The sequence below is a fragment of the Plectropomus leopardus genome, chromosome 22, assembly GCF_026936395.1.
Source record: "Plectropomus leopardus strain MGB_pleo_1.0 chromosome 22, ASM2693639v1, whole genome shotgun sequence".
NCBI lineage: Eukaryota > Metazoa > Chordata > Actinopteri > Perciformes > Serranidae > Plectropomus > Plectropomus leopardus.
The window spans coordinates 13504628-13555122 of record NC_142197.1 but is presented as its reverse complement, the minus strand read 5'-3'; the positions used below and the strand labels follow the sequence as shown (position 1 = coordinate 13555122).

The 50495-nt window shown below is 39.8% G+C and overlaps 1 protein-coding gene across 1 annotated transcript; it reads left to right on the top strand.

Moving 5' to 3' along the window:
- The first annotated feature begins 20956 nt into the window (after positions 1 to 20956).
- Positions 20957 to 49915, top strand: lrig3 (leucine-rich repeats and immunoglobulin-like domains 3). Its single transcript, XM_042511542.2, has 19 exons — positions 20957 to 21427; positions 27625 to 27696; positions 27787 to 27861; positions 37171 to 37305; positions 37435 to 37578; positions 38784 to 38927; positions 39041 to 39184; positions 40012 to 40155; positions 43270 to 43350; positions 43465 to 43536; positions 44046 to 44117; positions 45653 to 45816; positions 46134 to 46469; positions 46982 to 47263; positions 47359 to 47835; positions 47934 to 48092; positions 48179 to 48319; positions 48930 to 49184; positions 49264 to 49915. Exons 1-19 carry the CDS (start codon positions 21231 to 21233, stop codon positions 49506 to 49508), a joined length of 3339 nt encoding a protein of 1112 aa, XP_042367476.2. The 5' UTR covers positions 20957 to 21230; the 3' UTR covers positions 49509 to 49915.
- Positions 49916 to 50495: the final 580 nt, after the last annotated feature.

Genomic DNA, 50495 nt, shown 5'->3' with positions numbered 1-50495 from the left:
TACAAAATAAAGTGTTTGACGCTCAAACATTTTTTGGTGAAGGCTCCCTAACTTGTGCTGCGAGTGCATGAATAAGATGCAAAGATGGTTTTGAATCTCAGTTAATGCTTTTTATGTAAGACAAAATAAATTTGCAAATCCTTACAGTTGAGAATCCAGAGCAACAAGATGTTTGACATTTTGCTTTAAAAATAATCTCTTATCAATGTAATTGTTTTATTTTTGTTTGTTTTTCCCCCCTAAATTCTGCAAGTAATAATTTCATTCAGTTGAACTTTTAACACTAAAAGGAGATGAAATGTCACTTGACATGTAATTTCTGAGAGTGGTTAGAATTGTCACTTTAAAAAATTAAAGAGCATGATTATATGAAATAGCGGTCAAAACCCCTCAGATTAATTTTTAATTTAATTACTGTTAATTGACTTTGATTTTCAGCTTTGAAACGCAAAGTGTGATTCTTAGAAGCAGAAATAAAAAGTATCAATGGTCTTAAATATGATCTTTTTCTGTAATTGTATTTTTTGAATACTATTGCTGCTGCTATAATAATAAAAAAATACATAATAATAACTACAATAATGACAAAGTTGAAGCGGCAGTTGCAATACAATAACTGAAAAAAACCCTTAAATAGCAGTTAAAGTTTTCAGTTAATTGTTAGCATCAAATGAGGTTTAAGTGTCAACGTGTCAAAGCGTGAGCACTGCGTTTAGCATCTGTTGACACTGAGCATGCTGACACAAGTCAAATAGTCAGTTGATCTCAGAGCACTGAGAGCAGTTAAAATGTCGGTCAGAACGGCTGCAGATTGATTTTCTGTACATTGACTTTTACTCTTCCAACATCAAATGAAGTCTTCCCCCTAAATGTTCTTTGCGTGCATAAAGCTGCTGGCATCACCGTCGGAAAACTCAATCTGGGTCATTTGAGCTCAATCCGTTGGATTAATGTGAAGGGGTCACAGTGAAGCCTGTGCATATGGTGAGAGTGACTTGCCAAATGTGAAGAAGACACTAAAGAACAACTGACTCGAACAAAAGTACAACAAACAGGAGTTAAATGAAATAACATCTAATGCACTGCAATGAATTAAAATGTAATGTATTCCAACATTGATTGGAAGAGACTGACTCATGTCACTGATAATTGTTTATTCATTTTCTGGATTTGCAAGATAGTCAACCTAACAGTCGCTTAGTCGTTCTTTTATTTCCCTGTGTGTCATTTCAAATCTCATGCATTAGTCTGCTATACGTTTGAGTCTGGATGGAGAACAAAAACTCGCAAGATAAAGTCGACATAAGCTGTCGCGTCTTCTGTTGTTAAAAGTTTCAAGTTGGTTTGTTTAGATTCAGTTTACAATTCTTGTGATTCTCCTTTCTGTATCTGGCTTGGACTTGTCTGAACTCTTCTGCGGTTTTTCTTGCCATTTCAAAATTGTTGAATTCAAGCATCTGTGTAAACACCTTTTCATTCTTGTATCACCCTTTCATAATACCTTGTGTCTGGGATCATTTCCAGGCATCTCTCTGCTGCTCTTTTGTGAATTATATCATTATTTTTCTGCGGACGAATGAATCAAACTAAAGGAGGAAAGTACAGATACCTGAGCTCAGAAGATGCTTGCTGTTACTTTGCCCTAGAAGTTGATCATTAAATTTTCCTCCCCAAAATGCGTTGCTGTATATAACTTTGAGATGATACACTCTCGTCATTCTTGCTGCCAGAGTATGTTGCTTTACATTCTGATGGAGCCGACCTGATTTATGTATACACAGGGAGTCATGGCATGAGGCCAAATGACACAGTAGATAACCTGTTCTAGGAAATATATCCTGCAGTCAAACGCTGATAAAGAGATTTTATTAGATATCACATTAACAAGAGTCCATGTTTTTACCTGGAGGTTCAAAACAGACTGGAAAACCTGCAGTGAAATGTTTCATTTCTTTGTATATTTTCTAAACTCAGTGAATGGCTTAGTGTTATTTTTGGGATTTTTTTTCCCATGTAAATGTCCCACATGGTGCACCACTCTGCCCGAAAACAGCTCTTTACACAATGATCCCTTTGTAAGGCCGATCTCTTTAAATATCAATGAAACACACATTTCATTCAAACATAAAAGACTGAGCCACAGTGTTTTGGCCTGACAATAACACAGCAACAAAAGTACTTATTTCCAGATTTTTTAAATATCTGAATAAAGCTGCACTCATTGTCAAACACATAACTGAATTTATCAAAAAGAAAAAATGGTTAAAATTAAAAATGGAAAGTAAAGTGTAATATAAAATGTTTCCTTTAACTTCCTACTTGATCATTTGATTTAGAAAAAGAGAAACTTTACTTCTAACTTTGACATTATGAGAAAAGATACATAGGCTAAATATACAAACTGTCCAGAATAAGTAGATAAAGCCAAGGTGGAAGCCTAGTGTCTGTTAACTTTCAAGTAGCTATAATTAGTTAGCAAACTTTTTTTTAGCATTATGCCATTTTCATACTGGACATGAAAGCACCCCAATATGTCAGTTGTAGAAGCAGTCGACTGGCCGATGCACAGCATCAGTCAGCAAACGACGTCAAGTTCTCTCTCTGTTTGCTTGTGTGCATGTGTCCACTCATCTCTCACTCTCTGTTTAGATAATTGACAAATATTTGGAACCATGAAATGAATATTTTATTATTTATCAAAATCAGATAGCTTATATCATCATTTATATCCTGTTTTATTATTTATAATAGATTTTTAATGTGCCAGATTTGGTTGTAAAGAAAAAAGAACAGTTGCCAAAACTGCTGCTAGAGATTGTTCGCTCAGGAGCTCCAGTGCCACAGTGCATCCAGTGTGAACAGCCGAATTGTTTTACGTGTTTATCTAACTAACCATGTTGGAGGAGGGGATGGAGGATGGCGTGCTACCAAGGCGAGACCCCAGCCAAGCTGTGGGCAAACTGTTCGATACCAACGGAGAACAAAAAAATGTTGGGTTTTAGTAAGTCAATACTTTGTCTTTTAGCGGCTTTTTAGCCACCAAACATTGGCGTTTTTTAGCCGCCACGCTGTCAAAACAAAAAAAAGTTTAAACAAATCCGCTAGACAATAACGTACAAATGTAGTGCATTCATGGTTTGCAGAAACATACAAGAAAATTTTGGTATTTGGACTGCCCACTTTTATAGTAACACTCACATATCCTGGGGAAGACAGCCTGGGTTAGTGAGAACCATCGTGGTACCAATTATCTCGGATTAGGGTTTTAGGGGTTGTTGAGCCAGCTACTGCAAAGAAAGACGCTCAGACCTCTGTCAAATGACTGTCAATACATACGAGATCTTCGGTACCAAATAAAGCCACAAGGGCTACATATCACTTCACTTGGTACTTCCATCTAAACAAAACTATGCACGCAGTCTGTGAGAATTCACACGATCCTCAATGTTTGAAACTATAAACAATAAGCTTTCAGGTCACAGATAAAAACACAAACATGAGAGCTCAGATTATAGAAGCATGGCGCTCCCAAAATCTAAACAGAAACTTCAGACAAGCTCACACTGTTGAGGTAGAGGTGCGGCACACAGGGGAAGCCAAGAGAAATATGTTTTTTGTCTCACAACTGAGTATAGTTGAGACCGATGGGATTTAGGGTGAACGTGATCCATGAGATTAAATAGATTATAATCTAAACATTGCCATTGTTTTATGAACATTTGTGTAAATAATAGAACTGCTAAACAATTTGACAATGTCTCTTTTGATGTAGCATTTAGATGAAACGATTGTGTTTCTACTTAAAGCTCTTAAAGCATTTCTCTAGCTTTGAATTCAAACAATACAGCTGCAGCTTGTTGGCTGCGCTTCGACACAGCTCCACAATCCAGTTTACAACAATGTTTGATTCCCCCTTGACTGTAGTGTTTCTATTCCTGTGTGATCACACTACACTGTAGTGTGTGAAATGAAGAAGAAGAGGCCTTTCTCCTCTCTGCGTCAAGTGTCGAGATGCACTTTATGGAGCGAGGCGTTACCCAGCCAGTCGCTGCAGTGGATCAGACAGAGGCAGACTGGTTTCACTGGTCAGGAGTGAAATTGAAGCAGGGCAAATTGGACAAAAAGAGTGATTAATTTCAGTATCTCATAGGGGAATTTAAGTACACCTGGGCTGAGAAACAAAGCCAATGTGGAAGTGCCAAAAATGTAGTTCCTGTACTCCACTGATTGGCTCCAAAACAGAGACAGTCCCCAATGACCATGTTAAAATGCTCTACACTCTACAGCGGAAATTAGCATGTTTACAGCCTGGTGCAAAAAATAACATAAAATATCAATTATAAAAAAATATTATTCATGCTTTGACATTGTATAAAGGCTTACATTTGCACAAAATAAAGGGCGTGGCCACTTTAAGTGGAAAATGGGTGCTTTATGTTGGCGAGTTGCTACCACAGCCTCAGTGATGATTAATGTAACCATGGCCTAACTCCAGATTCACAGTGTACAGGTGTAGCTATGGATGTTGTTATTTCATTGTGTTTTCAGTTCATGAAACTTAATGGTAACGTTTTGGTCGCCTAAAAACGTCTTGTTCAGCATTTGGTTGTATTAAAAGACCCTCTAAGGCAGGCATGTCAAACCGGTCCACAGGGGGGCCGGTGTGGCTGCAGGTTTTGTTTCCAACCAAGTAGCAGCACACCAGACTTGACTCATTTAATCAACTGATCTCCGTCTTCAGACAGTTGATTGGTCAAACTGTGTGCTCTTGGTTGGTTGGCACAAAAACCTGCAGCCACACTGGCCCCCCTGTGGACCAGTTTGACATGCCTGCTCTAAGGAGTCAGACATTTCAATTTTTAAGCAGCTTTCTGCAAGAAAAAACTATCATAAGCCAAATATGTCCAAGTATGGTTGCTTAATTTCTGGCTCCAAAAATCCAAGATGTCAACAGCTAAATTCATGGATGTATGAAAAGAACTGGATACAACCATGGAAGTGTGTCCCTGATAATTCCTATGAAGGTTGCTCAGTGGCCTGTGAAGCAAAAAAAGCTTGATTTCCGCAGTGTGAGTTATCGTACTGTGCGGGCCCATAGAGCAGGTGCACAAGAGACTAAAGCCGCTTTAGTCCTCTGCAGACTTGAATGAGGATGAAATGATTTAATTATGCACCTCCTCTAGACTTTTAAAATATTATCTGACAGGGTTCCCACGGATTCTTCAGAAGTCTTAAAAGGCATTACATTTTTTAAATCTAAAAGTAAGGCCTTAATTGGTATTAAAATTTCTTGCATTTCATGCATGCCATGTCTTAAAAATGTTTGCACATGACAAGTAGGATTTAATTAAGTGTTTTTTCTGACTTTGCACTTTAAAATCTCAAAATAATTGCTAAATTTAAGAAATATCTCAATGAGTCAGCTGTAGGAACCCTGCTGGATCAAATGGGTCAAGTTCTGAATTTTTCGGGGGTTGTTATGCTCAAAAAAATGTATTGGATTTACAGACATCTCTTTCAAAATGCAAGTCTATGGGGGAAAAAAGTCTCTTTGGGACTAATTGCATCACATGAAGGACATGGACAGTGTAATTCCATGTTTAGTCACTTTTTAAATTGGCTCCAAAACCCAATGCTGTTCCTGGAGACTTGGCCAAAAAACTCAGGCTTCAAAAACAGTCCACAAACCAAAAAGTGACATCACAGTGGCTGCGTCCATTATTTTTATACAGTCTATGACACACAGGCAAAAGGCAGAACAGATTTCCAGTTCACCAGCTGTCCATACGAAGCTTTCTTTTTTAACTGAATGATAACCCCCTTCGTTCAGGCCGGGAACTGACGTCACACTTGTTTTGACTGCTTGGCATGAGCTGTTTGCAGTGTGCTTCTTGATGACTGGCTCATTCAAAGCTGTGTGGATAGTAACCTATTCATGCAGGTGACATTATAAGCCGACACCATCACTGTTTACTCTGCTGAACTCTGCCCAACCTCCTCCTTATATTGTTTATATAACCAATGTTCATGTTTGTTAAGGGAGGATTAGCCCTCAGAAGGATCCTTGTTGCTGCTCTGATTCTTTAAGAGCTCCCCTAAAGAGCAGATCCACTAAATCTAACTTTGTCTTGACTGAATTAGTAGCATAAGGTCATCTCTAGAAGACAAGGTTAAATTAAGGCAATTATTATGTACTCATCAAGCTTTCTGGCTCATTAGCGCAAACTGTTTGACCCAGTAAACTTCTCACTTTACAATACTGATTTTAGTTTTCATTACTGCTGTGGGGCACTAAGGATTTTTGCAAACTGTAAGGCTAAAAGAAAGTATATTTTATTCTCTATTTTTCTTTTTTAAGGCAGTATTTCAGTCTGCACAATCTTTCTCAGACTACTGTGAAAGATAAAACAGGCAATTCTCTCAGAGGTAGTAATCAACTCTGATAACTGTCACCTGCTGGTGAGCAAACAGCAGCAGAGAAACAACTCAAGCTGGAGATCACAATACTCCAGAATATACAAGGAAAATATATAAAGTACAATATTTTATATATGTGTGTGTGTGTGTGTGTGTGTGTGTGTGTGTGTGTGTGTGTGTGTGTGTGTGTGTGTGTGTTTGTGTGCATATATATATTAAGTGAAATATTATAATAATATGTCAGAACCTCAAAACACTTGGTAGTCTATTTAGTTAAACAAAAGTTTCTAGCTATAAATAAATTACAGACAGATGCCACAGAGGCTTACTTGACTGAGGAGATTCTTGCAGAAGGAAATGTTTAAAAAAAAGAAAGAAAAATGCCTTAAACCATTCATAACCAATAACACAAAAAAATATTGTAATGCTGGAATTCTACTCAAAACACACTCATAAATCATGAGCAAAACCAAAACCAAAAATTTTATTTAAAAAAAACAAACAAAAAAACTTGAATCCATTAGAGCTTAAACCACACAGCATTTAAAAACAGTGTGTTTAAATGTGTTAAATTCAACATGGGACTCTTAAAGTGAAGAATGAGCTCATTAAGCATCAGTGAATGATGACTTGCATGTTCAGTGAAACTGAAAAGATACTTTCTACTAAAGGGAAGAGACAGAGTAACAAGAGTGTGTGATAAATGAGAACACCTGTTGTGATTGTGTCCTTAAGAGGAAAGCCTCAGCACATCCAAATTTACTGTTGAAATAGCTCTCAGATATGTTGTTCATACATGTAAAGTTGTCCCTTGGTTGACAGATTGTCCACCACCGAATATCAAGTTTGAGAGTCAGGCTTTGGATTTTGCACTGCAAAAATATGCTGACATTACAAGTACATTAGATAAGGCAGCACATGGATGAGGAACCACTAGTTGACAATAACTATCCCACCAGTAGGGGGCGGTGTGGTAAATGAATCCAAAAGGAAACAAATTAAACTGAGGCTGTTCCTTGAATCCAACCGCAGTGGAAAATATGCTCAGGTTGATTTCTTTATGAGTGCAGAGGGGCTTTTTACCGAGCCTCATGAAGCTGCACCTTGACCGTCCTGGTTAAACATAAATATTATGTTTAAAAGTAATGTTGAGACATTAGTTTGAGCTGTGTTGTTTCTGTAGAGCTGTAACACCGCTGTACATTTTAAGTTCACACAATGTTTGTTTTTTTGTTTGTTTTTAAGGGATTAACTCAGCCAAACAGCATATAATCCTGTCCCTGAAGACAAAAAATGAATATCTGTTCCACAGTTGTTCAGTAATGTAAAATCTCTGCTGGTTTTCAGTTATCAGGGACCAGAGTGCAGCAAACACAATAAGCAATGTCACATGCAGTAACATGTCAAATATCAGCTGAAAGTATGAAATATCAACTCTTTGAAATGATCAATAAAATCACAAGAAATTAGTAAAAGTACAAGAAAATTACATGAAAATTAAATAAAAAGAAAAATTTAAAAAAGGAAACGACCTGTAAAAAGTGCTTAAAAATGATAATAATTCTGCAGCATAATTTTAAATGTGACATGATAATTCACTGTAAAGTTTCCCCTAGCTTTTTTCTTTCCCCCCTGAGACCCAAAGCTTTTTTTTTTAAAGCAGTTCTCTAAATCTACTAATTTCTTACCATTTTGGAACATTATGGAACAATTGTTACCAAGTTACTTTTTTCCCATGTTTTTAAAAGAAATCGCAGCAATTTGCTCAGGGTTCAAAGGTTTAAATACATGTAAAAGGCATCTGAAAGTTGCATAAGAAAGCTTGTAAGGGTTAAGATGCTCTGTTGAGCATTGACAGAGTTAATCAAATAATAGATGCACAAATAAAAACTATTTTTTTTTTTGTTATTTTTGATATAGACTGTATGAATAACCTTTGAATCATCAGAACATGCTTCAGTGTGAAGCATTCAACAGAGAATGTACAACAGCAGCCAGCACTTTTTTTAGTCAGTCAAAGAAAAGGAAAAAAAAGTTTATTAATAATAATAATAATAATAATAATAATTTTGAAAAGAACTGTAAGTTTATTTTTTCCTATTGTACATGAAGACTATAAAAATCTAAATCAGAATAACATTTATTACAAAGTATGGTTTCACTTACACAGAACATGCTTGGGTATGTGGTGCTTAATTAAAATACAACATACATATTAGGAGGAAATAAAATAAAGGCGAAGTATTGCAACCGCCAAGAGCATAAATATAGAATAGAAAAATTACAATTAAAATATAGGGGGAAAAAATCTATATTTTTTAAAATAAAAATTATATTTTTTAAATAATATAACAAATATAGCTGCTTCAGGAAAAAAGAGCAGTGCAGTTGTGCAGGATGTGCAGAAGTAAGAGACGGTGTCATTGGAGATTCTGGGTCTTAATGAAAATTTAGGGCACATATATGATATCAGAATCATTTACAGACTCATCTCAGACTTTTCACAAAGACCTGCAGTGAATGTGCTACTTTTAATGCAGGAGTCAATACAGACAGGGACTGACATGCACACGTGAAGCTCAGTGTGAGCAAACTAACTCCTCTCTATTGTCTACCTCTAGAGGTCACTATGCACCAGAAATCATCTTCACACACTTTGAGAGGAGCAACGCTGTGCTCTGACATCATCTCATCACCTCTCACATCATAATTTCTACTCTCCGCTGGCTGGTGTTTAACTTTACAGCCCGCGTTCTTGATTTAAAGCTGCATTTAAACCATGCAGGGTTGTGTGACTGATGAGACCACCGAAGGAAGAGCCTCTTTCCACACCTTGATGTTTACCTTTCCTGTCAGCTTGTTTCCACAAAGCCAGCATAGACTGACCCCGACTGTTTGGGTCAGGGGGGCTGCAGCTGGGGAGGGTTGCGTTTTCACCTCGACACCTTCCTCTGGTGTGGGGGTGAAGGAGTAAGGAGACGTCCAACAGCTGTATTCATAGACACTCTCCACCTGTCTCATACTGCTCTTTACATCCACATACTGCCACAAACCTCTGTTATAACAGTCTATCATTCAGCGGTGGGATGTACCTAAGTATATTTACTCAAGAACTGTACTTATCCACTTTATCCTTCTACTTCACTACGTCCGAGAGGAAAAATATTGTATTTTTTACTTAGCTACATTATTGCAAAATATAAATCAAAAAATGTATGTTTTTCATAAAGTAAATTACCCAACAGTTATCATTTAAAATTTTGGGAGGGTGGGATACTTCTTTATGTATTTTTTATAATTTTGAGGGGATTTGGGGTGTTTTTCCCCCTATTTCTTCAAATGTTGAAGCGTTGTTTTTTTTTTATGTTAAGGTTTTAGGTGTTTCTTTTTTTTTTCTTTTTTTATAATTTTGTGTTTTGTTTTTTTTTGTTGTTTTCTAATAATTTTGAGTATTGGCATGTTTTGTTTGTTGTTTTTTTTGAAGATTTTTCTACATGTGGTAATTTACTTTTAACACTATAAGTATATTTTCCTGATTATACTTACTTTTACTTAAGTAACATTTTCAATGCAGGACTCTTACCTGTAATACAGTATTTTCACCGTGTGGCATTAGTACTTTTGCTAAAGTAAAGTATCTGAATACTTTGTCCACCACTTCTATTATTTAATCCACTTTACATAAAAATGTCAGTAACTCCAAACAAGACAGAAGAGTTGAGACTCAAAGTTTATTCTCTACACTGGAAATAGAAGTCGACAAAGCAGTTTCACTTCAGTCAGACAAAGCCAAGCTAGATATTTCTTCCAGCTGCTCGCTGTAGCTTCGTGAACATACCTTGTTGGAGTAAATAAAGGGTTACTTGAATTCATCTGTTGGAGAGGTTTGGCAGACAAAAAGGTAGACATCCATTAGCTGTAATATAAAGCTGACATAACAAGCGATAGTGAACTGGGAGGAGGTTAATAAGACTTTATAAAAACAGCAATATGTTTCGTGAGTAACCTCGCACAAATTGTAAAGGGGTCTATTACGCTAATTCTAGGTTCATATTTGGGATTTTGGGTTTCTGCTAGAACATGCATGCATACATAAATGCCATGGACTGTGTATATAATATACATAGCTGCCATGACATCACGATGACAGTTTAATGAATCCATCACTCCACTCATACATTTGTGTACCTTAATTTCTGAAACTTTTGCCACTTTTTAATATGAGCATCCAACACGGTAATATTATGTGTTGTACAGAAAATAAGTAAAAGCAAAATTGGCCCATTTTAAATGTCAAAGGGAGATGCAGTGTTTCATTTTGGTAGCATTCTTGCTACTTTGCCTCAGTAAACATGAAAAAAATTGATTTTGTTAGGTATATTCTGCCAGGTTTAAAGTGTTCATACTAATGCTTCAGAAATAGAGTTTGACAGATTCTTTAGAAAAAAATCATGCAGTAGTTCAAATAGCTTTATAGGCTAATTGCAGCAATACACAAAGACTGTATGAAGGTCAGTGATCTGTGTAAAACATCATGTGACTGCTCTAGTTTACTGCCTTCAAACTGCTTCTAGATTATTTTGCTCTAGTAAGACCAAAACAAAATATCAAAGAAAGGCATCACCTCCCCCTCCAAACATAACAGGTTTTTTGGGGGTTGGTTGACCAGGTATCTACTGCTGCTACGCAAACAAAAAGCTCAAGCCGGGCCTGAGTGCCGTGCATCATCAATCGCCAAACAATGGTTCAGCACAGACAAACAGAGGAGGTGAGAGGAGGAGGGCAAGCATTCAGGAGACAATCAGCAGGAGGTTTGTGGGGGGTAAAAGTTGGGTGGGGGCTGGGTTGAGTCATCAGAGTCCCTGGGGTACTGTGAAGGTGCTCTATCCCCTTCCTGCTTTACACAATGCTGAGCACACAACACATACAATGAGGCAGATTTGGCCTGTCCTGACACTTAGAGGTGTTATCACAACTTATAATTTCAACCAAACTGAGCTAAAAAGTTATTTTTTATTATTTTTATAGTTTAATTTTAGTGTTCATTGTTCCGCTGACAGTGCACAATTAAAATAACACAAGAGTCAGCTAGCAGCTAATTTGCATCTGTTGACCAGGTCAGTCCATCCATCAGAAGAAAATGTTGGCATTGCATATTTCTACAAACCATCGATACGTTACATTTGTTACATTTGTGCGTTTCATACCTATCATACCAACATTTCTAAAGTGATGTAGTTCTGATTACATGTGAGCTGACATTGTCCTCGGGAGGTGGAGACGGTGATGGAATGATTCCCAGGTGAGCTAAAGAGGAAACCAATGTTAAAAACCAATCAACAATAAAAGCAGCAGCATTTTCAGCCACACTTGCTGCACCAAAAGTATTTTTGTAGCAACACGCAGTGTCATTTCCAGCTGCTATTAGCCGCTTTTACACAGAGATCGCGCTATAGGGTCTTCCTATACGAGTTCTCCCTTTTATACCCCCTCCTCCATTTTTACACAGAACCAATCGACGGTGGCATCATTAAGCTCCAGTGTGTGATTATATATTGCATCCCAGCATCCTGCAATCAAAAGAAGCATGACGGGCGTGAAGTTTAACACAAGAGCATCCCCTTTTAGTGTGACATATGATATGTGTTGGCAGTGCTTTCTAACCAATGACAAAGGCATAACATGTCAATCACAATCATTTACCATTTCTGTTTCAAGGTGGCTGATCTTGTCCTCTGCTTGAAGGGTAAGGAGTTCCTGATTCTTATTGTTTACAGGCAGTTTACACTGCCTGTAAACTGCAGCTGCTGCAGCTACTGTGGCACCAAAAGCTGTTTGTCAGCAACACATAGCTGCATTTGCAGACATAATTGTGACATTAAAAGCAAGTACTTTCATAGCAACATGGTTACCATTTCCAGCCACAATTGTGGTGCCAAAAGCAGATATTTTTTACCAACACATGGCAACATTTCCAGTCATGACTGTGAAACCAATAGCGAGGTTTTTTTTGGCAAACCCTGAAATCCAGGTGTCCATGGATTTAGGAGATTGCACATATGTAGGTGTTACAACAGACTTTTGCAAATATGGAAATGTGAGTAACAGTTACCTCCCTGAATTAAAACAATAAGCAGTCTGGTGACAACGGTTTTCAGTCCAAACTGTCCCTCTCTAACTGAAAACACATTTTCCCTACAGGCTTTCTCCCAGTTATCTCCCATCTGATATGTTCACTTCCTCTTGTCTATTCAAAATGAGTCACCTATTAACAGTACATTGTTTTCAGCAACGACCCCTTAAACCCATCACTGACCTGACAGCTATGTGGTTTAATTTAACAAGTGCTCTTTGAAATGCAAATGTAACGACCCCTCTTACATGCACGAACATCCAAGTCCTGTCAGTGCGATCGTATCAAAAAGTACATCTCTGTTACCTTTTCAACTCAGGCCAGCAGGTGAGGGGGATTTGAAATTTTGGATATTTTTGTATTTTTGGTAACTGTTTTATAACTCTTATTGAATATCAAATATCATAGAGGTTCACAGTCACAGCAACACAACAGACTTCAAAATCTTGCAGCAGCTGTTGTGTAAGGTGAAGAGGAGCAAATATTCAAATACAATGTAAACATAAACTGATGTTGATTTTTTTTTTTAGGTGGCTAAAATATGTTTTGCACACAGCAGTGCATCGCTTAGCTTCCGTGGCAGTGTCGTGGGATTGTACTTTATTTATCAGATGAGGGGGGGTAGCTGGGGTGTGATTTTTTTTATTTAAAGGTTTAAAAGGCATTTCAAGGTGTATGTCCCTCACCTAAGCTTAGATTAAAAAACAAGTCTCTCCTCAGTGCTTACATTTTGTTTTAAACACCTGACCTGTTTTGCAGCATCTCTTCCCCCCTCACAAGTAACAAACAGTCCGTTTCCCTAACCACCAAGGGAGGCCTGCGCAGCGACTAGGAGCACGCACAGAGCGCTCAGTCCAGTTAAAGTCAGACTAAGGCGTATGCATGACGGATTAGCTCGACTTCCAGTCGAATTGTATGTGTTTGTCCGATTTTGAGAATTCCGATTTAGTACAATTGCAGTCTGGCTAAAATGTGTACATGTATTTTAAAAGACAAGTTTTAGTCGGACTTACACAATAATTCATCTTTTTCTAACATCATGTTAACGTGCTGAGTCAAAGTCAGCTCATATACTACATCACTTTAGAAGTGTTATTTATGAAACATACAAATGTAAGGCATCGGTAGTTTGCTGAAACATTCAAACTCAACATTTTATTCTGGCATCTGGGCTGAGAGTTATGGCATCCCAGATCTCATTTTAACAGTCTGACATTTGGTTTTTGCTCTGGTTATTTGGGGGCCCGTTGATGTGCATAAAGTGTGATTTAAATAAACTAAATATGCTGATGCATCCCTCCAACCACCCCCACTGCGTTCCTTCCAACTGTTTGAACAGCTGGGCTTTCTTTATCACTGCTGTGGACCCACCGCTGATTCTTCCTGGTGGGAGGGGTAGGTGAGGTGAGGTGAAGGTGGGGGGTCTGGGGGTTGGAGAGTCTCAGCAGGAAGGAGGTCTGGTTTGACTACTGCCTTGTTTGGAGTGAGGAGAGACACACATCATCACTGCTAGACTTTTAGTAATGCAAGAGTTTGATTAAGCATTATGTATCCGTTTATGGTTTAATAGGCTAACTGAAGCCCGGCTAGTCAATAAAGTAATTTCAAATTGCACATGTTTTCCATTGTCAGCCAATTTACATTTCCAGGGGTGGCGAGTGGCATGCGAGTCGCATGGGTGCTTACATATACAATAAATGGGAAGCGTGGAAATAACATATGCTGTGGACATATACTGTCATACTCACCATTGATCTGGGTTTGCAGCTGCCTATACCGAAGAGCAGTGTGAAAGCGATGAGCACTCACTCTGCAGCTAAATCTGGGTACCAAATATCTGAAAGCGCAAAATGTTGAGTGGGAAGTTAAATTAACTAATGAGTTTTCGCATTTCGGACAGTGTGTCTTCATGCAGAAGAATTGTTATTGGATAGAAAGCACACCCGTCTAACAAATACAAGGAAATTGTGTTTTAAATGACAAACATACAAACGTGGACATGTCCTTTGTGAAACCAAAAGTCAACGTAGTTACGTGACTATTAAAGTAAAAAGGAAAACTATGTACATTTACATCAGTTTTAAATATCGTACATAGTTATTTTAACTGTACCACAATGTTTTTCTTCCACTTAATCACGAGTTTTTCTTTCCCTAAATCTAATCAAACTGCGACTGTTTGTAAAATACTTTGCGTTGGCATTGTTTTTGTGTTGTAAGCATGGAATTGGTAAGAGGTTGTGTCCATTTCATATATTTCTGTAAGATTGTCAACTGCACTGTGTGAAGCCTTTTTAGCACGTCTAAATGTGAAACACGCATACACACTAATTAAGTTGAGCGGCAGTTGTGAAGTAAATGTCAGTGAGAGAAAGTGCAAAAGGTTGATTAGGAAGTTAAATTGGATATTGAACTGACTTGTCTGCATTTCGGGTCAGTGTGTCTTCGTGCAGAAGGGTTATTATTGGATAAAAAGCACACCCGTCTAACAAATACAGGAAAATTGTGTTACAAATTAAGTGCAATTTCGCCTCTGGGTGAAAGATAATTGCAATCAATACTAACCTCAGGCAAAAGTCCTATATAGGCTGACCTTGAACCCAAGGTGAATCTGACTGTGATGTGTTTGTTGGTGTTTTTCTGCATTTAGATAACTGATATTGACGTCAGTAATGATTTCAAAATTAGAAATATAATGTCCCTCGTACGCTGATGTCAAAAGAAAAATAATTTAAAGAAACTTCTCCCAGCTGATGAGAAAAAAAGTGGGTCCCTTCTGCTTGGTTGTCAGGCAATGTGTGTATGTGTGTGTTTTGAGGGGGTAAAATTATGGGGTGAAAGGACGCATGTTGACAAATCATATGGCCATCAGTCTGGGCCACCACACTCCATGCCAAAGTCAGTCGTCCCATTAATTATGAAAGACAGCCATCCTAACCGAGCCCCACACACTGCCTCGTTTATCCCCGCTGACCAGTTCACACAGCAGACATTTTGTTTCAGGCTCTAATTGCCGGCGGCCACACAACGTAGACCTTAACACGGTCCACTTTGGAGCCTCTCAGCCACCCGTCAACATCAACCTCACACAGGCTCAGCCTTGACAACACATACACTGTTCTGACGTTTAAATGCTCCTGTGTTGGGCAGCAAGGACGTGAATATGGCCGGACACCTGGAATGAGCCTTAACGCAGCGCGCCCCAAAGATCCTCTCTTTCTCAGACGTGATGCACGTGCACTTAAAGTAATAACCTGAGCTGTTGTATGTCTGTGGTTTGTTTTGAATTAATATCCAGACCTCCATCCCACATAGAGCTTGGGAGAAATCCAAGTTCAACAGGCACTCAGAAAAAAAGCAGAGACATCAGGTTGGTACAATAATAAAATTATGCAACAGTTGTTTTTTAACCAACTGAAAAAACAACCAGTGGTGCTGTTCTCAAACTTGCTGACAAAATTACGACCACCACAAAAATCCAAAAGCTTTCATTAACTAAATTCCTCAACAATATATTCTCTAGACGTTAGCAAACCAGTCTAGCCAGTCCGTTGGCTAATGCGATTTTTTGCTGATGAAATACAGGCTTGAAACCGTTAAAACCAAAAGTAATTACTGAAAAAAAAAATCTGACTCCTCAGGAGGTCTTTTAGTACAACCAAACACAACAAGACTTTTTAAGGTGTTCGGAATGTTATAATTAATTTTCATGACCTGAAATCTAGGGCTGCCCCCTGAATGTCGAAGATTCAAATCATAAATTGGAGACCCCTCAGTCTTCTGAGATTGCTTCAGGAAATTTCTTTCTTTTTTTTTTTTTTGTTTTTTTTTTTTTGCTGGTCATTGTGCTTTGCAGTGTATTTATGGGGAGGTTTGAGTCCCCAGATTTTGTGGCAGAGTGAGCAATCTTCACTTTAACTCTGCTCTTTTGATCAGGCAGCTGCAGACATGATGCAGCAGAAGGAGGAAATTTGCACAGTAGCTTAGAAAAAACATGATCTTCTGCATAAGAGTGGTGAATTTACAGCTCATCTCAACTTTATATGATAGTCTCTGGCTTTTGTTTGTGCAGTTAGCTCGTTAACTATATAATGTGAATGCCGCTTTCACACTAAATGTCCCTCTAGAATTGACAAATACCTTTATTACCACTTTTTTTCTCTTTTTTTTTTGTAAAGTGACCTTGAGTTCATGAAAGGCACTATATAAATCCAATGTATCATTATTATCATTATTATTATTATTATTATTATTATTATTATTGTTATTATTATTATTATTATTATTATTATTATATTGAACAGCCAAATCTGATTCAACTGGCATATTTTAGCCCTGCTGAGAGCACACTGAAATAGCAACATCCACAGCTATGCATATTCACTGTGAATCTGGGGTTTTGTTGCCTCCATAATGGCTTCATTTTTTAGCCTCAGAGGTTGCAGCTTGTGGAGGTCTTTGTACTGTTGTTGCCAGTGATCCTCGATGTGTCTGCATTCAGCTAAACATGTTGGGAAACTGTATGGAGCGCAGTGTGGCAGAGAGATTAAATTGACAGGTTATACTGGGACAAAAAGATCTAAATACATTTTTACAGAAGTAAATTTTCTTCAAAGTAAGAGTACTTTGACTTCAATACAGTATGTTTGCACTCTTTCCACCTCTGCAGAAAATGTAACAGAGGTCACAACTTCATGCCACATTCAGCAATTACTGTCTCAAAATGGAAAACAATTATAATTTTAATCTGACACATTGAAGTGTCTTATATTCTGCACAATTCTGCCCTTTTATATAACCATTATCCATTGAAAACACATAAGCACTCACAGACATACCTTCCCTGCCACTCTGCCCCTTCACTGTATGTTGTTACTGGCAGAGAGCGATACCTGGAGCTAGGCATGATGGGTAGGCATTTTTTCAGCACCGTTACTATTCTGAGTATAATGTTTGGCCGCCATCCACGGACAGCATTAGCAACTCGGCAAGCTTACTGCCAACATCTGTACGTGCTTCACACAGACTGCAGAGGTTCTGGCACCGATACTTGACTGACGGACTGACTTTCAGCACCGCATACCTCCAAACTATCCTCCAAACTGTCTGAGGGTGGGGGCGGGGGGTGCAGCGAAGGGTACGGGAGGTGTTTCACAGCCAGAAAAACATCTATCATGCAGGCGCCGCTGTGACCAAACAAATCAGCGGCGGCTAGAAAATATGATTTCACCAGCAGAGGAATGTGAGAGCTGAGGCTCGCTGCAAGGCTGCAGTACACTGAAAACGCTGTCCAGAAAGAGGGCATGATGGGATCAGTGCCGTCTGCTGTGGGGATGATTTTAGGGGTCTACAGCTGGTGAGGTCAAAGGCCCTATTGGTGCTCAGGAGGCAGTTCAGGAAGAAAAGTTTATTTACACTAGAAGACAGCAAAATTACCTAAAACTACTGTCAGATTTCTTGCAACTTAGTTTAAAAAGAAGATTTTCTCCTCAAGCAGCTAGTGGGAGGTGTTGTTGCTGTCTGGTGTTGGTTTGCAGCATGAGGCCTCCGCGGAGGAGACCATGAGGAAGCAATCAGCCCATCGATGAGTGGGCCTGTTGGGACAGTGTGATCCCCCCTCTGCTCTCCCAAAATCCTGCAGGAGTCTGCAGAGACCTAATCAATCACTACAAGCCAGCAAAATACTCAGACATTCCATTCCTGCCCCAGATTCCTGCTAAGTTTGTGTTTTTGTTTGTTTTTTCCCCGCTGAGAAGTCAGCGCACTGTGGCGCAGAAAAAACACCAGATTCGTCAAGGAAAAGTAGGTTATTATTATCGGTGGTGGTAATCAGCTGAGTCTAGTGGGACATTTTCTCTATGGTTAGTTATTCAGCTGCAGATGAGAATTTGATATATTGACGAGTGGATTGGAATCACGACACACGACTGTTATGTTAAATTGAATTATTTGCTCAAATTAAATTAAACTGCTCCTCGCAAAAATATGTATATGTCAACCCTTTAAGTTGAGTAAATTGGCTTGATTTTTAAAAAAAAAAAAAACATGGAAAGAAGGCAATAAGAAACTTAAGGAGGAATGACCAAAATATCAACAAGATATTAACGATAACAAAAAACCTGTAGAAATTAGTACAAAAAAAGAAAAGTAACAAAAAATAGGGCATGCCCTGAAAAAAGGTGCTAAAATAAAATAAAAATTATAAATATAAGTATTTATATTAAATATACATATTTATCCTCTAGCCAAATTTTAAATATAGAATTATAATAATTGTAAACATATTTTGGGGGAATTTTTGTCCTTTTTTTGATAATTTTCTAATAATTCCCTCTCTGTGGTTTAATTTAATATTTTTTGCAATTTGCAGGACATGTTATGCCGAGTTGCTGATTTCACTCCTGTTTGAATTATTTAAATGCTTGTCAGTGTCATCTGAGCACAGCACAAGAAAACTGATGTTGATCCAGGTTTCAAAGGGTTAAAGCAGTAAGTTCGACTAAAGTTTTCATTATTTTTAAGGAGAATAACATAACACCTTGATGTACATTCTGTTCAGTCAGTTAAGAATCGATACACTGTTCAATGGCCCAGTTCCTTTATGGCACAATCCAATTTATTGACAACTTTAAATTAAAAATGACTGACGATAGGAGCAAATGGAGCAGCAGAAAAAAATGGTGCATGCTGTGCTCTGCCATTCGCTTAAAGGCTTGCATAAACAATGCTAAAAAAAAACAATAGAGATTAAACAGCAGAGTAAATTATTATGCTAAATCTTAGAACATTTTTTTTTGCCAAGGATAATTTTTGTTTGCATCATCCTGTCTCTGAATGAATGACCCTCATGTTCTGAGCAGTCTGTGGGAGTTTTTTCCTTTTGTCGCTACCCCATTTGCCCTTTCTTTAATATGTGGGGTTGGCCAGCTGACAACTTGTCACACCTTTGAGCAGATGTTACAGAGACAATAAACCATTCACAAGACAATTAAAAAAAACAAACAAAAGGATTACTCAACACCAGTCACCTGCATTGTAAGAGCAAAAAACAGCCTCGTACCAGAAGGTTCGGGGAAGCAAGCACTGTTAAAAGCCCTTCACTTGTACCATTCATTCTACCTCAATTTGAAATATAATTTTTTAAACCAATTTATTTATTTGGTTTTCAATGCAAAGTGTCAGTAATAAAATAATCACTACATGTCTGTTTGCAAAAAGAGAGAAAAGTAGATAAACAGATGAAGAAATAATTAAAAAAAACAAATTATAATAAAAAAAGTTACAAAAGACATAATAGCCAAGAAACAATAAGAAAGTTAACACTAGCATACAGTAAAATGCGTTTACAAAGATACATGTTGCACTGATTTGACAGAAGATAAATACACTTACATCTGGTTAACCAGGCATATGATAAAATGCTGCCATTCTTAAAAGAATCTGAATAGCAGATCTAATTTTCTCCAAGTTTAGGAGCCTCAAAGTGTCCAGGATCCAATTTTTAAATGGTGAAAATATAAAATCAATTATCTATTTAGTTTTCTTTATTCAAGTCACACCTAATTTAAAAGTGCCAAGAGCCTCCCCGAAATTATATCCTACTTACATTATTTCAAAGTTTTCATCAAAGTTTTAGCCCAGTTGTAGAGTTAGTCAGAATCAAAGCCAATCTTTATTTGTTCATTTGTGGCAGAGATATCAGAGAAGGGTGTGATCTAACATATTTTCTTTTAAAGAAATGTAACATAGAACTATAACAAGTTAGTCAAAGTCATTTTCTTTTTTGTCAATTCTGACATGTTTGTTAGACACACAGGAACTGAAATTGTGCCCACGGTGCAAATAGTAAAAGGACAAAAAGAGAATAGAAAAACAAAGAGAAAAAAGCTAACAGTATATATGTACATACATTAAATAACCGGGCAATAGAAAGAAGGAAAATATAGACATGGTGTATATACATACCTACAGACAAGCATATGTTATTTACATATAGACATATTCACATGTGTACAATGTGGTGCACTGTGGTGGGTGCAAAAAGAAAAAGGGCAAGTTTTTCGTATGAGGCAATGTGTTATGAACAATACAGCAGCAGAAACAAAGTTAGAAAGTAACACTGCAGGTAGTCTGCAGAGCTTTTTGATGGGGGGGGGGGGGCTCTCCTGATACTCTACGAAAAAAAGTGTCCCAAATTACCTGACTTCACCCTATTTATGTATGATATTCAGTTTCTCCTAAATCCTACACACTGGACCTTTATTTTTTGACCGAAATTGCTCTGAGGGGTAAAAATCAAATCTGTATGATTCAGAGGGAGCAGTATGAACTACATGTCCCAGGCACCCCTGTGGTCCCTCCCCCCGCATACCTCTGGTGTGTGCTCACGCTGCGCTGTGGGGATCCTGCTCAACACAAGTTGCCCCAACAGCAGCAGCAGCGAGGCGCACGGCACAAAAGTTTCTCCACAGGAATGGGCAAGTTTCAGAAGAGCGCTTTTCTTTTATATTTCACATCTACGATCCTCGGAACAACACGGGATTGGATATAAGGATCGACTGTGCTGATAAACCGAACCAGATTTGGGATTTGTTTTGGTGATTTCTGAATCTTTGGATCGGTTGCGCCTCATCCGAAGATAAAATTAAACAGGGGTGTTCTCTGGTGTGGCCAGTAAAAAAATGTGTTCCCATACGCAGGCTCGCAGTTTTGCGAGGTTGGTCGTGGTTTTTCTACTTTTTGTGGGGTTACAGCGTGGATCTGGTGCTAACACAAGGACGTGTCCCCCTCCCTGCGTGTGTATTGGGGAGCTTTTGGACTGCAGTCGGCTGAAAAGGGGCCAAATTCCAGACACGATCCCGGAGTGGACAGTTCAACTGTGAGTCCAGTTAAAGAGCCTTTGTTATTAATGCCATGCGTAATTGTTTTGTTTGTATTGATGATTGTGTTCACACCTCTGCACTTTTGGGAATAAATAGGTTTGGTTGACTTTTTTTCCCTCAGCACCGACTGGACGATCCACATTCCTGCTGAAGTGAAAACGGAATGGGTTGTAAATCACTTAAATAATCTGGTTTTGCAAAAAAATACTATTTAGATGCTTTGCTTTCCTTTAATTTGAAATAACCTTTATTTATCTGAAGATCTGATTCAGTTTGTAAACTCTATGCAAAGCTTTTCTGCGTCGTCCGAATCCACAGAAAGACAACTATGCCACAGAAAATCTTACCTGTTTTCTGATTTAGCACCGTATCAGATGTCTATGTAACTGTCTAAATAGGTTTTATTTATTTTATTAGTCCTTGCAGCAGCATAGCAGACCTCCTTAAACCAATAGGGAAGCACAAGAAACCCATTAGTGTTTTTACACATCTGTGTGTCATGGTCAGTCCCTCCAAACCTGTTTATTAAAGTGTAAATACCTCTGAATAAATCCTCTATTTATGTCTAAAGAGATTTTATTCGGTTTATTGGTCCTAGCAGCGGCACAGCAGACTTCCTAAGGCCAACAGGGAGGCACAGGCAATCTAGTAGTGTGTTTTTACACTTCAATGCACTATTGTGATTCTCTCCAAAACTTTCTATTAAAGTGTAAATACTTAAGAATAAATCCTCCCAGTGCCTGCAGGTAATGCTTTGAAAATCAGGCTTTCTTGTGTATCATTGGGGGTATGACAAATAGTAGCAGCAGCAGTAGGATTGGTGCTAATACTAGCTGTTTTAATAGTAATAACACCATTAGTATAGGTATCCCATACAACTTAAAGACATTAATAATGTTTATAATGGGTTGACAGAGTGGTTACATCCACATTTTTATTTGCAGTGATTGGAGTCAGTCCTCAGGTTTCAGCTTCACAGACCTCAAGGCCTTCAAAGCCATAAAGACATAAATCAGATGCAGTCTGTGTGTGCAGCCTTGGACTGCTTCCTAAAGTAATATCTCCATTACTCTCCTGTTTGCCTTCTGGCTCCATAAGATGAGACGAGGCTGAGCTCGGCCTGTTGAAGCAGAAACACCAAACACAACTTTAATGGCATGTTCCTCAGTGTCTTCTACTTTACAGATAATTATTCTTACTGGATTTTTTATTGCCCTGTGTTAAGCTGAAGTACTTGATTTTTATTGTACAGTGTAGAGCTTGATTCACTGCCTGGTCGAAGCTGTTGCTCTGCTGTTGAGTTTAGTTTTTCTCTGTCTAAAATGTGCTGCTCTGGAAACCCGACGTTGCCAGAGAAAACAGACCCAGCCTGAGCCTCATAACCAAGGGCCGGCCTTCCAAAGAAAATGAAAAAAGAAAAAAAAAGTTCCACATGGGGGGAAAAATTCTTTTCACTCTGGCATGCTAATTTACGAGTGGCTCTCCAGCACATCTTAAACCCCTTAAACCGCCCGACCCTTTGTTTTCCAGCACCCCATTATTTCTGCTGAATTAGCAACTCCAGAGCCAGCGATGGTACTGATTAAGGAGGAGCGTGTAGGATTAGTTTGAAAGAAACTCGCAGAGAGAAAGGGGGCAAGGAGAAAGTAGGAGGGAGAAGAAGAGAGGAGCATGAAGAAGTGGGATTAAGTTATGAATATCTGGGAGGTTGTAGAGGGAAATAAGATACAGATTTATGCTCAGATTTCATGCCTCCTTACTTTTAAGGTTTGAGACTGGGGCACAACTGTGGCTTTAATTTGGAAACAATTTAACACAGGGAGAACTCTGAGTCACTTAATGCACAAAGCACTCATTTCTAGATGAGTATACAGATTCCTTTGAGACTTTCGCAAACATTTATCAGACAAATCTAACGTTTTTGGTGCTTAAGAGCAACATTTATTTGGCAAAGTACCACTAATGCTTGGTATAATAGACAGGAAGTAAAACAATAATAGGTTGTGTTATAGCTACTGCTAATTTACTGTACAGTATACTACTCACCTGACATTCTCACACTGAAGCTTCCTAACAAACCTCAGTGCTTTGTGTCGTCAAACAAATCAAGGGCAGAATATTACACCATTTTAATATTCAACTCAATTCAGTTTTATTTATAAAGCCCATTATCCATTAACGGGGGAAAAAATGGTAGAAACCTCAGGAGGAGCAACAGAGGAGGGATCCAAAATGGCACATAATGACACAATAAAATTATTTTAGAATAAAAATATACATGTTAAACATTTATTTGAGGAATTTCATGTTTTTTGGAGCTAAAGAACTACATTTACTTGCCCGGGTACCACTAATGCTTATTAAAAAAAGATAAAAAGTAAGTCACTAAGTAGACAATATTAGGGATCTGTGGGTTTGTGTTTTAGTTCATGTTAATTTACCATTACATTGGGTGCGTATGTATTCTCAGGACACCTAACAATTTTAATGATGTGTGCTATTGATCAACATGTGTAGGGGCAAAATACAAAAATAAAAAAATAACATGTTGAGAACTCTGTGAGTCACATAATGACGTAAACAGTACAGGAATTCCTTCAAGAATTTACAAAGTCATCTGAGAAACTTGTAGAAAACTAGTAGATAACATTACAATTCCAATGGTTTGCATTTAAGGTCACGCTAATTTTTGTTAACTACTTACCTGACCATTTTAGCCTGCTGTTCAAGCTAATAGCTGTTAGCCAGCAAGCCGCAGTTTATCATACTGTCCTTCCAAATTCACAGATGTTGATCTGTTGATGATCAGCGATAAAATCTATCGCTTACGTTTATATTTTACCATTTTTTTTCTCTTTAGCATTCACATTTTTGGCTAACCCGTTATGTTTAAAGGCTAATATTTTTGGCCTGATCGACTGAAGCCGTCTTCAGCCCGAGCAGGTTATGGAGACTTCCTGAGAGCTACAGAACTTGGCGGGCGTTTTGTGATTTGCGCTGCCAATGGTAACATAGACGAGACGAAAGCCAGCCAAAGGCCTGACCATTAACAGTTATAGCGACGTCACTTTTGCTTTGACGAGTCAAATTCGTATAATATTTTTACTGTCACATATATGCTCAGTAAAGCTTGGACTTCACCGTTGGTCCATTTGCCCATGTTTTCCTACATTTTTCCATTTTTTCCCATAGCAAGTTGTTGTTTATATTTTGTGCCGTCACAGCGTATGCATTTTTTTTTTAAAAAATGGTAATTGCCGGTGCTGCAGTGGCTGTTTGACCAATGAACGTAAAGTTATGATGTCTGGACCAATGCCTGTACATGCAGTGTTTATTTTATGCTGGGAGAGTACCTGCTGTAATAGAGGAGCTTAACAAAGTTCCTCAAAACTGGGTTCTGAGAACTACAGTTCCTTGTTCTTGCACTGCAGACACAACAAAAAGGGGGCTTTCTCATATCCAAATTTTTGAAACTATGAAAAAGTTCCTCTGGTCTTAAAATGATAGGAAAAAAACATCTATAAAGCTTATGAAATCTGCTTCTGTCTCCCATTATCGTAATCTAAAACCTTACTGACAGCTCTTGTGACCTAAAGAGTGTCTCATTTATTCACTTTTCAGTCTTTGATAAGGAAGTCACACAGTACATTTTCACCAGACCAGCAGATACAGGCTGAAGCCTGTACGCAGCACTGTGTTATCTTGCTCTGCTCACAGCCTGCTTTGTGAGGGAAGTGGTTGTGTCAGAGCTACTTAGGGTTTATCTAGGGAGTGTGATAGGACACCTTTCCTATATGGCCCACAGCGCTGGAACTACAACAGAACAACAACAGACATGCTCTGAAAGAAAAAGAGAAGGACGGTGGGGGTTAGCTTTAGCGAGGCTTAAACTCTGGTTGAGTGGTTCATGAAATTTTCCAAAGAACTAAAACAGACCCTAGAAAATTCGACAGGGGTGTTTCAGATGTATGAAAGGCGTCCCTCTCGCTTTTCCCGGCATTGTGAATACATTGCCAGTTGATAGGTTCTTCCCCTCCTCCCTGAGCTCCTTGATGGATTCCAGATGAGGGAGGTAAGGAGGAGGAGGGGTAGAGGGTGAGGGGGTGTAAAAAAAAAAGTGTCTGGCACCGCAGCGTTGATCGTGCGCAGCAGCGTCAATAACTCCACCACTTTATGGCGCACGAGGCTCCGCTTGCCAGACTCCTTGAGCTGGTTTTTAGGCTTCTTTTCAAAACATGCAGCAAAAACAAGAGTCTCACCCCCAGTGAGCTGCAGCCAAGACTGCTGCAGTCCAAGACCAGGCTCAGTCGAGGTTGAGTCAGGCTCTGTTCCAAAGAGGGTTCAGACAAAATCAAGACGAAGACCAGAGCTACTACTCTAAACTGCAATAGGCAAAAAAAGCAACATTTTACACATTCTTCTGAATGTACAAGTGTTGGTTAAGAAGTCTCCAAAAATGGGCAAAATTGAAGATACAAACCCTGACTAATCATGCTGGAGGTTTGAACTCCATCCTCAGAGATAATATTGTAAAATGTGTGAAATGCTAGACATAAATATCAATGGTAATACATGTTTTAAACCTTTAAGATTTGGTTTGAAAGTTCATAAATGTTAAAGGCAAAACAGGAATGTGGTTAATACAAGTCCAGACACCAGAAAAGCGATCTGGTCCAAGCCTCGGTCAAAGCCGAAACCACGACTCCAGCATTTTATCGACTTCCCTTCGCCAGGTTTCGGCCTCCTTTCAGCACAAAGAGAATCTTGCAATAACTTATCAGCTTGTCTGTTTTGGCCCTGCTCATCAGCAGAGGCCTGGATTTGACTTGAGCTGTTCTGGCATGGACATTTTCTTCTGTGTTATAAGGAAAGGATGAAAAGCCAGTTTAAATTTTCAGCCTTTTTTGGGCTTGAATGGAAAGCAGTTTGTTTTGGAACTTATTTCATTTACAAGAAAAATATTTCAACCAATTTGGTATGATTTTAATAGTTTATCCTGAACTGAACTCTCAGTCTTAGAAACCAAGAAATCAGCTAATTAAACCAGTTGAACAACTTTGTTGGGAAAAATAATGTCATTCGTTGACACTTTCCAAAAGAATACGTCACCTGCAAAATTGCCATTTTTATGTCAATTACTCACTGTGTGTGACCTTGAACTTGTGAAGAAAACTTTCTGTTGTTAAACATGGTCCCCAGTGACCTAAATTAATGAATAAAGTTCACCTGTTTTCACTTTTCCATTGTCACTTTTCCGTGACTCCCCTTTCCCACTGGACAAAAAAAACAACAAAAAAACCCACTCATATCTGTCTGTTGTATTTCATACGAAAGGTTACAATTGGCATTTACTCCCGGGACAAATGATTCTACTTAAGTGACGACTATTTATCAGCTCCAGCTCTGATCGGCACCTAGCAGCAGTAATAGAAATACTGAACCTGAATAAACTCGCTATTTTTATCCCTTTTGCTAGAGCAATGTCAGAATATACCATCTGTCTCCGTCTAAACACTGCTCAAACATTGTTTCAAATTTCTCCTTGAGAGATAAAAATTAAGAAATAACCATCTTAACATTTTCACTGGCCTCCAAGCTGCTTTCTACTGTTTACTACTCTGTTTTACTACCTGTCCAGGACATTAAAAATAATCCACCAGAAAAAGAAGAAAAAAGAAAGGCATACTTATCAGCTGCAGAGCTGTGTACACATCTCAAATCTACTTGCAATGGGCAAGCAGTCTGTTGCCTATTTTTAACAGCTGTTCCTGTGTTTTAAAAACCTGCTTCATGTGCTTATTTTAGTGGGAAAAGGGAAGAACTGATATACAAACGGTCATTTTGCGGGTGAGGCATTCTTTTAGTGACTTCATGGTGTCATTAGGTGATATCTGAAACTGTCTTTTTTCTCCCACATCTGTTTGTGACAGTATGTCGGCAATAAATCTTGCTTACTTTTCTGACCAGTTTGCTTCCTTTCATCAACATCAGGTTTGCACCATCCCACACTTTAATTACAGTGACTTTCCTTTGATGCGTTTCCCCTGTTCACAGTGTCAAGGCACAATAACACAGAGAATTTGTATGTAATTATGTTTGCTCTGTCAACCTAAATGGAAGACTGCAGCAGCTGAGAAATACAGTTCATGGTGTATACTTTCCCTTAATTTTGCCTTTTCTTTTTCCTTCACAGGGACCTGAGCCATAACAAATTGCAGGTGCTTGACAGCACTTTGTTTTCCAAACTACAACATTTAAGAGAAATGTGAGTACGCCTCGTATTCTCTGCGTTTTAGTACAGCCTCCATCTCTGTCCTGCATGAGAAAAACTATTTCTTCTTCTCAATTTTCACAGAAAGCTGAACCACAATGAACTGGAGGCAATACCTGATTTTGGCCCTTATGCTTCGAACATCACAACACTCATTCTGTAAGTAAAGCTTCTCTTAAATTCTGTGAGCACTTCTCTGGACTCTCACTCCAGCCTGGTGTGGAGGATAATCCAGAGTTGTCATTGCTGGTTAAATCAGTGAGCTGGGAAGTGGTTCCTCCCACTTCTTTCCCTCTAGAGAGCAAACCCTTTTGGCTGAGCCCGTTCCCAGACGAGGCAGCAGTCTGAGACATGGCAGCCAGCCCCAGACGGGTCACGTGGTCGAAGACAAATGCCATCAACAGAAATGGAAATGTTTTGTTTGGTGGCTGTTGCTGCTGTTGGTGTATTTTTAACCTGGAGGCAGTGACGTGACGCTGGAAAAAAGGGAAATCTGTCATGTGAAAATCCAAATTTGGTGATTTTTGTGTGGTTGTAACCGTTTATGGGACTCAGGGACTCATCTTGAAACAAGGCCCTGAGTTCCTGAGAGTGTGTACACTGTAAAATCTGACAAATTGACTTTACTCAAAAACAAACAAACAAAAAAAATCTAAACCAATTGCCTTGAAAATGTAAGTAAATATAACTTTTAGTCTTATTTTATGTTTACTTTGTATCTAATTGTGAAGTTTACTGAAAATGTAGTTTCATTTACTTAATTTTGTGAGGTTGTTGCAACTTAAAACTACAAGTTTAATTGAATTAATATTCCTAAGTTTTAGCAACTTAAGTAAACAAAGTTTACTGTGCTATATATCTGTATTCTTTTGGTTGCAAACTAGTCAGTCATGTTTGTATTTTCTTAAACATGTCAAGAAAACAGAACTCACAGATCTCCTAATTTCATCATTGACGAAATCCTCTTTTTCATGATCAAGTCAGACTAACTTGGTTTACTGAAGTTGCTAACGCTTAGAAAGACCAAGTTAATTTCACGCTTTATTTTAAGTTGCACTGACTTGACAAAATCATGTAAATACAGTTACATTTTAAGTGAATTTAACAATTAGGTATAAAGTAAACATAAATTAAGTTTAATAGTTATATTTACTTTTCCTTTAGGAGGAAATCAGTTTTCAAAGTTATTTTAAGTAACATCAACTTTTCAGATTTTACAGTGTATGTGTGTACGTATATACAGTATGTGCAGAAACAAAACCAAGATTGGCCTAAAATGCTTGTCTGATACTGTGAGACTGTTCAGGGAAGAAACGTTTGTCTTGTCATATTTCATCCCCTTCAGACTCTAACCAGAAGATTCTTTGGTATATTGTTGTGCAATACGTGCTCTCAGAGGAGCACCAGATATTAGTGTGTGAAACCTCAACAATTTTATTTGCTTTCTCTGGCACGTCTCTCCAAAAACCGACTGACGTGAAGTTATTGTGGAAGAATGTATGTGTCTCCCGGCTTGATGAGGCATATTCCTCATCAAGCCCCGACATGGCGCGCTGCAGCAGCCACAGGGTGTGTGGCCATCAGACAATTTGTTTGCACATTTAGTGCAGGAGTGTCACCTCCAGCTATAAGTTTTAAGAATATGGGGGGATTGGTTTGTTTAAGGTAGGCTCGTTGCTCCTTACATGTCATATTTTGGGGCATTATTTGAGGGTTACAGTGTGTATATTTTACACAAATTTTCCAACCCGTAACTCAGCCTTGATTTGAATATGAATGGATTTGTTATCCTGACTCAAAGTTTGTTCCACATACAAGTAACACCTGGTGTGAATGGCTGCATTGTTCTCCTAATGGTTAGAAAGAGGTCATAGGTTCTCTGCCAAAACTGTTGTGTGTGCTGTCTTAGTACCCTTGAGCGACTCTGGATTGAAGTGCAGAGTTCCTGCATAGATTCGCTTCAAAATTTCCAGACTTTGTCCAAACCATAATTTCTTTATTTGATTTGTTGTTCAGTGTGGTTTACCCGAAGTCGTGTCATCCGTGAAAACACTGATTTTAAAGGGCCAGTGTGTAGGATTTAGGTGAATCTATTTACAGAAATGGAATTTAATTTTCATAACTATGTTTTCTTTAGTGCATAATTACCTGCAATTATTTTTTCTACAGTAGACCAGAGCAGAACCTAAACACTGGCTCTAGAGAGGGTCTTTCGCATTTTTACGTTACCTGAGGACCACTGTAAGTTTTACTACACACTTGGAAAGCAGTACTGCAATCTGCAACCTCACCTCTAGATGCAACTAAATCCTACATACAGCTCCTTTTACGCACTCTATATGAATACGTCTTTTGAATGTTTTTTTGTAGATACTGAACAATCAGTCACAGAATGAAGTGCTCCAGAGACGATGTTTTTCGTTTTGCCGAAGCCGAAGTAAGCGTTGTTCTGGTTCCCTCGTCAAAAAGCCAATGAGATTTTTCCACCCGATTTTGGATTATCACACAAAACATGATCTGTGGCTCACAAATTTTTATTATAGTTGGATGTTTTGTTCATCAAGATAATCCTCACAAATTAACACCACTTTTGGGAATTCTGAAGCCTGAGTCGTCAAAAGTAAAAAGTTATCATTAAGCTGTAAACAAAAGACACTACGGTCACTTAATTTATTGTCGCTACCACAATGAGGCTGTAAGGCTGGGTTTGGCAAGATGACGCACTGTAGTCTCATTTTGCCACATTTAGCATTCACCTTTTTAAGACACCTACAAGCGTAAAATTTCACAAGTGGGGTATTACTGACACATTTCATGTGGTAGAACAAAACATGAAAATCTCTTAAGCTTGTGTTAACCACATATCTTATTTCAGGTGTCTAACAAAAATCTTATTAAAAAACCCCACTGACTGAGTGCTAAAATGATGAATGAATCATTTCTGAGTTTAAGACTCATTCCTGCAGCACTCTATAACATGCCAACCCCCATAATCATTAATGCAATTGTTATTTAATTAAAACAGCAACAACAACAAAAAAAACTGCTTGACAGACATTCATATTTGTATGGTAAGTTTTGCGTTCAACCGTCAAGTCAGTTGCTAACTTGCTTTTTTTTAAAGTTAGCCCCTTTGCTCTACTCTTTGAGGTCAAAGTGGGTTCACATGTGCTGCCTTAACACACTCCAGATAAAGTTTATTTTCAAAGCAGCAAATGTCACCGCAAATAAAAGCAGTTTTAAATTGAATACAGAAATAAACATTGCACTTTTTCTAAAGCCTTTTGTTAAAGGATGACATTCAAACAGTGGAGTCAGGAACATAATTCAGTTCAAATGTGTCAAAATTTATGTGAAGAAAATAGAAAAAAATAGAAATTGACACTTTCTTTCACACTCATATTGCCTGTGTTGCCCTCTTCTTTCAGATTAGGTGGTGCAGTGTGATTTTTCCAGAATTTCTCTCCCTTCTTCAGTTTCTCTGAGCTGGGAGGGTAGTAAAGAAAAAAAGACCTCGGGGTATCGAATACCACTTATTCAAACAGCCAGTCAGACATAGCGGCAGCTCTCGCCGACTTCTTTGACCTCGCAGCTCCGAGTAAAAACAAACGGCAATAACCCTGCAGCTGGTAGTAATTGAGTCGTGATCATCTTAATTAATTGAACAATTTCCAAGGAATTTATGGAGGGGGTAAACCCCACCGCTGCTAAATCCCTCTGCCTGTGTTCAAGGGGGTTCAACAAATGACCTGGAGATTCCACGTCTGATTAGGTATATTAGGAGGTGAACCTCATGGTATGTCTACGGAAATGGGAACCTTGTTGAAGATGAGATTTACAAAACAAAACAGAAATGATAACAGTAGTAATCTGTAGCATTTTCATAATGAATATACATATGAAAATAGGGATTCAACTAATAAACATTTTAATATTTTGTTGCCTACTTTTGATAAACACATTTACCGTGTAGTCGATTTTAAATACTTTCCACAGTTTGTCAAAATGCCTTAAATTCCATTTTAATAAATATTACACCTAAAACAAGATTTCCATGGTCATGGAAAACCTGGAAAATCATAAAAGGTCTGAAAACTTAAATTTTTTTATGAAATTGTCAGTCTCGTTGACATAGTTTGACTGACAGGTGATCTCCGGGAACTGCAGCGCAGAAACGCCATGGTAAAGTGAACTTTATGAACTTATATAACACCCATAATTTGATTTTTTTCAGTACTGCAGGCACCAAAGAAATACATTGATACTTGAAGAATTTTACTACTCCTCTGTCATTTTATGTGAAGGTCCTTCGGTTCACGTGTTAATACGATCCCTGCTTCTCTACGCTCCGACTGGGAGCCGACGTGTTAAGATGATCAGCCATCTGAGTGAGATATGTGCAGAGTTTAATATGGCGTCTCCACAGCGAACGCAGCCCCTGGTTTTCATTACAGGCGCCACTGCAGAGAGAAGGAGTCATCAGATGGCTTCTCAAAACTCTGTTCTTTTTCCAATAGGAAATACCACACACTCGCACATGAACGCACCACCATACACACACACACACACACACACACACACACACACACACACACAACAGCAAGACGGTTTTAGAAAAAGTGACTTTCCATTTAAAGAGCTTGCCCCATTAAAGGCATTAGTTGTGCTCAGTGGACAAAACTTTGCTGAAAACACAACAAAACAACTTCTTCATGGATCTTGGAGTTTTACACAATAACCTAACTTTTCAGTGTGTAAAAGCAGTAAGTTTTACAGCCAAAAATACTAGTTTCATAAAGAGTGCTGGCAGGTATGTGCTGAATAAAACCCTCATCATGTTGGTGCAATAAACCTGTAATATTTCTTTAAAAAAGAGTGTTCCGGTGACTTTTATGCATCATAACATTTTGTGTGGTTGCAGTCAGAGAAGCATTGATTTCGTGTCTATCTGCTACTTGCCTCAGTTTAATAATGAGTGCATATTCTATCGATACTCAAGATGCCTCAGGCTGTTATTGACACATGGCTGGCCTCCTATTGACTTCCACTAACAGTGGCAAAGCCCCACAACCACAGCTGTAATGGCTCTATAATCACGTTATCTGATAGCAAAGTGGATGAACAAATTTGAAGTGTGTGTAATTGAAGTGTACAATGCTCGGCTTGTTTGTGTGTGGAGGAGACGAAGGAGTGCTCATTGAGTTGTTGTTGAGATGCCGGGGGGGAAAGGAAAACAGTGGGGTTGGCCCCAAATTGTTTGCAATTGTTTGGCCGTGCAGTGACAGAGTTCATGGTTGAGTTGGTGTTTAAAGGTGCACTAAAGAAGAATGCTGCAAATTATCTGAGAGGGCTCAAGGATTCTGTCTCACTGTCCTCAGGTTACATCTACAAAAATATGTTTTTTTTCAAAAGCATGACTTTTGCTGATAGCCAAGCATCCACACTACTTTTTGGAACATCTAAAACACAGACCTCTAGGGTTGCAGTTTTTGTCGGGACAGGTGAAAACAATGATGCAGACTCCCATGTTAACTTCCCTCAACAGTCACAACATTTAAAAGTAATATAGCGAGGCCTGCATACTTTTGTGATTTCATCGTTCGCATCTGGGTAATGTTAACTTCCTTTCCTGTAGTCATGACTTCCTCCTCCAATACTCCCAGTACTTTTCTAATACATCGCTGATTCTAAAAACGGTGGGATGCTGAGTAAAATGGGAATAAAAACAGATGTAATGATTTACAAGTCCTTTTGGACATACAGTCCAGAGAGTAAGGATTCAACATGTCAACATTTTTTCCATTACACGTATTTCCAATGCAGCTGTTCACATGAAATTTAGACCAGACATTGGAATAAATGTCAAAAAACTACACTGAAAAAAGTAATTGTAACATTTCAATCCATCAAAATGATGTGCAATAAAGTATAATGACACAGTAAAAAAGCACCTTTGAAATATATTTAATACAAGGAGACGCATTTGTTTTTAATGCTATCTTTAAGACGTTCTCTGTATGTCAAAACTAATCTCTCACAGTGTTCATTCTTTTGCACAGAAAGTCTTTAAATCTTGAATATTTTGGGGCGGGCTCACTTGAGAAACTTGAGAAAGAATTCAGCGATTAGTGGACTGAGTGTAAAAGAAAAGGCGATATGACACAGTAGTGAATATGCCACTGCCCCAATTTTTCTTTTTTTTTTGCTAGCACCACATTCTAAATAAGTGTATATTTACAAAAAACAATTTATCAGTTTAATTTAAACATTAAATATCATTTTATCATGTTTTTTATTTATAATTTATCACTATATTTGGTCTTCCAGTCTGTTTTCTGCCACCTTGCCCACCTCATGATCATGCAGCTTTCACTAACAGTTCCACCTCTTTGTCAGTCCAAGCAAAGAAATGTGCTTTCTGTTAACATCGGCACGCACAAGCCCAGTGAACAATAATGATCATTTGAGATGTATTTTCAGGACAGAGATTATGTGTGGAACTGTGCTAAAATGCTTGTTTGCATGGAGATGGTTTGGTACGGTATGAAAACGTATTAATGTGGATGAGCCCTCAGACTTTTAGCGTGCACCAGCCCCTCTCTCCACGACTCTACTTTCCCCCCTGAGAGAAACTGGAAAGACTGGTTCTTTCTCACCAGGCGGCCTTCCCTCTCTCAGCGACCAGTCAGGGGAACATGAAAACTGAGATACAGGTGGTGTGCGGCGCTTTTGTTTGGGACCTGGGGGCCGTGGTGCGTGGAAAGCCCTCTGCAAATCTCCAAACAAAAGAGCTGCCTGTGCCGTTTGTGTTGTAGACAATAATCTGTATTTTACTGACGCCTTGCAATCACTGCACACCAAAAACTTTCTTTCGACTTTTGAGCATTTAGTATTGAGTACAGTGGGTTAAAGAGATGATGTCAGGGGAAGAGAGCACGGCAGGAAAAGGCCCTGCAGCCTGTTGACCTCTTTTTAACTGTGGGGACAGACATGAGCCACTGCAGTGAGGTCATGAACAAAACTGAGTGAAACCAAAAGGCCATGGTGTATTTTTACAGTAATATAAAGACTTACACATCGGCTCCAAGCTACCGAACTCAGTGTAACCGTATAAAAATGTAATAAAGACGTGATCTGATTTCATTTAAACATTTTCAGCAGATCATCATAAGATGTTTGTGTAATTTGAAAAGTCTGCCTCACACCCTGCAGCCTCCTCACCTACAGTCTTATCATACCACAGCGCCAAGGTTGACTCAAGCATTAAGCTCAGAAACACTCTGTCGGGTTTTATTCCAGCGTTGCCCCACAGTCCCGCCAAACTCTCCAGGCTGCCATCCATCTTGCATCTTTGTTGACTGGTGAATCTTCCCTGAGATTTTCCAAAAGGTGTTGCACTTTCCAGATGCAGAACCCTGTTTCTATGGAGATGTGTGCTGTGAAAGCAGTCAACACATGTGACGTCTTTCAGCACACAGTGTTTCGAATAGGTGAGACATCTCGGTTTCACCGCAGCACAGTGCCATGCTGTCTCTCTGCCTGAGGTGGACGAATGACCATAAAATGAGACCAAGAATAGACTAGTAGCAGAGTCTAATAGACAGGTCATTATACCTGATTTGCTTATGTGGTGCCAAAAAATTTTATGTTTTTGCTTAAAAAAATGTATGATACAGTTAATCAGTTATCCAAATAGTTGACGATTAGCGAAATGATTAATCATGGATGTTTCAGCTACGGCCGCCATGACCAAAAAATTTCCCCTGCAATAATTAAGGGTGGCTTAACAGTGCGATGTGCATGATTACTGCCACTTTTTGCTGATTTTAGTGCCTTGTGAATAAGATTTTTTTTAGACATATTAAATACGTTTAGAAGTCTCCTTTTTGCAGTTGAGACACTTTGGTTGCGCCTTGTTCCTATCACACAAAATATCCTGTGATTGGATGACTGGTTAAAAAATGACCATGACAAGCAGCTGCAGCGTTTTACCCAAAGCTTAATATTTTTCAACTTCAGGTGACCAGAAAAAAATGGCAGAAGTCCAGCGCTCAGCCAGGACAGACAGCTTGTTCTCACTCCCAAACCATCATATACTATTACTCTGCCAGTGATGTCAGCGTCACAGAGGGACACGCAGGACACGACGCAGAGAGACACCTTTCACAGTGTTATGATATGCTCCAGTAAACTCTAGACTTTCAAAAATGTATCCCTAACCACTTCCTTTGGTGCGTAAACCAAATGAAATGAATGTAAAAACAAAGTGTTTTACCTTAGTTTATTTTGAAAAACAAAAAGGGAAGTGTATTTTTTTAGTGCATCACTGCACCTAAGAAAATGTAAATTAAGTTGTTTCCATCCCAGAATGTCGAGAGGAGCAGCAGGATAATTGCACGTCAAATTTACATGTACGCATCCACTGTCAAAGCTGCGGTATTTGATGAGTTTGGATGAGAACATGCTGGAATAGACGTGCAAAACTTTTTTACACTACTGGCATTTGAAGCATAGTGTAAATATGTATCCCTCTCATGTAAAAAAGTTAAAATACGAACATAACGGTTGTGGCGGTTGATTGTCATACCCTGCAGTTGGCTTGTCAGTAGTGCAGTGTTACAATATTGCATTTATCTAGCTCTAGTTTCAGCTCTATTCATGACAGCTGCCACTCTGGTGAAGCCGCCTGTGCTGTGGGTCAGTTGACTGACAGCTTCCAACAATTAAATATTAACAACACCGCATCCCAAATTAAACCTACATTAGGAAACTATCCTCAGTGCTTTTTCGAAGGTTGCTGGAAAAGTGAATCAGAAAAACTAACAGCTCTCTGGTCAGCAAGGTGTAGCTGGAGGGGGGACTGTAACCATCGCAATGAATGCTGAAAACGAGGTCTGTAGTCTGGTACATTGGAGGGAATTCCTGCCTCCCCCCTTCACTCTCTCTCTACTGCAGAGTCTCATACACAAAGAGGGCACTGTACAGGCTCTGTTTATAACTAAGCAGTCCCTGCACTGCAATTTAGGAGGCGTGCAGCTCAGGAAATTGCTGGCCTCTGCCGAGGCATGCTTTCACTGAGGGAATGGTATTCATCAGCCAAGTAATTGGCAGGTTACTTTTTTAAATACCTTGTTGGTAATTACCTTATAAACAAAATCACACATCACTAAACCGAAAGGTTGTTTGGACTTGGTGTGAAGAGCAGCGACATTGATCATACTGAGCAATTTGTTGGCATCCTTCAAATATGCATGCAGCATCAGCAAAAAAAAAAAAAAAAGACAGTTTTCACGTTGGGTGGTAAGTTATGGCTTTACAAGCACGTGAGAGTTTGTCATTTTTTAATACCGCAGGCTAATTGCGGGATGTGACTGTTTGCATATCTGGAAACATGAAACTGCTGTGCACCACCAGTCAAATACACAGTATTTTTGTCATTTATTGGAGCGATGGTGTCTGTATTTTCAGAGCAAACAACAGGATCACCAGGATCTCTGTGGAGCAGCTCAGGCCCTTCCTCGCTCTGGAAACACTCGACCTCAGCAACAACAACATCGTGGAAATAAAGGCCAGCTCCTTCCCCGCGCTGCCGCTCAAGAACCTGTGAGTGTCACCAGTTCTGTTGGTGTCCAAAGTGATTTATTCCTGAAGAGTACGCAAGGACCAAACCCCATGTTTCTGTTGTAGTAGCTTAGTTTTGATGTCTCATTTCATTTAATATTTCGCTCTCAGGTTCCTCAACAACAACCGAATCTCAACACTTGAGACGGGCTGCTTCACCAACCTGTCCAGCAGTCTGCAGGTTCTTCGGCTCAACCGCAACCGCCTTTCCACCATCCCGGCTAAGATCTTCCAGCTGCCCAACCTCCAGCATCTGTAAGCGTTGTTATTTTTGATTTATTACAGAAATGTCTTTATCATGATGTGTCTCATATAAACATAGCAGACATTCCAGACACAGAATAACTCTTTCTCAAACTGTTTCTGACCTTTGCCCCGACTACACACACTAGCAGGGTGCGTAGACCATGCATCAGGTGCTTTAAGTATGTTAACTTTGGCACTCAGAAATATAAGTACTGGAATACAGAAATCAAACATGTTTAACTTGGTCCTTGAAAAAATATGAAATAAGTTGAGAGGAGAACAAAATTAAATTATTTAATTGTTTTTAAACATTTTAGGGGGAAAAAAAAGCAGGAAGCTCTGAACATCTATGCTTGCAATTATTTTTTTTTATTCCGACTGAGCAGTTTGAGCTAAGTGCACCAACACTTTGGTAAATCCCAGTAAATAATCAGCGCCAGAATGTTTCGCTAGCCTGCAAAACACTCCAGAGCATCAGCCGTCAGTGCGAGTTTTGAGCCGTGATTTGGCAGTAAGTAAGTAATGTATAATAGAGTTTTGGATTTGTGGATTTAGTTGGTCACAACTGTAGATGTTAGCAGCTAGCTCCACTTGTTAGCCGCTAAAACAGCAGAGCAGACAGCTGCCAGACTTCACATCTGTTGATCCCCACAGGACTCCACTCAGATCTGGACTGTTTAGAGAAGGTTTATAGTTTGATTGCTGTTTGACTGGCAGGTAGGAGGCTCGGTTATCTGTGAGTGTATCTTTGCTTTAAGTAAACAGTCTGAAGTCTGCTCACTAACTTATTAACAGTGAGATCGATGGTTGTGGAGAGACGAGTTTCATTCTTCAAAATAAAACAGAATTTGCTTCTCTGTACAAATCTTGCACTAGGTTTGAGGCCTTTCTCTTGCAAAGTTGAGGACATACTTTTAATTTGTTTGTCTTGTGCAGAGTAAACAAAAAATTAAAGGGCATTTGTTTATACTGAACAATTTACAAACTGTGCAGGATGTCTCTCTCTTCCATGGCACTGCTGTTTCTGATTGGCTGACAGTTAAACTCCCTAATAGTCTACCTCGCACTGTGTATCTGTATTCCAGTAAATCATTGTGAAGATCTTATCTGCTGTTATATTGGCAAGGTGTTTGTGCATTTTAGGAGCAGCTTCTGTCACGTCGCAGATTTTTCTTGCTTGTGCTCTGACCCTTACTGCTCTCTGTGCGTTTCAGGGAGCTAAGCAGGAACCGGGTTCGCAGGGTGGAGGGTCTGACGTTCCACGGTTTGCACGCTCTCCGCTCCTTGAAGATGCAGAGAAACGGCCTCAGCCGCCTGATGGACGGGGCCTTCTGGGGCCTCAGCAACATGGAAGTCCTGTAAGCAAATTGACTAAAAATGTGCAGCAGGTTCAGTTCTTTGTACATGATTTAGTACAAAGTCTCATTATTTGTGTGTTTGTGTGTGTGTGTGTGTGTGTGTGGGCCTGCAGGCAGCTGGACTACAACAACCTGACGGAGGTGAGTAAGGGCTGGCTGTACGGCCTGCTGACTCTGCAGCAGCTCCACCTCGGCCACAACGCCATCAGCAGGATCCGACCTGACGCCTGGGAGTTCTGCCAGAAACTCAGCGAGCTGTGAGTCCACCTTTTTTTATTTTTTCTTCCCTCCCTTTTTCCCCTCCCTCTGCACCCTCTTTCTCTTTTCTCCCCTCCCTCTCGTTATTCCCTCCTCACTTTCCATTCACATTCTGAACTCCTAACACTTCTCTGTGTCGCCCTCTCCTCCCCTCTGGCACTCCCGCCTGCCCTTCCTCACACTCCAGTTCCTCCTGTCGCCAATTCACACACACATAGACACACAGAGACAAAGCAGCGTCTCTTATGCTCTGCCAGTGAGTGCCACCATTAAAGCACTGCCAACATATTACACACCCCTTTGCCTCTTCTCTTTTCTGCTGCCACTCGAGCCACAACATCGGCCTCCGGAAGTCCCACTCGTTTTTCCCATTGGAAATTCCATTATTAGTTGCCGTTTTTTCCTTGTCAAACACGACCTTAACCACAAACTTAAAAGAGATTGCCCCGCCATCAACACACATTCCTGGAAGCAGATTGAATTTCCTTTATTGTGGCTGTTGTTTACAGCAGTGGTCAGTTCAGTGTTTGCAGCGTCTGGAGTGTTTTTTCACAGATAGGTTGTTGTTCTTTTCCCCATTTCGGCCGCTCTTATCACATGAAGCTGAACGTAAACATGCCGCCTGTCGGCTGGGAGCGTGCCAAAGCTATCTGAATTGTTCTCATCTGAGTTTACTTAAAAACGGGCTTCTTTGAAGTTTTGCTTGGTTGTAAAATTCGATCCGTAAAAAAATAAAAGTTATCATAAAATAAAATCACTTTATTGTCTTTGATTGTTGGTAATGCAGTTATTGACTATTCTCATGTTTTTGTTGTCTGTCCTACAGAAACCTCTCGTCCAACCATCTGTCCAGACTGGAGGAATCCAGCTTCGTAGGCCTCAGCCTGCTGGATGAGCTCCACATCGGAAACAACCGAGTGAGCTTCATTGCAGACGGAGCTTTTCGTGGCCTCTCCAACCTGAAGATGCTGTGAGTTGAATTCTAACGTTTTATGCTCAACACCATAGGAAGGTTTTTTCCCTCTTCATTTGTGAATCTGATCTGTTGGGTCCAATCAGTAGGAGATCAAACATACAGAATGTAGTCACAGTTTTAAATTTCCTCTTAAACCTCCATAAAACAAATTATATTGATTAATATTAATGAGCTTTAGAGTCGCTGTTAGGCTGATAATTATTTTAACTCTTTTGCAGATCTAGGCCCAGCAGTTAGTTTGCTGCTTCTGTGCTGAGCTAATCCTCTCCATAGACTGTATGTAATAATGGACACAGCCACTGTTACATCACTCACTGGTTTATGGACTCCTATTTAAAAGCCCATTGTGGCATTTCACCATTATGGATTTTTCCACCTAGGAGTGACCGTATTTGGACAAGAGTGTAAAGCCAACCCTATCAATAGCTACTAGCCTGGTTGGCATAGCACATTTACAGCTATGGTTGACTGTTGTAATGCTAACGCTAATTTTTGGTCATGAAAAACAGTCTAAAAACCATTAAAGCAATACGAACTTACTAGAAACACTGAACGTCCGACGCCTTAGAGCAGGGTTACTTAATTTGCTTTACCTGGGGGTCACTTGACAGGAGGCCAGGGGCCAGTTAGTAAACAAACATTAATAATTAAAGCTTAAAAAATTAGCCCAGACCTCTGTCAGGGGGGTTGGCAGATACTCACCAGCCTTATTTATCTAAAAAAAAAAAATTTATGGACAAGCTCTACTTTGGTGCTTTTTTTATGCACTCTGGCATCTTATTTACATTTAAAGTAACAAAAAAATTCAGTGTGAATCACTGCTAATCACTGCCTTAGAGTGTCTTTAAGTGCAACCAAAGATTGAACAAGATTTTATTTAGTCAACCAAAACTTTTATAACCTGAAAATAGCGACAGCTATGGAAAAAATGTTTTTTTTTACCAGGCTGTAAACAGGTTTATTTCAGCTATAATTTCAGGCGTTTTAACATTGGGGTCTACGGGGATTGACTCGCTGTTGGAGCCAGCTTCAAGTGGTCATATGAGGAACTTCAGTTTCTGGCACATTTGTGTTGGCGTCATGTTTTAGCCCGAAGGTTGCCGCTTGATCCTGTCACAAGTTTAGCTCCATAATTAATGTACAGCCACGAGAGTGCTATCAATCTTCTCATCTAACTTTTGTCAAAGAAAGCTAATAAACACTACTCCGATAATGTCAAACTAGTCCTACATACTCTGTGTGAGTCAGTATTCCAGCTAATAATAACATTAAAAGTAAATACAAGTCCTTAAAAGCAGTGAGTAGTTGACATGCTGCCCTGATGCCTGTCCCACCCTCTTTAAACTCCCCTCCACCATCAATCCTCTGCCTGAGTGGAAATATGCTGCCTGATTTGTTTTGGGTATGTGAAATAGATTACTGTGTTGAGGTCTCTCCACACACATAAAAAAACCTCCAAGAGGCACAACCCCGACCTCAACAACTCCCCCATCTCTCCCCTTCCTCCGCCTGACCCCCCCTCACCCACACCCACCCATCCCCCCTTTCCCACAGAGAGACTCCGTAACATTTCCCCTGGTTGGGAACTTTTAACTGGAACCAAATGTGAGCTGTGCTGCTGAGGTCACCGTAGGGCAGGTGTGCAGCTAGGTGGACATGGGTTGCTTCAGGGCTTCAATTCTGCCGCCCCCTCCCAAACACACACCCACGCACACAAACACCCTTCCTCAATCTCAATCAGCCATAACCAGGCATGTCGAGGAGGAAAATAACTGTTTGAAAGCATTAGAGCAGCTGAGGGATCAAAGGAGGCTATTTCTCTGGGAAAATCAGGGCTTTTAGTACTCAAATGCGGTGTGTTTAGTTGTTGGGTGTATTTTTAATCTTGTGGATAGCAGGTATAATGTGTCCACATTTTTTTAGCGGTCACAGTTTGAATTTGATAGCAGAAGAAGTTTCGGTTTGGGGTCATTCCCTTAAAATAAAAAAGCTTTCGTTGTAGAGTTGCTCTGCTTTGCCCTGACGTCCAAGGATTGTTACAAAGAAACCCATTAGAGTAAAGGCAGGAGCTAATTCCTGCACCCTCAGTGGTGGGAACAAGGTTGTACCAGCTGTTTTAAGTTTAAATTTAGTACAAAAAAAAATTCAAAATAAAAAAAGCCCATTATAATGTAGCAAAGATGGTGGAGATTTACGCAACACTAGATAAAAACAGTTACTAAACAAACACGTTCTTTCATAGAAATGAGTTTTTACTACAAATTTATACATACAGTCTGTCATATGCGGCAGTTAGCTGGGCGATATGCAAAAAAAAAAATCAAATACCATGATATTTCTGACAAAATACCTTGATATTTATATTGCAGCAGTATTGTAGGGTTGACTATTTGTGCTTTGACAAAATGTACACACTGTATTTTCAGATAAATAATCACCATTAAAATGAATATAACAGGTGTGTAAACGCAAATAACAGAACAGCTAGAACAGTCTGAAAAAATTACATCACGATATAATGTATCATAATAAAACAGTTTATATAATATCTTTTGAAAATGCACACACAGCCGTTCACATGATATCCCCTGACTTTGTTACAGCTTGAGTTCTGCTGGTTTTCGTGATTAGAATTTGCCAAAAGAGGCTGTTTACTAAAAAAACAACATTCAACTCTTTTTCACAAAAGAACCCACAGAATGTGTTAACTATCTGAGATACATTATATATTTAATGGTGAAAAGAGGATCTGTAGTAACACTTTCTTTGTGGCTAACTCATACATATTTGAATTGCATGCAGAGTATATTTATCCCCTCGAATGAAGTTCAAAATGCAGCACACATGTTATACTGCAGCATTCCCTTGTAAAACGTCTTTTTCTACACAACACAGAAAAGCCATTGCAGACTTTTAAAAGTGCTGCAAAGGCCAGGAAGGAACTTCCTGTCAGGCATGGAGCCGCTTTGAATATAATTTTAAAGTCGCAAACATTTTCCCCCTCACACGAAATGTAATGCCACATAAAGTTTTATTAACATCGCAAGTGCAGTTGTTTGCTGGGTGTGGATTTTTTACAATGTGGTCTGTCTTTGTTTCTTCGGAAAGGGATCTACAAAATAATGAGATCTCCTGGACCATTGAAGACATGAATGGACCATTCTCTGCTTTGGACAAGCTGAAGAAACTGTGAGTTTGTGATCGGCGTAACACGATGTTTCACCCTGGACTATGTGACTTTACAGAAACTCGAACAAGTAAAGTGAGGTTTGAAACTGATTAGATCTTTGTCGTTTTTCCCAGATTTCTGCAGGGGAACCAGATCCGCTCGGTGACCAAGAAGTCATTCTCTGGCCTAGATGCGCTGCAACACCTGTGAGTCGTCCTCGTGTTTCACTGATTGTTTCCAAAAGTCCGAGCTGTAAACTAAGCAGGGTGAATCACACTGAGACACAGAGGCTGTTTGTTACAGCCGTACACCCAAACTGTCTTCTCCCATTCCTCCACTTTGATGTGGAATCAAGAAAAATCTCCGCCATTAGTGTCTTTACGTGTGTGCCAGACTATATCGATCACCAAGGCAAGTGCAGGGAGTGTGTGTGAGTGTGTGTGTGAGTGTACAACAGCTGCATTTGATTCTAATTAGAGTTTTTTCCCAGCCGTTGCCAGAGCTCAAAGCAGCCCAGAGTTGGGCCTCTCTTGATTAACACAGCAAACTGCTGCCCAAAATTTTATTGTTCTGGAGCCCAGACCTTTTTTTTTTCCAATTCGATTGAAGTTTTTTGTAGCCTTGACTCTGTACGGCTGATGCTGGCAGAAAAAGCTGCCGTCTTTCCGTGAGGATCTTACCAGTACTAATTCCTTTTTCTCTTTTCTCTCCACAGAGATTTGAGCAACAACGCCATCATGTCCATCCAGGCGAATGCCTTCTCTCAGATGAAGAACATGCAGGAGCTGTAAGTATGACCATGTTTCAGGACAGCCTCAGTTAGTGTTTCAGTGTTGATGTGGGACAGAGCACCAGGTGAAACTCATTATGGTCTGCTGGGAAAGTCAGCAGCAAGCAGCGCTTGCCTCAGTGTTAATAAGGGGTTCACAGGTTACGTTTTCTCCTTCCACTAAAGGATAGTCTCTAGTAAAAAGCTATGCAAAAAAAGGTTTAAAGTTTTGCAAAATTATTGCGACTTAATGGATTGTTTGTTAGACAAATTTCTCACATAATTCAATTAGTGGTCTGTTAAGTACTCCCATCAGTAAGCAAAGCAACATTAAATGAACAGTATTTAAGTTTCTGCTGCTGTGATCCTCAATCAAAACAGTTTCTCCCAATGAGGATTTCCTCCATGATTATTTTTTAAGGAGGTTTTTGTGAGGAACTAAAAGTGATTTAAAGTGGTAAAAACAAAGAATTAAGCTGTGTCATGTTAAAAAAAAGGGGATTCTTCACTGCTGTTTGTTTCTGTAACATTTGTTTCTCTGATAACTTACACGAATATAATGTAAGATTTAAGGGGATTTAGTGGACTCTTCTCCTGTTTAAGATTCCTTCAGTGTTTATCGTGAAAACCGATAAAAACACTGAATGGCCTGTCTACCTGTTAATGTGTGCACCCCCTTTTTTTATCCCGACATTCAGGAGGTTTTCTCTGGGAGCTATATTATGTGCCGTTCTCTTCCTCTCCAAAGAAACTTAACTGGTGATTTAAACCAGTCAAAACATTGAATGTAATAGTTTTCGCATTAAAAATCAGTGTTTCGCCCATGCTATTTGGCTAATCTCGGTGGGTCTGTTAGTGCTTTTTTCTCTGATAACTTAAGATCCAGACGTTTAGGATGTTTTTACTGGGAGCAGAATCATCCACAGAGGTCTCTAACTCTCCAAAACCAACCAACCCTGGTGAATAAAACCAGTAAAAACACAGAGTAAAGCAGTTTAACATTAAAATTCAGTGTTTCTCAAAGGCTGTTTGGCACAGCAGGGACTGGAGCAAAGCTTTCGCTGACATTTGCTCAGTTTGTTTCTCTGATAACTTAAGATCCAGACATCTGATGACTGAAATCTTTCATCCAGTCGAAACATGTAGTTAAGAACTGTATCATACAAATGTGACTAGAAACTGGATAAAAAGTTAATTTATGATAGTTTTTTGCAGACAGCGAAGAAGATATGACATGACTGATAGGCGAATGCAATCAAATGACATGGATCATGTCCTTGATTTAAAATTACAGTTTCCTATTGACTTAAACATTGAAAAAAATATGACATTGATGTATTTGGTTTAAGATATTTTGATGCGGCAAAGTTGCATATTATATCTTTAAAAGGTAGGACGATAAAGACTTTATTTTGTAACAATCAAACCTTCCACTAACATTGGAGTTTTAGCTTAATAAACTACTCAAGACCTAAATTTGCTTAAATCAACCATATAAAGTTATATTATTGCCTTGTGGATGAAGTTCTTGTGGTATCTTCTCCTCCTGGCAGCCGCCTGAACACCTCCAGCCTGCTGTGCGACTGCCAGCTGAAGTGGCTTCCCGTCTGGGTGGCAGAACAAACCTTCCTGCCCTGCGTCAATGCCAGCTGCGCCCACCCGCAGATGCTGAAGGGAAGGAGCGTGTTCGCCGTCAGCCAGGAGGAGTTTGTGTGTGGTAAGTGATGCATTCGCTTGGTAAAACACCCTCAGACACACGCACACACACAGGTTTTCCATTTACGAGCTGACAGAGATTGTTCAGTATTTTCCTCCCCGACTTCTTAACAAGCTAATGAGTCTCATGAAGAGAACATTATGGAAATGTACTAAGTTTTCAGCTTTCTGGCTACTGTCAATTCTTAGTTTTTCCCCTTTGAGAACAAAATGCCAAAAAAAATGCACCAAATATCTATAAATAGTCAATTCCAAGACTGAACACAAAGAAACTTTAATACAAAAATTTTAAATTCTCCTTTTTCATTTTCTTCCCAGATGACTTTCCAAAGCCTCAGATCACCGTGCAGCCTGAGACCCAGTCGGCCCTCAAGGGCACCAACGTGACGTTTGTCTGCTCGGCGGCCAGCTCCAGCGACTCGCCCATGACCTTCGCCTGGAAGAAAGACAATGAGGTCCTCAACGACGCAGAGATCCACAACCAGGCCCACTTGCGGGTGCAGGGAGGTGCGGGAGGCGAGACGGAGGTGACAGAGTATACAACCACCCTGCAGCTACGTAATGTGGAGTTCTCCAGCGAAGGAAAGTACCAATGTGTCATCTCCAACCACTTTGGCTCATCCTACTCCACCAAGGCCAGACTCACTGTTAACAGTAAGTTTGGGATGGGAAAAAACACATTTTTTCTTCAAACTTTATTTATTGTTTTTTTTAGTCAATATACACACAAACATTCGAACTCACATATACCACCCACCCTGGAAACAACTAAATAAATATGTCAAGAAAAATAGTTAAAATAAATAAATGAAATTAATGAATTCATTAAATGACACAGAATACAATGTATTAAAAATAAATAAAAGTATATGATAAATTACATGAAAACAAAGAACCACAAAACCACAAATTCGAATCACAAAATGAAAGGAGGGACGAGATTTGCTGTAGCATTTATGAAGAAGACAGTGAAAGCGAATTCTATAAAGAGGGACCAGTTGTCTCTAAATTTCTGGCGGGAATTACTTCTATTGTATGTGGGGTTTTTTTTAAATGGTATAAAAGATAACACGTCTTTCAGGCCAACAGTTTGGCATTGGCTCAAACTATAAGGCCCGGAAAATGTTTGTCAAAGTCTAATTAAATGTCTTTTTTCTCATTTCCAGTGCTCCCTTCCTTCACCAAGATGCCAATGGACCTGAGTATCCGTGCTGGAGCAACAGCGCGGCTGGAATGTGCCGCTGTTGGTCACCCTTCTCCTCAGATTGCCTGGCAGAAAGACGGTGGCACTGACTTCCCTGCTGCCCGGGAACGGCGTATGCACGTCATGCCGGAGGACGATGTGTTTTTCATTGTGGACGTCAAGACCGAGGACATTGGTGTTTATAGCTGCACAGCTCAGAACACAGCTGGAGCTATTTCTGCGAATGCTACGCTGACTGTTCTAGGTGAGAAATAGCGGAAACAGATCAACTAGACATCAATGAATCATTCGAGTATTGTATCACACCGACTTATTTTCCGTCTTTGGTTTGTCTTTCAGAAACACCATCCTTCCTGCGGCCCCTCATGGATCGCACTGTGGCAAAGGGCGAAACCGCTGTCCTCCAGTGCATCGCTGGCGGCAGCCCTCCCCCGAGGCTAAACTGGACCAAAGACGACAGCCCGCTGATAGTGACTGAGCGCCACTTCTTCGCAGCTGCCAACCAGCTCCTCATCATCGTTGATGCTGCAGAGGCTGACGCTGGGAAGTACACTTGCGAGATGTCCAACGCGCTAGGCACGGAGAGGGGTAACGTGCGGCTGGCGGTCATACCAAATCCCAACTGCGACTCCGGAGTGCAGGGCGGCGTGGGAATCGGCATCGTGGGCGGGGCAGGATCAGACGACGATGGGTGGACCACAGTGGGGATCGTCATCATAGCAGTGGTGTGCTGTGTGGTGGGGACGTCACTGGTTTGGGTGGTCATCATCTACCACACACGGCGGCGCAATGAGGACTGCAGCGTCACTAACACAGGTGCGTTCAAAAGGTTCCCTGAATCATGCAAGTGTCACTCAGTCTGTTAACAGGAGCAAAGAAAATGTATGACATAACTTTACGTCTTTGTGCTGCAGACGAGACCAACCTGCCTGCCGACATCCCCAGCTACCTGTCCTCCCAGGGCACGCTCGCTGACCGACAGGACGGCTACATCCCGTCTGAGAGCGGCAGCAGCCATCAGTACATGGCGTCATCAATTAGCGGCTTCTACCTGCAACCGAAAGACATGAACGGTAAAACGCACGGCCCTTTCTTTATCCTAAAATCCCTGTGCAGCACTACATTTCTCTTACATGACACTGTTCCTTCACCCGCACAGGTTTTTGTCAGCTGGATACAGGAAGTGAAGCAGACATGGAGGCAGCCATCGATCCTCTCCTCTGCCACTACCAAGGTCCAATCAGCTCACTGCTTCGCCGAGACAACATGTACTCCGCTGACCCGTCCGAAGTCTTCACAGGTATGTACACATTTTCCATCAAATAGAAAATGTTCTCTTGATTATCCCGAAACAACAGTGTTACGGCTGATTTATAGTTGCACGTAGACTTTGAGCTGCAGCTTACGCCATCGAGAGCATTTATATTTGAGTGATGGTTCATCTTTTCAAAGATCTGACCTGACAAAGATCCAAGCAGGATCACAATGTTGTGCGTTTAATACACATGGAGTAAGTGTGCAGGCGTTACCTTTTTCCTCATAAACCCTGTCACACACAAGCCTTAAAATGCTTTACAGTGGGGGCTTTATTGTCTTCACAATTCATAGTTTCTTATCTGTGAAATTAAAGTCAATTAAAGCTTCATTTCCATGAATGGGAAATGGTTTTCGTTTTACAAAAATAAACACGAGGTCTGCGTCACTGCAACATGTAGTTACATTGCTGGGGAGGTGCACGTCAGGCTACAACGCAGGTACGGCATTAACTCAAGCAGAAGTATAAAACTCGCTTTACATTGTCATTGATGCAAAAACATTTTGTCTAATACTTCCTAAAGTACACTCATTATCTCTATTATTTCTCTTTTTTTAAAGGAACTAATCATTTCCTCCTTTTCTTTTACCTTCAGGCTGTTCCATCGACCAAAGGCCGGTCTGCATCGACTCCTACAGCGGCAGCCTGAGCAGCTCTAAAATGAGGGACTACTTCCTGTCCGAGCATTTTGACCTCTGCTCCTCTTCTGTCCTGATGCAGCTCCCCAACGCTAGTCTCCCTCACGGCCCCTCTCACCAGCAGAACGACCGCCGCTCATCCATAGAGGAAGTAGAAGCCAGTGACTACGGGAGAACTCATGAATGTCTTCCCCCCTCGAACACCTTCATGGGTAGGTTTTTAATTCAGTGAGTTTTCCAAACTTTTCTGGATTTGTCTGTACGTTGGTCTGACTTCTTCTTTTTACTCAGGAACATTTGGGAAAGCTCCCTGGAGGCCTCACAAGGACCTGTACGCAGGCTTTGGCCCGCCCTCTGTGACGCATAATGGAATAACTCTGCATGAGAATCCGTATGCCGCACCAGACGCAGATTCAGACGTCGAGGAGAACGGTCTCTCCAGGGACTCGTCATCAGAGCAGAGCAACAGCGTGTACGAACAGCCGTTTGACAGCAGCAGGACTGATCCCATCCCACAGCACAGGACGAGCACTTAGCTGAGTGACTCTTGTTTTCACGAAGAGGATGACCAAAAAAAAAAAAAAATTTCTACCTCACTGAACGGACACTTTTGCAATAAAGGACTCCTAAAATGTGCAACGAGTGAATGTAAAGGACGATTTGATGTTCCTAGAGGAAAGTAAAAAGGAGCATATTAGCAGCTGTCCTTTAAGGACACAGCTTCAGTTAAATAATATAGATGAGTATATACATTTTTTATATAAAGTTTATTATATTTTGTAAATTGTATATAAACAGATTCCGTTATTTTTGCTTACCTTTTGTGTACGAGTATTTTGCAGCCCTGCCTATTCAGTTATTCCAGCTTTGAATGAAGCAATGTTTTGCACATATGTAAACAATAAAAAAAAACACCTTAATGTGTGCTGCTACATTCACACAAGTGTGTCAGTGAGTCTTTATCATGCAGGAGTCGGAGATTAAGACGACGTGGTGCTGGCGGTGGGTGTTAAACGCTGGCCTTCCAGAGCAGAACCACAGACCGCCAAGGACGCCTCAGGTCTGTCATCAGTCAGCCCCCCCACCAAGAGAGAGAGAGAGACGGAGACTGAGAGGATGTTTAACTGTTTGTTATCATAATCTGGTTCCACGGAGAGTTCTGCAATAATCACAATTTATAGTTTATAGACAGCAGAATCATGTGGTACAAATTTACTGTTGTCCAAACTAATGATGCAGAGCTAGCTGAAGGCTTTCATCTCAGGTTATTTAAATAAATACCAGAAAATATCCCAAAAAACATCCAGACAACAGTATCAACCATATGACCTCACACTGCGCTGCTGTTACTAATACTCATACCACTTATACTACTCTTTCTACTTTTACTACTACCTCTACCACTACTGGCTGACTTCCACTTATTGAAGGGACAGTTCACCTCAAAATCAAAAATACACATTTTTCCTCTTACCTGCATTGCTATACAGAAATCAAGATTGTTTTGTTGTGAGTTTCTGAGT

Excerpts from the sequence above, each read along its gene's own strand:
- lrig3 (XM_042511542.2), top strand. The coding sequence starts at position 21,231 with ATGTGTTCCCATACGCAGGCTCGCAGTTTTGCGAGGTTGGTCGTGGTT. Across the intron at positions 45,817-46,133 it reads CCAGGAGGAGTTTGTGTGTG|ATGACTTTCCAAAGCCTCAG; the intron begins GTAAGTGATGCA and ends TTTTCTTCCCAG. Across the intron at positions 48,320-48,929 it reads CCCGTCCGAAGTCTTCACAG|GCTGTTCCATCGACCAAAGG; the intron begins GTATGTACACAT and ends TTTTACCTTCAG.